Source organism: Rana temporaria, chromosome 6, assembly GCF_905171775.1.
Source record: "Rana temporaria chromosome 6, aRanTem1.1, whole genome shotgun sequence".
Taxonomy (NCBI): domain Eukaryota; kingdom Metazoa; phylum Chordata; class Amphibia; order Anura; family Ranidae; genus Rana; species Rana temporaria.
The window spans coordinates 136,277,658-136,349,746 of NC_053494.1; the positions used below are offsets into that span (position 1 = coordinate 136,277,658).

General features: G+C 43.7%; 1 protein-coding gene across 1 annotated transcript; it reads right to left on the reverse strand.

Annotated features, from left to right (window-relative positions):
- Nucleotides 1-6,981: 6,981 nt before the first annotated feature.
- LOC120943847 (PTTG1 interacting protein) lies at nucleotides 6,982-50,045 on the reverse strand. Its single transcript, XM_040357418.1, has 7 exons — nucleotides 49,897-50,045; nucleotides 38,503-38,555; nucleotides 27,207-27,315; nucleotides 22,632-22,737; nucleotides 12,563-12,628; nucleotides 11,898-11,944; nucleotides 6,982-8,679 (listed from the first exon to the last, which is right to left on the reverse strand). The coding sequence occupies exons 1-7, from the start codon at nucleotides 49,964-49,966 to the stop codon at nucleotides 8,636-8,638; spliced, it is 495 nt and encodes a 164-aa protein (XP_040213352.1). The 5' UTR covers nucleotides 49,967-50,045; the 3' UTR covers nucleotides 6,982-8,635.
- Between the last annotated feature and the right edge of the window lie 22,044 nt (nucleotides 50,046-72,089).

Genomic DNA, 72,089 nt, shown 5'->3' on the forward strand with positions numbered 1-72,089 from the left:
GACACAGGCGTGCTGAATACAAATGTCCCCCACACACACACACACACAGACTTTTCACATACTTTGAAAAGGTCACATGTCCTGTGATGCAACACATAAGGAGGCGCCATCTACCTCAGTGCTGTGTGAGCACAGACAGCTAAGTGAGTAGTTCTGTTATGCAACTGACCTTATATGTCATCATATTGCAGGGCATGTGTGAGTGCAACTGTGGTTTTATTACACGTCATTCCCAGTCTATTTATCTGCGTAACACGAGTCTATGAAGGTTTGAAAGCAATCCATTACATCATTGGAGACTTGAAATCAGGACAACGATACTCAGATGATCAGGTTTAAACCTCACCTAGGAGTGGGGTCTGACTTTTTCTCTACATTAGAAATCTGGAATAGCACTTTTTTTGGAAGCACTTTAGTATGGGTTCACTGGCTTTCAACTGCTTATGTAGTATATATTGGATCACTGTGCAATAATATAAAGGTTGATGATGGCACTTTATTAACCCTTAATTCATTCACATACTTGTTAAAAAAAAAAAAGGAGGAAAAAAAACATCATTTTCATTCCACTTCACAATTATGTGCCACTTTGTGTTGGTCTATCACATACAATCAGAAACATAATTTTCTTTTTAACATGTGGAAATGTGCACCCCTCGCCCCATCAGCCCACACTCCTGCTTACCAACATACAGGAACATATCCACCAGCAGGGAGAAAGACACTGCAGTGATACCAAGGCATATCCATGCCTCAATCGCGCATGCAATCAATGAAACCAGAAGGGAGGTCAGTTTCATATGCACTTTCCTGGCCAATACCGCCAGGACCAACATCTAGCAAAGCTGATCTGGGCTTGGTTAGAGGGTGTGAAGGTAAGACATTAGGTTCTATTAGACTCCTAATTTCTCCAAAAAGAGTAAAGCATCTGCCTAATGCCATCACATAGGAGTTTATTAACCCCTTGTGATAGCAATCACATAAAAAAAAAAAAAAAACAATTGCCAAAACCTCCGTTGCCCTGCACAAACGCAAGCCCAGGTTGCACATGTGTATCACAGGTCCACCACACATCGCCACAAACGTTAGAGAGAATAATTCTAGCACAAGGGCTTCTAGTTACAGTGGGTAAAAGATTTGATCCACTGCAGATTTTGTAAGTCTGCCCACTTGCAAAGAAATGAAGGGTCTATCATTTTTAGCAAAGGTATATTTTAAATGATAGACTATCAAACAAAAATCCAGAAAACAAATGCTATAAATTAAATTGCAGCTTAGTGAGTAAAAGTAGAATTTGATCCCCAAGCAAAACCTGACTTTGTACTTGGAGGAAAAACCCTTGTTGGCAAGCAGAGGCAAGACGTTTCTTGTAGTTGGTGACCAGGTTTGCACACATCTCAGGAGGGATTTTGGTCCACTCTTCACAGATCTTCTCTAAATCTGTAATGTTTTTTGGCTGGCACTTGGCAACTCAAAATTTCAGCTCCCTCCATAAATTTTCTGTAGGATTAAGACCAACTAGGCCCCTCTATAACCTTAACGCACTTCTTCTTGAGCCACTCCTTTGTTGCGGTCTGTTCTGGGTAATTTTCACGCTGGAAGACCCATCCACAACCCATCTTCCGTGTTTTGGCTGGAGGGGAAAAAGGTTCTCATTTAAGATTTTACAATACATAGCTCCGTCCATTGGCCCCTAAATGTGGTAAAGTCAGCCTGTACCTTTAGCAGAGAAACAGTCTCAAAGTATCTGGTTTCTACCACTGTGCTTGACTGCAGTGATGGTGTTCTTAGGGTCATAGTTAGCATTTTTCTTCCTTCAAGCATGGTTAATTAAGTTAATGCCAAAGAGCTCAATTTTGGTCTCATCTGACCACAGCACTTTCTCCCAATCCTTCTCGGAATCATTTTGATGTTCATTGGCATGACTGACCATGACCCCAAGAACACTATCCCTACAGTCAAGCGCAGAGGTAGAAACATCACCCTTCGCAGAGACACAGCCCTAAAGCATATATAGACCTACTTTGCTGCATTGCAATATCTTGGACGAGATAGAGACACTTAACGGCGGCACAGCGAGACAATCTATGTCAATCTGATACAGGCACGGGGTCAGGAGGCAGGGCTGTGTAACCACGAGCGGAGCGGTGGCAATTGCACTGTAAAGTCAGCTGTAACAGCAGGCTGTCGGCTCTGTAATCCCACGGCTTTTCTCTTCCCCAGGGTGATCGATGGGCGAACGGCTCCCGATCAATGCCGGCGGGACCCGCGCTCCCCCACTCCCAGCTCCTCTTCCCAGGGGGCGATCCTCGCCGCAATGGTGGGCACAGTGAGCAGAGGCTGCAATGGTGGGCACAGGTGTGGCTGCAGTGATAAAGTTTGTAACTTAATTCTGCATAAAACATGTAAGTGTTATTTCAGGAGATAATTTATATGGGCGTGTTTAGAGGTGGAATTAGGGGTGGTGCTAGGTAGGGTCAGCTGGTGGCGAGTAACCCTTAAGGCCTGGCTAGTAGCTCAGGACTTAATATTTTGAGCCCTGTTATACGCCGGCAAATACAGTAGTTTTGTTTTTTGGTTGATATTCTGTCTCTACCATTTAAAATACACCTATGAAAACCGCATAAGCATGATAGACCCTTAAAGCGGGGGCTCACCCTAAAGAAAATGTAGACTTATATCCAGCATACTGCTGACATCAACAGTATGCTGGATTTTTTTTTTTTTTTCGGTCTGTACTTACCTTTTTCCATCGTTTTCACCCGGCTTCGGGTTCTCGCTCCCCCGGGGAGTAGGCGTTCCTAAGCTCTGCATAGATGATTGACGTGCGCGTCATCGCCTTCCGAAAATATCCAAGTGTTACTCGGCACTTTACAGCGCCTGCGCAGTCAGCTCTACACGGCAGGCGGCGTAAAGAACCAAGTCCCCGACGGATATTTTTGGAAGGCGATGACGTGCACGTCAATCTATGCAGCGCTCCCAGTTGGGGAAAAGGAGCGACACGCACTGTAGTTTTTGGGGAAATTTTAAAACGTGTAATGTTAGGTATCCATTTACTCATTGCAACCTCATCTTCTAACCGAAAATGGGTATCTTATGATGTGGTTTTGCACTAAAATGTTATTTCTGGAAAATTTGCATTTAATAAAACACATCCAATTATATATCTGAAAAAACATGAAAGCATAAAATATTTTATTACAAAGCTATAAAAAAGCAAACAAAAAAAACACCATTAAAAGGGTCATTAATAACTTAAATACTGGGCACTTTACCCCCTTTCTGCCCAGGCCAATATTCAGCTTTTCATTGCATGGTCATACAATACTTGTCTCATGGGGGGGAAAAAAAAACACTTCTCTCCATACAAATAGAGCTCTTTAGGTGGTTATCACCACTGGGTTTTAATTTTTTGGCCAAATAAAAAAAAAAAAAAAAAAAAAAACACTGAAGATTTTGAAAATAAAATTCATAAGATTTTTTGCAAATATGTAATCTTTCGTCATAAATTTAGGCCAAATTGTATTCTGCTGCATTTCTTTGGTGAAAAAACCCCAAATCTGTGTATATTGTTTATACCATATAAAGCAGCTTAGCCAATTTCCTCCTTGCTTTTTGCATGGTCTATGCTTTTCACATGCATTCCTTCCTGTGTATGACTTTGGAAGTAGGCATTGAATGCAAAGAACTAACACATTTTTGCTTTTAGGGCTCAGAAGGTCGGTTCATTACCTCAGTGACTCACCTGGTTACCATTACCCTGCCTCTCAAGTCCAGCCTACAGCCAGCCCTTTTTTGCCATATGAAGCAGCTTAGCTCATTTCCTCCTTGCTTTTGCATTCCTTCCTTTGTATGACTTTGCATTCAATTCCTGATTTTTTTGGTTTCCTGACCCCAGTTCACCCAATTACCTGCTCTGGCTTATGCTTTACTACGTTTCTGACCGGTTATTTTTGCCATTTAAATTAAAGGTGTGATTAAACCACTTAAGACCCGGACCATTCCGCAGGTAAAGGACCTGGCCAGTTTTTGCGATTCGGCACGGCGTCGCTTTAACTGACAATTGCGCGGTCGTGCACTGTGGCTCCCCAAAAAAAAAAAATGGCGTCCTTTTTTCCCCACAAATAGAACTTTCTTTTGGTGGTATTTGATCACCTCTGCGGTTTTTATTTTTTGCGCTATAAAAAAAAAAAAAAAACAGCGACAATTTTGAAAAAAATTCAATATTGCCGTGACTGCTGCATTATGGCGGATACATCGGACAATTTTGACACATTTTTGGCACCATTGTCATTTTCACAGCAAAAAAAAAAAAAATCTATAAAAATGCATTGTTTACTGTGAAAATGACAATTGCAGTTTGGGAGTTAACCACTAGGGGGCGCTGAAGGTCAAGTGTGACCTCATGTGTTTCTAACTGTAGGGGGGCGGGGCTAGACATGTGACATCATTGTTCCCTGATATAGGGAAAGGCGATCAGACGATCAATGACATTGCCACAGTGAAGAACGGGGAAGCTGTGTTTATACACAGCTCTCCCCGTTCTTCAGATCAGGGGACTCCACCCGCCACGGAGCTTCAGACCGGGTCACGGGAGCACGCCCGGGCACTTAAGAGGACGTACAGGTACGTGCTTGTGCCCAGCCGTGCCATTCTGCCGACGTATATGTGCAGGAGGCGGTCCTTAAGTGGTTAACTGCACTGGTTTATGGTGCCCGACAAGAACTTACAAAATCTAATCATCCATGCACTATCTAGCAAATTTAACTACAACTTTCCACCATTCCTTCATGTTTGGAAAAACAACCATTCTGAAATATACAAATATAAAATAAAAATTACAAAAACCTTACCCATCACCTTCTGTAAAAAAAATTAAAATTATTAAAACCAAAAAAAATATCAGATTTCAAATGTTTGAGTAGCTTCTTTTATGCAATTTCAGGAGATTGTGGGACAGAATATGCCAATAGCAACAGTTTTAAACAGCTTTAAGTCATGCAATTTGTCCATTACCGTAAGATACAAAAGTTTGCTAATGCAAGTAATAGGCAAACATCTTGGTGAATAAATTCAGAAATGTTAAACAGTTTATTTCAAAGAAATGCACATTTGTAAAATGGGGGGGGGGGGGGGGGGTTGGGTCGAGAGAACAAAAAAAAAAGTCTAGTTTTTATTGAAATGGGGTATACAAAAAAATACAAGTAACCTAGTATAAATGCTATTACTACTAAAAACTAGTACTTGTGTGTACAAATAAGCAGCCCTCTTATTTGATCAAGCTTATTAAATGTTAGTCATTTGGTAAGAGAAAGGCACCAGGAATACAGTATATAAAAATCGAAATATATGGATACAATAAAAATTTAAAGCCTTTAGTAAAAAATGTTTAATAAGGCACTGGAATGTCAGAGATGCGCACTCTATCATGTGATATCTGCACTACAGCAAGGGTAACCAAAAAATACATTTAAAATTGGCATTTCTGCTTTAGCAAAACTCCAGGGAAACCAGATAAATTTCAAATTCAAAACACATATACACACTCCAGATCTTAATCCAAACCAGCTTCAGTGAGATGTGCTGGAAAAATACATCAAGTTATGGAGGCCCCACATTGCAACTTACAGGACCTTCTACAAACAACTTGGTGCCAGATGCTACACAGTATCTCATTTAGATGTCTAGTGCAAGTGATGGCGAACCTTGGCACCACAGATGTTTTGGAACTACAGTTCCCATGATGCTTAACACTGCACGAGCATCATGGGAAATGTAGTTCCAAAACATCTGGGGTGCCAAGGTTTGCCATCACTGGTCTAGTGGAATCCTTTCACCAGGTTATGGCAGGTGGTCATAATGCGATTGCTCAAATAAAAGTAGTTGCTGCACATGATTTACAAATATCTAAAAGTGCAAAGGAAACCAAAATCCCAGTGTTTTAACCACCAATCCAAAATCTGTTTATATCACTGAAACGTTGAACACAAAAATTAACCAAAATCCCAGTGCTGTTAAGCAAATCAAAATGTTATATGAAATATGGTTTGCTTTCATATATGAACTTTTACAGAACTGGGATTGGTCATAATTTGTTTAACGCTTCAGTGATTAATATTGTTTACACGTCATAAGATTCTGGTTTCAACGTTTTTGCACCTTTAGAGAGATTTGTAAATATTGCGCAGTGCTACACTATGGCAACACACTTATAAGTTAGCGGCAGCAATCACTTCTTTAGGCGCATAGTAGCGCACTGGTAATTTGTGTCAAATAACGCTATGGCCGATCGGTATATGTAAGCCGTTTTACGTACAAAAGGAATTCCCAGCTGTTTTATGCATGGTCTGTAGAGATGTGTGAATCAAAGTGAGAATCAAAACTCTTAAGGTGACAAAGGAAGCTGTAAAAGTAAAACCAGCAATCTGGACAATAAGGCCTGATTCACACCTATGCATTTTAAGTGCATTTTGCAGATTTGAACTACAGAACATGTTCCATGGTAAACCATGTTAAATGGACTGAAGTGCAAATCTGCAAAATGCAAAAAGTACTAAAAATGCATAGGTGTGAATCAGGCCTAAGTCAGCTGTTGCGGTGATACTGACCAATTGCCCAGTAAACAAAGTTGAACGTATAGAGATGGCAACAAGCATACTGCCGATTGGATGTCTAGTGAGAAGACAGGCGACTTGGAAAACTGAGCAAGGAAAACATCGGAGTCATTTCTTGGTCATGTAGTGTTGCAGCCTGACAGATGAATGCAAGCAATTACAAAAGCATCCAATAACAGACATGTTTGTACAATTCAAATGTATAATTTACTGTTTTTCTGAAGTCCAGCTTTAAGAAACCATGCAGAAGGGCACCCCCTTTTCCTATACCCCCTCAATTCCAGGGATCTTGGTTTTCACCCTCAGTATTGAAAAGGATAGGGCAACTCCACTATAGAGATAAAAAAGGAATCTCATGAGGCACTTGGTCTGTCAAGAAATTTTTATCAGATGGTCTTACCGTTCTGGAGACTCACATACAGAAGCCTGCTTGCTTTTCAACACCGTAATTTATTAAGCCTCATGTATGAAGTGTTTTGAGACAGTTTCTATCAAATCGGTAGTCACCTTACATATTCAGAGCAGATAAATGAGAATGGATTTGGCTGCTAGGTTGGAAATACAAGGTTCTACGCTCAGACACTTTGCACTGAAGTCATTTTACATTGCACCAATTATAGCCAGCTGTAAGCAAAAGGTGACAAGTAAAACTATACTATGTGATTGGAGTGTTTCAATAGAAAAAAAAAAAAAAACACACAACAAATCTATACCTATATACACACATGTCTATTAATCTTGGCTCTGGTAAAATGAACTCCCGTTACCAAGTGGGAGGCAAGAGCCTTCACATACATTTCTCATTTTCTTCAAGTAGCTAAAATATTGACAAGTACTGTTCCCTAGCAATCAGATCTTTGAAGAAAATGTCACTATAGATCTATAAATAATTTTAAGCCCACGTCTCGGTTCACACTGCTGCGACCTGAAAGTCTTGTGACTTACAGTGCGACTTTGAAGCAACTTCTGGAAATGCCTGTGTAATCTTCCTGCAATGTCGACTCCAAATCACATCAAAGATGAGGATCTGACTTGAGGCAAATTCCATTAAAGTCTATGAGCACAAGTCGGGTAGAAGTCTTTGAATACAAAAACCTTTTCTAAAGTCAGAGTGACTTCAGTAGTGCCAAGATCACCATCATTGACCAAAACAGGATTTCACACAACTTAGGGCAGTGATGGTGAACCTTGGCACCCCAGATGTTTTGGAACTATATTTCCCCATGATGCTCAACTACACTGCAGAGTGCATGAGCATCAAGGGAAATTTAGTTCAAAACATCTGGGGTGCCAAGGTTAGCCATCACCGACTTAAGGTCTCACAAGTTAGATCCCAAGTCACACAGTGTAAACCAAGCCTGAATCATTAATGCAAGTGTGTCACCTCCAAACTACTAAGAAACTGAACAAGTAACAGATGAGTACATAGATGGCTGCTCATGTTCAGAAGTTCAAGCAACAGAGTTTGTGATGTTCTTTTAAGTGGTTGTAAAACCCCCATATACCCTCAGTTGATACACAAGCTGTATCTGTTTATCTGAACCTCTCCACAGCCTCCTAATGCTCAGATTTCACAGAGCATCTCTAAGCTTTGGAAGTCAGGGAGCAAGGATCTGTCACACACTTCAGCGCTAGAGGACAGTGGAATGTGCTTTGTTCATTTTTCATGTCAGAGGTTTACAACCACTTTAAAATGAATGAAGGCTGCTAGGGACTTCTTAGCATGTTTGATCTAGAACACTTACTGAACAGCTATACATATATTACTGATATGCAGGAACCCAAAGTAACCAATCACAGATCACTTTCAGCAGTCCAATAGTGTCAGCTTGAAATGGGTTGCCACATATCTTTTGCTTTAGTATTAAGACCCAAGTGTAAAGATGGAAAATATCAGGCACTTTATATATTTATACAAGCACTGGCTCAGTGGGCCACCCACTGGAGACAACAATTAAATAATTGGTACGTATGAGAATCACTGACAGTCCACAGAAGTTGGCAACACAGGCTTCCAAAAATTAATTATCAAACTTGTTATAAGGATTATCTTCTTTGAACAAGCCTAGAAGAGAAAAAAAAGAATCAAAAATTAGGAATTTCTCAAAGGAAAAAAAAATGTAAACAAACGACACTGACAGGAAATAGGGATAGCAAGTGTAAAGATAATGGACATCAGAATGTTTCTAAAACAGAAATGATCCAAACTAAATAAGAACATCTGTATGAAAAAAAGTACAACAAGAAAACTTGTTGCCTGTTGAAACCACTCAGCTTCCAAGTGTCATTTCTAAAGTCTACTAAAGTTGAAACGAGCAGTCTGGTTACTAGGTCCAGCAAACTTACAATAGAACAATGGCTTGTGTAAAGGTATGGCTTTACCACTAGGTGGCAGGTTGGGCTCACTACTCCAACATTAGCAAACTGTAAATGGAATAGGAAATTCCAGCCAAATACAGATCTAGAGAAACAATTTATATGCCTAAAGTTGTATAGCTGAGGTTCTTATTTTCAAGATTTTTTTTTTTACATATTTCCTGACAGTGGCAACGGCCTTTACCTTGCTTACCCTTCTAAGAGACACAGAACAAGCTGGCATACTAAATATGACCTCTGAATGGAGAATGTAAGAAAGTTTGCCGATTGAAAAAAACGTCCAGAGGGGTAGGGAAAAAAAAGCCCAGAGACCTTAACATTTTAGGGGGTTCCTCCAACTGTAGAATCTTCTGCCATCCACAGGGAGCTGAAGAATGACCACTTCTCCCCTGGAGTTAGCACAAGAAGCATTGTAGCAAACTGACCCCTCAGTCACCCCACCATATACAAGCTATGAAACAGATCAGCAATGTAATTCATGACATACAGAACGAGACAAAACAGGATCTGTTTATCCAATTTGTGTGGGAGGGGGGAGTTGTTGCCGAAGAGGAAACCTGCCTTTCCAGCTCTATACCCATCTTTATACTGGGTTAGAAATTGCGTGTACGAAACAAACACATGCACCTCGATTGGAAAGAAAAACAAACTTGAACCCATTATAACATTTAGTGCATTCAATTCTGCACATAATACAGGGTTAGTAGGATGAAATGAAGCATGTCTGTTGCCTACACTGTAGATTCAAATACTCACCTATATGTTGCCGACCCATTTTCTATCACTATTTGTGTAGTAAATGGAGCAGACTTCAATTTCAAATTTTTGCCATCAATTTGGACCCATTTTCTGTCTTTAGACCAGATAACTAAAAAGGTCTCCCTTCAATCTGTTTGTGCAGATTTGATTCTTGAAGAATCTAGACGTCCATTTTTCTAACACATGTCATTCTTACCTGCTCTGTGCAATGGTTTTGCACAGAGCAGCCCTGATCCTCCTTTTCTAGGATCCTCAGTCAATATCCTGGTTTCTCCTCCTGTGATAAGAGGGGAGAGAAGGGCAATGCTGCTTCAGATGGGCACAGTGTTGGATCAGGGTCAGGCAAGTATGCCAGGGGGCAGTGGTGTAACTAGAGGCTTCAGGGCCCCCAGTGCAATCAATCATGAAGGCCCCCCCCCCCCCCCCCCAAAAAAAAGCCTGTTTTTTTTTTTACACAGAACAAAGTAAAACATTTCTGATTCCGATTTCAACTTGAGGGGGGGGGGGGTGTCAGCCGTGGTACTTGAGGGGTACTGGTTAAATTAGAAACACTCAAGTGCCCAACACCTGTGTAATGTAATTATAATATATAATCAATAATGTAATCAAATCAAAAACACTGAAATTTGCTCAGTTGCAGAATTGTTGCTGTCATTACTTTCAGTGTTTGATGACGAATTTCCCCAGAAATCGCCATCGCTCAATTCTGCAAGGGATTCTAATTTATTATCGCCGTTTTCTTGCTGGTCTAAAATCACTTTTGATGTAAAGGGACACTTTGTGGTTGCTATGGACAACCTCCAGTTTCCAGACAGAAAGAACAGTTATTATATAAAAGTGCATGTAGGACACTGGGCAGACCACTAGGGACAAAGGGGGTTTGTATTTCATACAGTAATCTTTATAGATTACAGTACTGTATGTATTGTTTGCATTTATTTTTTGAATTTGGCGCCCATCTCCGCCCCGTGCATCGTATTGTCGCAGGGAACGGAGCTCGGCGGCACACGGGCAATGTGTAAATCGAGCGAGGAAACCGCTCGATCACACAGCAGGGAGGCATTGCAGGATCCAGGGACAAGGTAAGCAATTCCCTCCCTGTGGACACTGCGAGGCGATCCCGAGTTTGGCTCGGGGTTACCGCTTTCGGTTCTCAAAATTCCACCCCGAGCCAGACTTGGGAATACCGGTGAGGGGGTTAATCAAAGTTTGTCTATTGGGGACTATATTGGATCAAAGCTTTCACATGACAGTACCTAGGTCCCCGTCTTTCTTACAGCATCAGATGCCTGCTGGGATATTGATGTCAGGGGAATATTCTGCTCACTCCCATTTCCGATCGCAATAAAGTTAAAATGGTACCATCTTGGCATGGGGGGTCTAGGAACATCGGCCCAAATATATAATGCACCTCTACAAATATGCAGCTGCAGAATGCTCACACAATGCATGAATTCACATTTGACTTGTCTTGCCCAAATCTAGGTCTATTAGAGCAGTGGTCATCAACCCTGTCCTCAGGGCCCACCAACAGGCCAGATTTTATGTATTACCTTGGGGAGATGCAGACTAGAATACTGCAATCACTGAGCAGCAAATTATATCACCTGTGATGCATTTCAGTTATCTTGCAAACCTGGCCTGTTAGTGGGCCCTGAGGACAGTGTTGATGACCCTGAGGACAGTGTTGATGACCACTGTATTAGAGGACCAATAAAGGTTCTGACCTACACAAGAAAGAATTGATGTTTCAAATTAAGAATGGGTCACACTTTTCCCAAGATCAAGGAAAATCCAATTACCATACAGTATTTAAAGAACGAACTGACATTTTCCCATCCAACACACTTAATATCTATATGGATTTATTTAGAATGAACCCAAGTGTCTAAATCCAGTATATGAAGTCTCAGCATTTGTGGAAGATAAAATAATTAGGCAGCACCAGGCTCAGCATAGGCCTGTGTTGACAATCAAATACTTATTTGAAGGTGTCAAATGTACAAGGAGCAATAGGATTCAAAGCAATCACAAGCAAAGTGAATGGCGACAATAGTCAGAAACGCAAATATACTTCCAGTGGCAAAAAAACAAAAGTAAAATGGACCATCTCTCCCCCATAGTGTGGTGCCAAATTAAAACATTTACCATATTTTTTCCTTATTTCATCATGCCTGCTCTTCATTTCAGTCCTCCTAGGAAAAAAAAAAAAAAATTTAGATACACTGATAAACTACCACTTGATTAGTGCTACCAATCGGTTACAACTACTACAGAAAAAATATATATTAGTGTCATAAGTATTCAAAAATGTTTCCGCATTTATATAGACCTGAAAAAAAAAAAAAAAAAAAAAAAGGGCGAAGCAGCACTCCGAGAAAGGAACCTCTGGTCTTGAAAAATAGCAGTGCACTTCCTAGTGTGCAAGGGTGCCAGGACACTTCTGTATAGCTTTATATTAGCAATTTGAGATCATGCAAGGCACCGCTTCCTCTGACTGATAGTCTCAAGATTTGAAGTGCGATTTGGTGATGCAACTACTGTGGTACTCACTTGAGGCTGTGACATGAGGATGTCCTGCCTCTACCAAGATGGCCATGTCCACACAGACTGCGCAGAGAAAAAAAAAACCTAGGGCAAGTCAAAATTAGGGACGGCTCAGCTTCAGGAACACCAGAAGCAAACATTTGCAGAGTTTAGTCCTCCTTTGAAGAAATTTGTTTTAGGCATAGCCAACTTATGTGTGCATCTTAGATTCTGCATTTAGTCATTAGTTATCTATGGGCAGCCAATTGTACAAACACTTTATTTACCGTTCTTCCTGGCGAACTTTTCGCTCTTCGATTTCTCTCATTGATCTCTCAGTCTCCAAGCCGGTACTATTCAAAGAAAAGAATCACTTGTGGTTTACTCACATTTTAACTGCATGTGCCATAAACAAGGTGTTCAACCTATCACAGATCTGCATGCAGCAGGTAGAATATATAAAAGTAATAAAAAAGACTGCGCTAGAAAGAACCAAGGGCTAGCTGCAACACAAAATGATACAAACACCAAATAAAAAAGGTTGCGCTCTAACTAAACAAGTGAAAAGGAGTCCAGAAAACAATTGCTGTGAATACATTTCTGTGAATAAATCATAAATATGTCCAATATGTAAATTGTGATTCCAAAAAAAAAAAAAAAAAATTCAGTGAAAAATTCCTGTAAAGGAAATTTATATACCCAAAATAAATAGAAAAGTTATTTTGTGAGATAAATAAACGTCCAAATGATATCATAAATTGTGATTCAATAAACAAAAAGGAAAAACCTGTGAACATTTCCTATAAAATAAATACATTTATATATCCAAAGTAAAAAAAGTTCATTAACCACTTAAGGACCGCCCAACGCCGATATACATCGGCAGAATGGCACGGTTGGGCACAATCATGTACCTGCATGCGATTGTTCACTGCCCAGCCGCGCGCCCGTGATCCGAAGCTCCGCGGGACCCGATCGCCGCCGGAGCTCGGTCCTCGGAGGTGAAGAACGGGGAGAGGTGTGTAAACACACCTTCCCCGTTCTTCAGTGGCGCCGTCATTGATTGCCTTTCCCTATATCAGGGAACAGACCATCAATGACGTCACACGTCCAGCCCCACCCCCCAGTTAGAAACACATACGAGGTCACACTTAACCACTAGGGGGCGCTGAAGGGGTTAACTCCCAAACTGCAATTGTCATTTTCACAGTAAATGCATTTTTTATAGCACTTTTTGCTATGACAATGGTCCCAAAAATGTGTCAAAATTGTCAGATGTGTCCGCCATAATGTCGCAGTCACAAAAAAAAAAAATTCCACTGATCACCGCCATTAGTAGGAGAAAAAATACAATAAAACCATCCCCCATTTTGTAAAAGCTATAAATTTTGCGCAAACCAATCGATAAAGGCTCATTTTCAAAATTGCTCTATTTTTGTTTAAAGCTCAAAAAAAAAAAAAAAATCAAAACGCAGGGGTGATCAAATACCAAAAGAAAGCTCCATTTGTGGGAAAAAAATACCCACACGCCAATTTTGTTTGGGAGCCGCACAATTGTCCATTAAAGCGACAGTGCCGAATCGCAAAAAGGGGCCTGATCCTTTACCTGCATATTGATTCGGGTCTTAAGTGGTTAAAGAAAACACTCAAATGCGGAAGATGAATCTGTATGTGAAACAGTGAACATCCACGGAGACAACGGAAATCCCGGTGCTGTTGGTAGAAGGTGAAATTCCTCACAATTTGTCCCGATTGTGTTGGAATTATTGTTGACCTTGATACGAGTTATGGCATCCCCACATATTGAGACCCATTGCCATCTTTGAGCCATTGCAGGCTGGAAGAGAAGAACCAATCGGCTGTAATCCTGCTTAGACGGTGTTGGTGGAGTGACTGATATGTGGAAGCACCACGATGAAAGACCCTGGCCGGGTGATAGCCACAGGCTTTTTTGTCTGTGCAGCTGGTAAGCGCACATTACCCTCGGTGGTGGATTCACAGTTTCCGATTAATGAATCACATGAAGTTTGAATTGGTCACATATAGATTCATGTTCCACATTTGAGAGTCTTGAAATTTTTTACTTTGGAGAATAGATATACATTTCTTTTATAGGAAAATCACAGGTTTCATAGTTGCTGTATTTTGGATTGAATTCTGTTCCTTTTCCAGTGTGACTGAATTCCAAATGTAGCTAGTCAACAATTCGCATAGCATGTAGGATTTTACGCCAAATTGTGCTCCGATTCGATGCATTGTACACACCCAGCTGAGCCTTCCCTTGTAGGCCATTAGACTTTCATCTATGCCGATATCTTTCCGACTTATAGCTCCGTTGTAAATGCTTTAGATTAGAGATACTTCCCAAATTATCTTTAGTTTTGGTGCAGGATGAGTAGTTGCATTAAAATTCTTTGTTGAAGAAGTAAATATTTCATGATCAGGGAAAATCTGTACTCTGGATATGACTGTGCCAAAGAATAGAGTGGCAAGTAATTTATTAGTTGTCCAATACTACTTCTGCAGGGATTTCCCGACCACTCCCTGAGGTATGATTAGGCCCAGAAAATTTCCATATGTCATCTTTGGTCACTGGCTCCCACTCCGCTTCTTGAAATCTTTCGATCCGTAGTAGCCAATTGTTGCCCTTTGTACCGGAATGTGTCTCACAATTTGACTGATGAGGTTATTGAAAAAATAGTTACCAAGTATGCCAAGGGGGTTGTGTTCAATCTTAACTTTGATACCAGATGCTCCAGTAAAATGAGAATCTTGGGGGCACTGTCTGATCCATACCACAGTCAATAGAGCACCAAGTTCACACATCATGAGCGGAATAGTCGCTGTCACTTCAGTGTGGTGATGAGTTTCCCTACGAGTCACCATTGCTCTATTCTGCAAGCGATTCTTCACCATCAAAGTTTTCTAGCTGGTCTAAAACCGCTTTTGACCTAAAGGGATGCTTTATGGATGCCATGGACGTTCAAGTTTCCAGGCAGAAAGAATGGCAAAAAAGTGCAGGCAGGGCACTTGACAAAACTGAGGTGACATAGGATTACATTACTGTGTCAAACTAACAGAGGATTACAATGTATGTTAGGTTTTGAACTTTTTTGCATTTCCCGCCCGGCCTCACGCCCCCTGCGTTGCATCTCTCTTCCAGGTTCCCTTCCCTGCGAACGCTGCATCGGCCAGAGGATATGGCCGAACGACATCAGGGGATTGTAGGAACAAGTTAAGCAACAGTACAGGGATACTGCTGTGTAACCCAGAGTGTGGCTAAGGGTAACTGCTTTTGGTACTGAAAATTAAGCCCAAGCCACTCAGGATTACCACCAGGGAGGCTACTAAACATTTCTTGAAAAGAAACCTGTTGACAAGGGCCTCTTCCAGACAAAATGAAGGCTGCATCCAGAGGATAGGTCCCAAATAGAGCCGTCAAGCAGTTAGCTAGACAGTGACAAGACCTTATATTCATACAAGATGCTAATAAATTCTCCAATGATAACACACTGTATATTACAGAAACCTCACACAATACCTATGAAGCAAACAAAAACAAGGTCACAGATGCCCATCTCCAGACTGATGGAACTGAAATGGAATACAGGTGGCAGTGCTAATCCACTAAGGAAATTGCTGCAAGGAGATAACGACACTCAAAATTCCAGCAGAGACTTGCAGCACACTCAGGGCCCCGGGGCAACCATAATGGTAGTTCCAGGGAAGATGTAAAGTGCACATTAGTAGATATATTGCAACAACCATAGGTCATTAACATGCACAAATCTTGAATATCCGAGAAGACAGATGCGGATAGTGGCACAGTCAAAGGATTGCTCCCAAAATGTCAATCAGGCTCAAGGGGCTGCAAAACATGTATGTGAATGGAAGTGGTGATTTGATCAATTGTGCTTCCACTAAGGTAAATCTATATGCTCATTTGTCCTTGCAATACATTTTATATAGGGGGGAAAAAAACGAAGACAATTGCAAATAAGGATAGGTGAGCATATTAGAAAAATGAAAGAACCAGAACAGTCCCTAGCTAAGCACTATTAGAAGGTCCAGAGGCTGCTGTGAAGGGATTAAAGTTAATTTATACCCTTATATTCATGTATACAATTTGTTACACCCTATTAGGTCATCTTATCAATCTTTGGAGATATACATTTATTAAATTTTTTTTTTTTACTAGATTTTTGAGTGTCACTCATTTGCATTCTCCTATTTCAGGGATATGCAATTAGCAGACCTCCAGCTGTTGCAGAACTACAAATCCCATGAGGCATAGCAAGACTGACAGCCACAAGCATAACACCCAGAGGCAGGGGCATGATGGGACTTGTAGTTTTGCAACAGCTGGAGGTCCGCTAACTTCATATCACTGTCCTATTTTGTCAGTGGAGGTGCAATATCTCCTTTTACGGGTATCATAGGCTGGTTGATTTACAGCCTATGTAACCATTTTTTAGTTTACATTTTTATATTCTTTAGTCCCAATTATACTTTTTGTGTCTTACAGCTCTCCAATATGGTTATCCTTATTTGGACATTCTGTTCGATCGTATTGTCGTGGTTCCGTCGTCTCCAAGTCACATCAAGGCGTGGTTCCCGTCGTTTCCTTTTATATGCGATGAGTCACCTGATCCCCTGTGACGTCTTTGTGAGACGAAACGATCGTCAGGTTGATGCGCGGACGTCTTCGCCCATAGGACGGGTGTCCGATTGCCGGCCGGCTGTATGTTTTTAACTGTGATTTTATTCAGATCCTTTTTATATTAAACTCTGTGCATACAATATTATGCCATGTGAATATTTCTTCCCTTGGTACTGTACGAGACATCTGTCGTGATTGAGGTGATTTTTTCTACTCGCTCAGATTACTTCTATCCACCTTCCAGCCACAGAGATCGAGGTGACCGGTCTGCATTCGTTCGGATTACCAGTATTCATCTCCCTGTCGTAGACCAATACCAGTCGAGAGTGATTGATTTCCAGGCTTGCATAGTCTGTTCTGGTAAGCAGGCTTGTACATCTGGTGTAGGTGCACGTTTGATATTGGTGTCATCATAGGCTTCTTTTCACGTTTTCACCATTATGGACTCATTTTTGTCTGACACTTATTAGGACTTTTTGCTGCCATTTCTATTGTTGGCAATTGGACTCTTTACTTTATGTTATATATTATATGATTTATATTCCCACTTTTGCACTTAGTGTGGCATTTATATATTTTTTCATTCAAGATACTTTCCACGGTTTCTTTTTTACATGTTGGTTTATAGCACAGTTTTCGTATTTTATTTATACCCTTGACTTGCCCCCCAGAAGAGGGGACTTTGACAAGGTCCTTTAAAAAAGAAAGAAAAAAAGGTGGATCTACAAGCTTTGTGCTTTAATACCATTAGGCTTAAACACTGAATTAAAGTGTCACTTTTTTGGAGCAAAAAGGCGTCCTAAATTTATGATCCCTATGAGTTTCTGCTTGTACAGTTATAGGTCATCTATACTCCTGTGCTTTAGGAATTTAGGATGAGAAGTAAAATCTCATGTGTATACCCAGCTTTGTTGGTTTGAGGGTGCCGATCAATTCACCCTGGAGTGTAGATGATAAACTTTATAGTTAGTCCAGTTCCATTGGGTTAAATGTCACCACCTTGATTCTTATCGTGTCACCCTCCAGTAAAACAGCACCTTATTCAAGAAATAGGAAGGGAGATGCACTATCCTGACAAATCTACGCTCTGATGTAGCGAAACGTGTTGACGTCACGGACTGCATGGTATATGCCCTGTATTGTTACAAATCCAGTCAATCATGTAATTCCCCTAAATCATTCAGGCTTGTATATGGAAGTGTAAGAGCATTGAGCCAGCACAGAAGTCCAAAGTCCCACACTCCGCTTGAGGCTCAACTGTGTCCATCTCTATTGATGTACGCAGCTACTTGGCTACACAGCAACGCTGGCCAGCGTATACAGGAATGATGATCATTGGACATGGCTGTTTTGATCTACTTAATACTTTGCATCCGTGAAGGGATTTTTCATCACGGGTCACAGTGACCACCTTACAGTGAGAGGGCAAGACTCAGTTTACATTTTCCCGTATGTCCATGTGATCAATAGCAGGACTACCTTGTTACCAGCAGCTCTGCATCACTTCCATTCGCATACAAGTTTTGCAGCCCCTTGAGCCCGATTGACATTTGGGAGCAATCTTTTGACTGTGCCACAATCAGCATCACCCTCTCTGGGATATTCAAGATTTGTGCATCTTAACCACTTAAGACCCGGACCTTTAGCCAGGTTTTGCGATTCTGCACTGCGTCGCTTTGACAATTGCGCGGTCGTGTGAGGTGGCTCCCAAACAAAATTGGCGTCTTTTTTCCCCACAAATAGAGCTTTCTTTTGGTGGTATTTGATCACCTCTGTGGTTTATTTTTTGCGCTATAAACAAAAATAGAGTGACAATTTTGATAATGCAATACTTTTTGCTATAATATCCCCCAAAAATATATAAAAAATAAAATTCTCCTCAGTTTAGGCAGATATTTATTCTACCTATTTTTGGTTAAAAAAAAATAAAAATTAATTAAAAAAAAAATGATAGCGCTTACAAAATAAGGGATAGTTTTATTGCATTTTTATACATTTTTTTTTACTACTGACTGCGATCAGTGATTTTTTTCGTGACTGCGACATTATGGCAGACACTCCGGACAATTTTGACACATTTTTGGGACCATTGTAATTTTCACAGCAAAAAATGCATTTAAAATGCATGGTTTACTGTGAAAATGACAATTGCAGTTTGGGAGTTTACCACAAGGGGGGCGCTGAAGGGGTCATGTATGACCCAATATGTGTTTCTAACTGTAGGGGGGTGTGGCTGTAGGTGTGACTAATCGATTGTGTATCCCTATAAAAAGGGATCACACGATCGATGACGGCGCCACAGTGAAGAACGGGGAAGCTGTGCTTACACACAGCTCCGGGGACCGATCTCGGGATCGGGTCCCGGAGCTTCGGACCGGGTCACTGGCGCACGCCCCACGACTGGGCACTAGCAGAGGACATACCTGCATGTGCCCAGCCGTGCCATTCTGCCGACGTAAATGTGCAGGAGGCGGTCCTTAAGCGGTTAATGACCAATAACTGCTGCAATATATCTACCAATATGCACTTTACATCTTATTTTGTTTACTACCGTTATGGTTAGCCCCAGGGCGCTGAATGTGCTGCAGGTTTCAGGGCTAGAATTTTGAGTGGAGTTCGCCTTACAGCAAATTTTCTTAGTGGATTAGCACTGGCACCTGTATTCCATTTTATCCCATCAGTCTGGACATGGATATCTGACCTTGTTTTTTTACGTTTGCCTCATAGGTATGGTGTGCAGTTACTTTGATATCCCGGGTGCCATCATTGGAGAATTATTTTTTTTATTGGTGTCATTTTCCATAATAAAAACACAAGTTTTTTTACTCATACAAGTTTTGTCACTGTCTAGATAACCACTTGGCTGCTCTATTTGGGACCTCAACTCTGGATGCAGGCTTTACCTTTGCATTTCACTAATGCAACTTAAAAAGGTGGAACTAATATTAGGAGATTGACTCATTTACATACAAAGCAAGATAATGCGAGCCATGATTTGTCATAATTGTGATGATTATGGCTTGCAGCTCATGAAAACCCCAAATCCACAATCTCAGAAAAATAGGATATTACATGCAATCAATAAAACAAGGATTGTACATAGAAAACCAGACCTCTGAAAAGTACAAGCATGCATATGTACTCAGTTTGGGCCCCTTTTGCAGCAATGACTGCCTCAATGCAGTGTGGCATGGAAGCCATCAGCCTGTGGCACTGCCGAGGACCAGGATGCTTAAATAGCGGATTTCAGCTTGTCTGCATTGTTGGTCTCATGTCTCATCTTTCTCTTGGCAATGCCCCATAGATTATCTATGGGGTTCAGGTCAGGCGAGTTTGCTGGCCAATCAAGCACAGTAATTCCACGGTCATTTAACTCTGGCCAAGTCCTGCTGGAAAATGAAGTCAGCATCCCCATAGAGCTCGTCTGCGGAAGGAAGCATGAAGTGCTCCAAAATCTCCTGGTAGATGGCTGTGTTGACCCTGGACTTAATGAAGCACAGTGGACCAACACCAGCAGATGACATGGCCCCCAAATCAACACAGACTGTGGAGACTTCACACTGGACTTCAGGCATCTTGCAGCATGTGCCTCTCCATTCTTCCTCCATACTTTTTCTGTTGAGGGCAAATTTTGCATCTCATTTGGAAACAGAGGACTTTGAACCACTAAGCAACAGACCAGGCAAGACTGATGTTGTTTGTTGGTCAGGAGTGGCTTGACAAGAGAAATATGACATTTGAAGCCCATGTCCAGGATCTGTCTGTGTGTGGTGGCTCTTGATGCACTGACTCCAGCCTCAGTCCACTCCTTGTGAAAGTTCAACACTTTTGAATGGCCTTTACCTGACAATCCTCTTCAGGCTGCGGTCATCCCTGCTGCTTGTGCACCTTTTTCTTCCATACTTTCCCCTTCCACATAACTTTCTATTAATGTGTTTTCATAAAGCACATTGGGAACAGCAAACTTCTTTTGCAATTATCTTTTGAGGCTTTCCCTCCTTATGGAGGGTGTCAATGATGGTTTTCTGCACAACTGTCAGGTCAGCAGTCTTTCCCATGATTGCAATTCCTACTGAACCAGACTGAGACCATTTAAAGGCTCAGGAACCCTTTGCATGCGTTATGGCTTAATTAGCTGATTAGAGTGGGACACTTTGAGCCTAGAATATTGCACCTTTTCACAATAGTCAAATTTTCTAAAATTGTGGATTTGGGGTTTTCATGAGCTGTAAGCCATAATCACCACAATTATGACAAATCACGGCTTGAACGATCTTGCTTTGCATGTAATGAGTCTCGTATACTAGTTTCACCTTTAAAGTTGCATTAGTGAAATAAATAAAAACTTTAGCACGATATTCACATTTTTCAAGTTTCACCTGTATATGCTTGGTTAGAGGACAGAGCACCAAACGGTGAGGGAGACAGTGGTTTAATACCAATTCCCCATCCTCCAATTTTTTTATCCTCTTCCAAACAACCCTTGCCGGTGGTTGTTGGGGTCTGCGGGGGCTCATGACAATCTGGATCCCGCCCCCCTATGTGAATGGGCATTGTACCCAATATAATTTTTTTTAAAGGGCTGCCGTTTTCCTGCTAAAAACAAAGTTCACTCTTGTCCTGATTCTGTCTTCCTCTGTTGTGACGTCCCCCGCCATCTGACTTCTTGGGTAGCAGTGGCCATTCAATGACATCATCCTGAGAGCCCGCCCATAGTGACGTCACAAGGTGGGCTCTCCAGGTGATTTATTCAGATGGCCACGCCCCATGGCTACACAAGACGTGGGGGAAGACAGCGCTATTTTTTTTTAAAGGACTTGCCAAAAACCCGCTCTTGTTTTTTACATTTAACTGCTTTTTTTGGTACTAGGTAGGGGCACCCGCTACCCATTCACCAGGGGGCTGGGATCTGGGGCTTCCAGATTTTGATAAGGCCCACTGCAGACCGACCACCGGTCAGGGTTGTCAGAAGAGGCTCTTGTCACCATCAACATGGGGCAAGGTGGTTTGGGGTGGTGGGTGCAGCCGACACCTAATGACTCAAGTATTGCCAAGGACGCGGTAACCAGCTATGTACAGTGAACGTAATTAAAAAACTAACACACACACACACACACACACACACACACACACACACACACACGTGGTAAAAAAGCCGTGCCTGCGTTTTGGATGCAGGTCCATTGAAATCTATTGCATGCAAAACGCTGAATTTTGTGGGGGGAAAAAAAGTAAATTTTTCAAAAACGCAGAGGGACCAAAATATGCATTGATGTGAATGCGTTTCATAGGAACCCATGTTACAAAAAATAAATAAAAATTCCCTGCATTTCTGCAAAAAGCATTAGTGTGAATCAAGACAGACACTGGGGCTGGGTGGGAAGGGGGGGGTTAAAGATGCAATATGGGGGTAGCTGGCTACTGGTTTCAACATATTTCTGAAATCACTGACCAGCAACTAGTATGCACATCAAAGTCAGCAAAAAATTTGAGAATTGAACCCAGAAAAACGAAAACATAATTGTTATACATAATGCCATTCAAATTAATGTTTACAGGGTAAAGCCTCTGGACAAGACAGGGTCTTTAATGAAACCATAAACATTCTGCACAGAAGTCATTTCTGCAAAGAAAGTGACACTGAATGTTTGCAGAAGCACAGTGATCTGACTACTTACAGTGATCTGACTACTTACTTTCGGTTCTTCTTTTTCCTACAACAGCAGCAACAGCAGACAACCAGCGACAAAATAATAACTCCTCCAACCACGGACATAGCGATGATTAGAGCTTCAAAATTCACTGGAAAGAGGCAAAACAAACACACAACTTTAGTTATTCTAAAGCAAAGGGCTCATATGTAGTATATATTCAACGCTTTCCAAAATGAAAATGGCCATGCCCTGATCACATAACTAAAATTTTTCGATGTAACAAAGCATTCTTCATCAAGGCCATATAAAATCCCAGGAGCCTAATCACTTAATAGCCCAAATAAAGCCTCTATAGATTCAGGTAAAATATCCAGTACGTTCAGCACATAGAAAGGTTTGACCAAATTTAAAGATACGTGGGAGCTATGGAACCACTTTATCTTCTCATCAGAAGTTATTGCCCTTAGGATTACCCGAGGAACCCAAGGCCATGTATACAGATTGGCCCGGGGGCCGTCCTGACTAAACCAGGGATTCCCGATTACTGTCCCATGTCTGGCCCTTCCCCTCCGAGCCCCGCCCCCCCCATTTTTTTCTCCCTTTCCCTCTCTTCTGCTTAGGGCACCCCCTCTCCTTTTGCCCCCCCCCTCCACTTTGGAGACAGGCCCTGTTTGGGCGAGGGGGCGGAGGGTGAATGGGGCCTTGGGATCTTTATTGCGGTTGTATGGAGGCCTCACTGTTAGAGGGGGCCTACGGCCTTACGATGATACCCAAGGGGTTCTAGCCGATGGATATACTACATGTTTGTTGTTTTGGTAGCCGTGCTGGACCCCGGCCTTGCCTCTACCTCCTGATGCTAAGTTTGATGATATCCCCACCTCCCTATTACTAATGTCTGCTGTTGTCATTCCTTGAATGTCCTCCTGTATTTGTTTGGAATGCCTTGTCTTGGCCCGTGTTGGGCATTAATAAAAATTATATATTTGAAAAAAAAAAGAAAGGTTTGACCACTGCTCACACAGGAACGCTGAAGAGGCAGGCTGCTGCTTTGTGTACAAGAGCTGTGGTTCAACTGTGCGCCGACAATGGGTATTTTAACTCTCGCTACAGTGGTCCATGTACACAAAAAATAAAAAAAGTCAGATGCGGCCACAATTTTCAGCCCATTTCTGTACATTTCCCACCTGTACCCACTCTTTTCCTGGTTGATTTTAACTCAACTATGGACCCTGCACTGGGTAGACTATAAGGCTGCACGATTCCGGTCAAAATGAGAATCACGATTCTTTTGCTTAGACTAAAGATCACGATTCTCAAAAAAAAAAAAAAAAAAAAAAAAAAAAAAAAAATTATGCCAGAACCCCCCCCCCCAAAAAAATTCTTAAACCTGTGATTTATCTGATACATACATACATACATACATACATACATACATACATACATACATAGACCAGTGATATGTCTATAATGTTAAAGATCATATAACTCCTATGAAAAAAGCAGAATCAAACTTTGATTCTGCTTTTTTCATAGGAGCTATATGGTCTTTAACATTATAGACATATCACTGGTCTCTTTTTATAGATCAGAAGCAGTACTGCCAGCAACCATTGGGTGGTGCATGGATACACACAGTTGTACAGAACTGTGAGAAGGTTGAATACATCACAAGCAGTACCGCCGGAAACCACTGGGTGGCACATGGATACAAACTACTGCAGGCTGCTGACGTCGGTTTTGATATCGGCGGCTTTTGCGTTCCACGCTGGTTACGTGGAAACAGCGGTGAAAACAGAAGAATCGCCGGTCATCCCGCGGGGAGAATCGAAAACGCAATTCTCTCCGCGATTAATCGTGCAGCTCTAGTAGACTATGGCATTTTACTAACTGGTGTGCAGCCTATGACTAGGTTGATCTATGGTGATGGAAATTTACTCAGTACACAAGCCATCTAGAAACCACTATGGATTTGCTTCCCTGCGTGCAACATCTTATTTGACTCAAACTTTGTCTGCTCATTCCGCTTTATAATTAACCCTATAAATGGGGCAACAATTTTTGAATTTGGAGGTGGAGCCCCCTATGCATCTCCCCTGAGGTAGTCGAACAGCCCTTACTGATACTCTAGACCGGACCTGGGCAAACTACGGCCCGCGGGCCGTATACGGCCCGGCGGACCTTTAAATCCGGCCCCCCCGCCGCAATCGCCGCCGCCACGTTAATCACATAGACACTCCCCCTTGCTCGCGATTGGACAGATCCGTCCAAGGGGGAGTGTCTATGCGCAGCGGGGAAAACAGCTGTTCAAACGAACGCTGTCTGTAATGTTCCCCGCCGCGGTGATAACAGTAGGCAGGGCCGGTACAAGGCAGGGGCGGGAGGGGTCACTGTGCCAACACACGCAGCCACTGTGCCACCATAAATTGTCGCCACTGTGCCAATCACACGCAGCCACTGTGCCAATCACACGCAGCCACTGATTAAACAGTGGCTGCCTGCCCCCAGCGTCTGTCCCCCTCCTGTGCCATGTCCCCAGCGTCTGTCCCCCTCCTGTGCCATGTCCCCAGCGTCTGTCCCCCTCCTGTGCCATGTCCCCAGCGTCTGTCCCCCTCCTGTGCCATGTCCCCAGCGTCTGTCCCCCTCCTGTGCCATGTCCCCAGCGTCTGTCCCCCTCCTGTGCCATGTCCCCAGCCTCTGTCCCCCTCCTGTGCCATGTCCCCAGCCTCTGTCCCCCTCCTGTGCCATGTCCCCAGCCTCTGTCCCCCTCCTGTGCCATGTCCCCAGCCTCTGTCCCCCTCCTGTGCCATGTCCCCAGCCTCTGTCCCCCTCCTGTGCCATGTCCCCAGCCTCTGTCCCCCTCCTGTGCCATGTCCCCAGCCTCTGTCCCCCTCCTGTGCCATGTCCCCAGCCTCCGTCCCCCTCCTGTGCCATGTCCCCACCCTCCGTCCCCCTCCTGTGCCATGTCCCCACCCTCCGTCCCCCTCCTGTGCCATGTCTATAACAAGTACTCGTACCAGTTGTCCAACAATGATATTTACTGCTTTTTATAAAGAAATACAATTGATTTTATGCAGTATTGAGTTTAGCCTTTTGGCCCGGCCCTCCAAAATATTTTTATTTTCTCATGTGGCCCCATCGAAAAAATTGCCCACCCCTGCTCTAGACTGTCCCCACAATCTCCACACTATGGGGTATTGTTTGTAGAATTTTATCGATTTTGGAATAGGGCTGCAACATAACAAAATGTGGAAAAATGTATAACTAGATATAGCAAGTTCGGGGTGAGAGCATAGTGTGTACGAGTTACTTCTGTTCATACAATTTCTACCTAGGTTATGTAAACCACCAAGTCCTGTTTGCCACTTCTATTATGTAGGCATGAACTTTTTTCTATACTAGCCTCAACTTAGCCAGTTGCAAGATCATTGTGCCAATGACAGTGTGGCTTTGTAGAATACCTTTCCCCCCTCCTTTTCATGCTTTCAAGAAAAGAAAGGGCTGGATTTTGAATTCCAGTGTCACATTTTCACCGCAATACATAATGCTACAAGTTCATTAAAATGAAGCCAACATTGTAATTCTGGTCCAAGTACAGCAATCTACATTTTAATTCCACAGAATGCAGCAGGAAAGCTGGGCCTCACAACGCTTAAACCAAGTCATATGAGAGCACATGACAGAAGTTAGCCAAAGGGCTCAAATAACTTTTCTAAGAAAAAAAAAAAGATACATTTATTCATTTTGTGCAACTCGAGGCTACAAAAACCAACTAAAAAGGAATGATTAAAAATAGAACATCCAAAGCTACGTTAAAGGAGAAAAGTGCGCAAGACATGGTTATGACAATTTAAAGCTAAACTCCAGGCAAAACAGATAAACGTTTCATTTAAACCTACCAAAAGATGAGCATTTCCATTCTGTCAGAAAATTACCTGACAGTACAGCAAGGTGAGTGATCTTGCTTTTCTAAACCAAGGCCTACAAATTGCTCACAAATTGTTAAGCCAGGAGGTGGATCAAGCCTGGCTTTTTTGTTAAGACAATGCCACAGGTTATTATTGCGCACCAATACAACTTTAGGTATAGTGCGGCCCAGCTGCTAGCTCAAACAACCGATGACATAGGATGAGGAAGCGGGCACCTGGAGGACATCTTTCTTTGCCCGTGCCTTTGTCACCCAATGAGGGAGAGAAACTGGGAGGGGTATATTGCCTCCCTGAAAATAACCTCCAATATTGGTCTCCTACATGTGTGGATTCTGATGCATTATGTAAAAGTATAGGTTTTTACATTTTTAGAATGGGGTTCCTTGAGAGAGTGTCCATAATTTTAAAGGGTGCCTTGACAAACAGTTTGAGAAACACTATTCTAGACTATAGTTCAAGTAAATGTGAACCAGGTGTGTATAGGCACTCAATTGAAAAACACCATTTGCAACAAAGACAGTCAGTACAGTCCAGTCAGTCCAGTCAGTCCAGTCAGTCCAGTCAGTCAATCAGAAGAGGGTCAAAACTAGATCCAGTTTTAGGGCCGATGAGGTGCTCGTGAAGATATCTAAAATGGTATTCAATATGGAATCTTTGCAAAAAAACCTACTGAAAATAAATATTTACTCACCCCAGCATATTCCCCAGCGGGCGTCACTCAGTTTACACAGCGATGAGGGAGGAAGGATGTTTCTTACAGGATAATCTTGACATTTTCTATTCGTGTTACACCACAGACACTGAAAGGGAAGGCAGAAATTAAATAAATTTGATTTAAATAAAAAGGCGCCCATCCAAAAACAAAGTGGCATGAACACCACGATAAAACATTTGCAAAATTGAACATGTGTTTTAATCAAACAGCCAATTACTTTTTAATCTCTCAGGTCACGAGACTAAAGCTAGCCATACACTGGGGGAATGTCTGCCGGTTCTTAATAAACCGAATGTAACCCAAGCTGTGGCTATCCACACCCTCCCGGCATTCTTGAGGCTGCATTCACACCTGAGCGAATAGTTTAAGGAATATAGGGCACAGTTTTTGTACAGGCGTTTTGAGGTCCAAGGGTCACCAATGTAAAAAGCAGTAAAACTCCTGTAATCTGCCTAAAAAGAAGCCAATGTACTTTACACCCGAGCGTTCTGTCGCATGAAGCTAAAAACAGGGGCTTTTGCTTGTTGGGCGTTTTGGAACTTGATGAGCGTTTTATGAACTGAAAACGCTCAGGTGTGAATGCGGTCTCAATCGGAAAATCAAAGAATTAGAATGGGAGGAAAAAAAATAATTAAAATTCCAAAGGATATATTTTTGCAGTTACATTAGTCTAGCTTGGGGTGCTGCCCTGCTGCATACTAAACGCAGGAAGTCCATCATTCAGTGAGGGCTTCAACAGCATACCTTGCATTTTTCTCAATGAAAGGCATTCTCTGGATTGGACAAGGTGGAGAGATGAAATGCTGGCTTGATCTCCACCCTCAGCCAGGCATGGAACATGCATACTTAACACTGGTCCAAGTGGGACCAATGCAACTATGCAATAAAACATCTATACCTAGAATTTAGCACCATCACAGATTGAGCTAACACACACACACACACACACACACACACACACACACACACACACAGTTTATTGCAAGTCTTTGTATTTGCATTTTAACATTAAAATAAGCAACTTAAAAAAGTTATTGCATTAAACTAAGGAGATATACAAGAGCGTTAGGAGGGCCCTGCTTTTAAGAGTTTACAATCTAATGATTTTGATATTTAAGGACACTACAGAACACCAACCTGTTATAAAGACAAGGAGATATGCTATAGCATAACAGCCTTCATGCACTAGGATAACCATGCTACTCCTGCATAGATTACACCGTCACAGACACAAAGGGGTCGATTTACTAAAGGCAAATAGTCTGTGCATTGCAAGTGTAGTTGCTCTACATCTGAGGGTCCTTTCACACTTGTACGATTTGACATACAAATTTGCAGTCCCAAGTAGTAACCTACGATTTCCAATGACTACCATTCATATTAGTATGCACCCAGCATTAGAGCAGGAGAGTCAACATCGGAAGAACAGAGGGGGACGACAGCAGAAAAGACTTCCGCCCAATATCAGAACTCCCAGCTCACCCTTGTTACTTTCGACCCATGGGCGTCCGCTCCATAGGGCAAGGGAGGGCGCTTGCCCCCCCCCCCCCCAGAAACCACTGCCATGATCCGCAGGGAGAAAAACAGCGGGCAGGAAGCAAGGCCGCAGGACGGCGAATCCAATTAATTAGAGATGCTCTCTCTTTTAGCTCCAGCTGACAGAGAGGGGGAGGGGGCGATATAGAGTACAGCCAGCCCGCGGCTCGCCTCTCCCTGTCACAGCGCCGCTGCCGAGTTCTCTGGTAAATGGAGCAGCGGCGCTGTGACATTTGCCACAGCAGAGGGCCAATCAGAAGATTCTGGGGACTGAGGGCAGCATGGGAAATGTAGTCCCTTAAGAGTGGTGGCCCCAGCGTGTCCACAGACACCATGCTAAAGCCCCCAACATGCAAGCACTCTGCTGGGGGGGGAGGGGGTTACAAGAGGAAAATAAATACTGTGCTCATGCTGGGGGGAAGCCAGCGAGCCACGGTGTACCCGCACCAGAGAGCCATGCTGTATCCACACCAACCAGAGAGGGAGTCATGCTGTACCCGCACCACCAGAGAGCCCAGCTGTACCCACACTACCAGATAGGGAGCCCCGCTGTACTCCCACGACCAGAGAGGGAGAAAGACCGAGCCGCTGCCAGGGTACAGGCACGCTACACTACACTACCGACTAGTCAACCCAGAGTGAGCGAACATCCAGCCAGAGGGATCACTGTTGCGATTTCACCAGGTCTGGTAAGAGGGCCTGTTGGCCATTATCCATTACTGTTCCTAGGGACTGAGTCATTAGGAAGTGTCTAACCCGATATCCTCCCATCTATGCTGGGGGCAATTATTGCAGAAACATTACACCAAATGCTGGGAGTTTTTAGTGCGGAAACTGACACCAGTGCCGAGGGTCATTATTATGTACATTGGTACAGATGCTGAAGTTTTTATTCTAGAAATCTGCACCGATGTGGGGGGTTATTGTTGTTGCTACTGACACCAATGCTGGCAATTTTTATTGCGGAAACTGACAGCAAAGCTGGAGATTGTTATTACAGAAACTGGCAGTGATCCTGGGGGTTGTTATTTCCTTGGGGGGGGCCCTCCATTTTTTATGATATTGTTATTCAAAGTTGCTAGTTGCTTGATAGTTGCATCAGGTTTCTCAAACCTTTCCATGCCCCCCCCCCCCCCCTGAAAAAAGTTCAGCGGACGCCCATGTTTCGACCAGCGTTAGACAGGGTGGCCTGGGAATACCTGATAACTTGGAAGTTTCTGGGATTAGGCCCAAAAAGGTTTCACTGAATTGCATCTTTATATACACAACCGACTGCCTGTGTAAAGGTTAATGGTTTATTAAGCGATACACTCTTAAAAACGTGTCAGGGATGCCAATTGTCACCAATTATATTTTCGATTTTAGAACCCTTTCGACTGTACGGATGAATCCAAACATACATGGTGTAAAAAGGAACATAAAATTATCTGCATATGCCAACAAGGGGTTTCTTTTATGTTCAACTACCAAGGATTACTCTTCCAAATTTGCTTAGTTCAACACAGGAATTTAAAGTTAAATAGAAATACATCTGAAAAACTGAATATTTTGCGGCCTATATATGCGAGGCAGAAACCTTGAAACCATTTCCCTTTACTTGGCAATCATCCATGTTAAAATATTTAGGAATTTTACATCTTCTCACCAACTTATTTCAACATAATTATGTCACCTTGCTTAATCGTATTACCAGATCTACATCAACATGTGCGTAGGGAGGGCCCCATCTCAGGTGGCCATCGATTAGCCGCCCCCGCCCCTTGTAGCCCACCACACCTGCCCACAGGGATGGATCTCCCACAATCTCACTCCCTAGAAGGTAAATCAGAATGTAATGACCAAAAAGGAGAATACCGTGGCAACTCACCCCTTTTATATATCCAAAAGATGTCCTCATAGGCCACCTCTACTGGACCGGCTGCGATAAAAGTTTATTACGATTTTGAGGGGAGAGGAGAAGGGAGGTGGATGGGAGGGGCGGTGGAGCCGCAGACAGTGGGCATGCCAATGGATTGGATGCCCCTAGTCGTCCTGTGCACCTTTTGGAACGTACGCTGTATCGCAACCAGAAAGTGCAGGTGCCTACTGCGTTCCGGGTGTGGTGGGCTAACAGGGGCGGGGCCGGCTAATCGATGGCCACCTGAGATGGGGTCCTCCCTGCACACATATATAAACAGAGGACACACAGGAGAGAGCCATCACCACCTAAGCTCTGAGGAAGGGGGTACGCCCCAGAAACGCGCAAGCCATCTATATGTCTGGTTTCACTGGCAGGTGCCAGCTGTCTGAAAAGCGCTCATTTCAGCTCTCATTGTGAGTAAGACCATTGTTTTTATTCTGTTTTTAATAAAATATTAGTGGTAATGCACTAGGTCGGTGCGCCCTCACTTTTTTTCTTTTTCTCTAGCTGGTGGATACCGATCTGGCGGTTGCATCTTGGATACCTCGATTAACGAGAGCTGGCATCTACAACATCTTCATTGGCATTATGAGATTTCTTCCCACAGTAATGAACAAATATTCATAACCACTGTCCATGTCAAGAACACCTAGAAATAGCCATACAATCAAAAAAAGGTAACTGGCATGTCGCTCTACAGAAGAAAAAAAGAAAACACACACACACACACACGGAAATATTCACTAATGTAGATAACCAGCCAACATTATTCCAGCAATCACTGTGTACAGTTCCATTATCACAATCACAGCATGACCTAGCTACGTCATGGAAAGGACTACTAATATGGGGGAATTAGACGTACACATTACAACACAGGGTGGGGTTGAACTGACCATCCAGAAAGATTACTCACTAAAGATCTGCAATAACAGAATACCAGATAAAGTAGCACAATGCGATCTGATCTATATTTAATTGTAAAAGAATGCCAAGCGGCAGATCGGAGAACAAAAAGTGGGTAGCTAGGATGGAGCCAGAAAACTGTTGCGCAGTTGCAGCAGTCTGCATTCACTATATCGGATCTCCCACAGTACACAGAACAGGGAAAAGCTATTAGTAAAGAAAAAAAAAAAAAAAAAAGAAATAAAGTGCTCAGTCCAGCCAAGCACTGGTTAAAGCTTATTAGGAGAAGATCCTTCCTCTTAAAACAGTTGATGCGCATCACCTGACCCGCTGTCTGGACAGTGCTGCCTGGCTCTGTGCTGATCACATGCACCCTCTCAAAGATGGATTGGGACAGTGTAAAAATAAATAAAAATAAGGCCTCATTTCCACTGGCGTTTTTACAGCCACGTTTCTGAGCGTCATTTACAGCTTAAAAACGCCTGTCCATGTTATTCTATGGCTTCATTCCCACATAGGCGTTTTTGAGCTGCAAGTGGCATAGACGTTTTTGAGCTGTAAAAAAAACGCGGGACCAGGGCGTTCTGAAGCTCCAGAGTAGAGCTGTAAACGCCAGACGTTAAAAAACTCAAAAACACTCAAAAACGCATTTTTAAAGCTGCACAAAAAAAATTTTTTTTTTTTTTTACAAAACAAACATGGTTAGGCGTTTTTAAGCTGTAAAAAAGGCTAACAGTGGCTGTAAAAACGCCAGTGGAAATGAAGCCTAAAAATGGGAGGATTAGAGAAGACAAGATATATCCCCTTAGGCTTCACAGTGAGTATAACAAGCATGCCTTACTGCATATAGACCGATTTTACTGTTGTGGGTTTATTAACATTTAAAAAGTATAACTAAAAAGGCAAAAAACGTTGTTTTGATAGAGTGGAGAGGGATTATTACACCTGTTGGGGTGAATCTCCTACTTGTCCCGTTTACCATCTTCATAAAACACACACACACAAAACTTGGGTTATAAACCATCCCTTATTCCAACCAAAAAAATAAGTTATTTGCCTAAAGTTCTACTTTTGTCAAAAACCAGGTACCCACTCCCACAGCCCCCCCCTTAAATGTGGCAAAACAAGCAAAGCTTACCCGTTCTTGTTGGAGCTCAGCGTTAAATCTGCCAATTCTCCAGACCAGTAACAGAATGGTTTTGCCAGTTCACATCATAGACATGCAATCTGGATGCGTTCCAGTCATAAGAGGGCCCATGAGAGCTGCAGGGCTGAATATGTGCAAATCCAGGAAGTGAACAGGCAGCAGATTCAGGTAAAATGGTTGCAGCCAGACTCAGTCGAGGGAGATTTCTGCAGCATTTTTTGGCAAGTACAGAATCATAGTATATATAAAATATGCAAAGTGGTTGGAGGGAAGCTTCAGAATGGCAAAGATGTTTTTATTACAATTATGTGAGCAGGCTGCACTTCCTCTTTAAATCACATCAGTTTCAAGGTTACTGTAAAAAGGCGTAAAGCTGGCCATACAGTTTTTTTTCACCCAGCCAGGAAAAACCCCTCAATCCACACACAGGTAGATTAAAGGATCACTAAAGGATTTTTTTTTTTAAGCTAAATAGCTTCCTTTACCTTACTGCAGTCCTGGTTTCATGTCCTCATTGTTGGTTTTTGCTTTGAAGTAGCTGTAATTCTGCTGTGATCTCCACACTTCCTGCTTGTCTGGCTCCTTATGAAAAATCTCATGGCAGCTTTTCACTGTGGTCTAAGCTGTGTGTCTAAAACTCCTCAGAACCAGATTCATTTTAAAAACAAAACCCTGCCCTGGATTTGTTTGTTTTTGTTCTGTGGGTCTCTAGTTCACAGAAACATGAAACCAGTTTAAAAACTAAAGTGAAACTGCAGGTTCATTATATGATTGAATTTTATCTATTTTTAATAGTTTTTAAAAGGAATCAGTTAAATGTCTCTATACTCTGTAAACAGTCATTTCAGCAAAAAAAAAAAAATTTTTTTTCCTTTAGTGACCCTTTAAGTACTCCAGCCACTATGACAGCAGCACCCACCACTGTGAGAATAAACTGACCAGCGGCTGATCGATGAAAAAAATAAAATGATAATCTCAAAAAAAGCCTAGTTTGCGCACGCTAAATGTTGATCATTGTATGGGCAGTTTAAAAAAACTCATTGTGCACTGTTAAATTCTACCAAAATGTTTTGCATGTTAGAGTAGAGAGGGGTTCGAACCCTTGTAAGGCTTTTATTGCTGCCTGTGTTCCCCCTTAGACCCTGTTCACACTTGTGCTACTCCAAAGACGCACGATTTTGCAGCAGCAGCAAATTGGACAAGACAGTCATACGACTGTGGATCCGACTTTACCCCACGACTTGAAGTACGACTTCAATCCCAATAAATAGGGGGAATGCTAGGCCTGGGCATACCGGGCCCTTGGGTCTGGTATGGTTTTTAAGGGGAACCCAACTAACCCCCCCTCTATACCAGACTTTTATCCGAGCACCAGACTGGCCGGTCAGGAAAGGGGGGTGAGTACAAGCAAGCGCCCCACCCCTCTCCTGAGCCATACCAGGCTGCATGCCCTCAACATGAGGGGCGGGTGCTTTGGGCATTACAGTGGGAAAGAGCATTGTGTCAACATCGGAAGAAAGGAAGACAGAGAAGACAGGGCCAACGCTAGTAAAAGAGCTGGCAGAAGATAGAGGAGCCCGGCAGAAGGCACCGGAGAGTGGTAAAAGAACCGGAGAGCACGGGGAAGACGCCGAAGAAGTCGGAAGAGACCCCTGAAGTCAGAAGACCCCCGGAGCTGCCTAATAAAATTACTTTAAAAACCTGTCTAGTGTGTTTTTTTTTTTATATAGACACTTTTTCCCCCCAGGTGAATGAATAGGGGTTTCAGTTCATGGGCGCAAGACAATAACTGGATTTTCCAGTTACAGAAATTACGCTTACAATGCAAACTAGTATTGTCACAAGGGTACAGATAAATATCTGTAAGGCAAGAGGAACAAGTGCAATCCCATAGCTGTAGTTTCCGTAGACAAATATTAAAGTGAAAGTAAAAAAAAAAAAAAACAATCAAGCTTAAAGTGTTACTAAACCCACGGCCCCGCATTCGCTATATCGGTTCAACAGTACACTGAAATGCAATTTTTTCGCGTAAATATGAACGGCTAAATACCTTCTAATCAGCAGTATATAGCAGTCTCGTGATTTTTCAGCATTTGGTTAAAGCTTGGAGTTATTCTCCCGTCTAGTTCATGAGGCTGCATTGCCCCAAACCCTCTTGTGTGGACAGTGCTGATCACATGCACCCTGCCCAAAAACAAAAAAAAAACAGAAATTTTGGCTTACTGACAAGTACAGGTACGCCCGACTTAACGACCAGGTTGTTAAGTCAGCAGTACCTGTACTTTTCAGTAAGCCAACATCAATTTTTTTTTGGGGGAGGGTGCATGTGATTAGCACAGAGCCAATCAGCACTGTCCACACAGAGGGTTTGGGGCAATGCAGCCTCATGAGATCGTCGGGAAACAAATTGTTGTTAAAATGGAGTCACAAGTAATTAATATTTTAAGCATTTTTAACTACTGTACTTTTGAAAATACACACAATTCCAACTCAATATTGTTTTGTACTTGTGCAAATTAAAACAATTGAAAACTCTGTACTGCAGGGTTTGACAAATTCGCTTGGAATTTAGGAGCCAGCTAAAAAAGTTAGGAGCCAGAAAACGCGCCCCGTCGAGCTTGCGCGCAGAAGCGAACATATACGCGAGTAGCGCTCCGCATATGTAAATGGTATTCAAACCACACGTGAGGTATCGCCACGATCGTTAGAGCGAGAGCAATAATTCTAGCTCTAGACCTTCTCTGTAAATCAAAACATGCAACCTGTAGAATTTTTTTTAAGCGTCGCCTATGGAGATTTTGAAGGGTAAAAGTTTGTCGGTATTCCACGAGCGGACGCAATTTTGAAGCATGACATGTTGGGTATCAATTTACTCGGCGCAACATTATCTTTTACAATAAAAAAAAAAAAAAAAAAAAAAAAAAAAAAAAAAAAATTGTGATAACTTTACTGGTCTTATTTTTTAATTTAAAAAAGTGTATTTCCCCCCCCCCCCAAAAAAAGTGCGCTTGTAAGACCGCTGCGCAAATACGGCGTAACAGAAAGTATTATAACGATCATTGTATTCTCTAGGGTGTTAGAATAAAAAAAAAAAAAAAATGTATGTATGTATATTTTTTTATTATGTTTGGGGGTTCTACTTAGAGGGAAGGAGATGGCAGTGAAAATAGTGAACGATTACACATTAGAACAGTTGTTTAACTTGTGATGCCAACGGCCACCACCAGATGGCGCCAGCTCACAGAAGGAAGAGCTTGGGACTTCACAAGGCCGCGGCCTCAATTACCGGCCATCGCGGGCCCGCCGCTTTAGCGTGGCGGGGGGAGCACTGAGACACAGGATCCTGTGCCTCCCTCACCTCCCACGCAGCGCAATCGCGGCGGCCGGTAATTGAGGCCGCAGCCTCAATTACAGGCCGCCAGGTCACAATTTGTCGCAATTGCAACCTGGCGCCCAATTTTGTCGACCCCTGCTGTACTGTACAATACAATGATGTATAGTGCATCTTTCAGGTGGGGAGAGCTGGTCGCAAGTTAGAGTTGCTGTTGGCAAGTCGTTAAACGAGGCGTATCCATGTACAGTATAGGATGCACTCAATATTTGATCAGGGTTTCTTTTGCATAAATTAATGCATATTATGCTTGTAATTAATTTAAATAAAAATATGAGTCACTTTAATTGAATTCCTGAAATTAACTTTTGATATTTACATTTTTCGAGATGCACCTGTATGTTAAAAGCATAGCTAACCATGTAAATACATTACAGCTTACCAGTTCTCACATGGTGGCTGCGTTGGCTCTTTCAGCTTCTCCACCTTAATTATTCTGTGACTAACACTTCCTTCCTATCCTATGGTGGCTAAGCTTACTCCACTATTTATGGAAGGAGCCATGGTTGTCACACTAGGCTGCTCATAAAATGCATTAAATTATCAGAAATAGGTCTTGCTGTGGTGCAACTTGACACAGTCAGACATGTAGGAGACAGCAAGATTCACACGATTGTGTTGCAGATGGTTTAATGCCTGGTACACAATGAGATTATGGGATGAATGGTCGTCTTTTTTGTATGCCAATCTCAGATCGAACCCAAAGAGAGTTTACCAAGGTCACAAAAATTCTTGTACCATAGAATAAAGTACAAAAAGCACCATTTGGCCCAAAATGTTTGGAATGGGATGTTTGTGCCCAACTAGACCAAATGCTGTCTACTGTATGTAGCTGAGGCTACATGCAGTCTATACAGCTCTCCCAGCACACCTGGCTCAAGCAAACTAGCTAATGTGAAAGTTAAGCTGGCTTCACACTGATGCGGGTTTCCCTGGATCCAATTGGCATGTCAGGTGACCGACTCAACGGAGCCAGTTCACGCAGCTTCGGCTGTTGCACTGGAGTCCTGTGCGTCTCCTGGTCAATTTCAGGTCAAACTCAGCCAGAAATTGGACAAAACAGGGACGCACTGAACCCCCCTACTGTGTGCCGCTCAGTACAGCAGTGTGATCCCAGCCTTAAAGGCATTGTAAAGGAAAACATTTGTTTTGCTGAAATGACTGTTTACAGGGTATAGAGACATAATAGTTAACAAATTCCTTTTAAAAATGATTAAAAATCAATCATATAATGTACCTGCAGTTTCTAGTTTCGTTTTTGCATGTTGTTTCCTGCTTCTGTGATGTACAGAGCCACAGAGTCAATACAGGGCAGTGATGGTTTGGAAAACTAAACCGATTGGTGCCGAGGGGTTTTATACACACAGTAATCACAACTCCTTGATTAGTGACCACAGAGAAAGCTCCCAGTACTGTGGTTATCAGGAAACAGACAACCAGGAAGTGTGGAGATCAGAGAAGAATTATAGCAACTTGAGAGCAAAAATGAACAATGAGGACATGAAAACAGCATTAAGGTAAAGGAAGCTATTAAGATGAAAAAAAAAATCCTTTACAAACCCTTAAAGCATAACCAAACTCTTCCATCCTTTACAGCCAAGGGTGGCGTCATCTCCCATTTAGATCGGTCATGGTGCTGCATGTGATCAGCTACAACATCAGCCATTTTAGGGCTTAAACGTTTGGCTGAGAACTGGCAAATACGCTGGCAATGGTGAAAATCACCAAAGTCATACCTCGAATGTAATGATTTTGGCAAATATTAAAGCAATGCGTTTCATTCCGGTTTAATGAAACTGAAAACATTACTAACTGCAGGCATATTTAATTGCAGAAACGAGCATGCAAGTTACTTGCAAAAGAGACATATCTACCATCTTCTATATCTATAGTTCAGCATAGATTCTTGGCAAGGTACCATTGTGCCAGGATGAATGATTGTCTTGCATTCATGCCAAATCAAGTCATCCCCACTGGCCAAACTAGTGGCCCCAAGACCCAGCACTTGGAAAAAGACTGGAGAGACTATGCCAAGTGACCACCTAGGGATACAAACAGTCACATTACTGGAATGTAGGAGTGTATGCTGGAGGAGACTTTAAATCTACTTCATGCATAAAAATAAAATTTTATTATAAGCACCTCAGTGTAATATGTTTTCCAAACTCGTCCAACTGCCACTTTTTCCTGGACAGCGGCACAAGTGTAAACACAACAGACCTACTGCCAGGAGAAGATAAACCTACAGGGTGCAACAAGAAAAACCCTGTAGTGTATGCTGCTGACTGCATTAGGAAGGCGCAGATTTTATGACATTTGACTAAAGAGCCAACAACTCTTTAAGCAACTATCCATATGCTGTTCCAGCCAGATAGCACTGCATTGTCCTTACCTTAACATTCTTCAAACAAGTTTCACAAGTCGTGTTGGACATCAGGGAGCATGCTGAAAAAGAATGATAATCAAGTTAAAAGAAATGCTTATAGAATAGATAGCTACAACAATCAGAAAAGGTAAGAAGAAGAAGAAGAAAAAAAAAAAAAAAAAAAAAAGCCCAGCACCATCCATCCCTCTCCACAACGCATTCCTACCCACGCCCAGCACCATCCATCTTTCTCCGCAACGCATTCCTACCCACGCCCAGCACCATCCATCTTTTTCCACAACGCATCCCCACCCACGCCCAGCACTACTCATCCATCTCTCTCCACAACACATCCCCAGCATCATACCTCCACAACGCATCCCCCACCCACAACCATCCCTCTCCACAACGCATCCCCACCTACCCCTCTCCACAATGCAATCCTACCCACACCCAGCACAATCCATCCCTCTCCACAACGCATCCCTACCCACGCCCAGCACCATCCATTTTTCCATAACGCATCCCCACCCAGCACCATCCATCCCTCTCCACAACGCATCCCCACCCACCCCTCTCCACAATGCAATCCTACCCTTGCCCAGCACCATCCATCCCTCTCCACAATGCATCCCCAGCCACCCCTCTCCACAATGCAATCCTACCCTTGCCCAGCACCATCCATCCCTCTCCACAACGCATTCCTACCCACGCCCAGCACCATCCATCTTTCTCCACAACGCATTCCTACCCACGCCCAGCACCATCCATCTTTTTCCACAACGCATCCCCACCCACGCCCAGCACTACTCATCCATCTCTCTCCACAACACATCCCCAGCATCATACCTCCACAACGCATCCCCCCACCCACAACCATCCCTCTCCACAACGCATCCCCACCTACCCCTCTCCACAATGCAATCCTACCCACACCCAGCACCATCCATCCCTCTCCACAATGCATCCCCAGCCACCCCTCTCCACAACGCATCCCCACCCACCACCGTCCATCCCTCTCCACAATGCATCCCCACCCACAGCACCATCCATCCCTCTCCACAACGCATTCCCAGCACCATCCAACCCTCTCCACAATGCATCCCCACCCAAGCCCTGTACAGAGGTGTCTGGAGCAGGGGGGTACAGAGTTTGCTGTAGAGGAAAGGGTGTACAGGAGGTTGCTGTACCCCCTTCTATAAAAAGACTAAGATTGTATTTTGTTTTCTTTAATAATTATGAGGTGGCACTGATGGACACCGATAGACTGCACTGGTGGGCACTGATGAGGTGGTACTGACGGGCTGAACTGTGGGCACTAATGAGGTGACACTGATCGGCAGCACCCCATCTCTCCACCCTAAACAATAACCTCACCACCCTAGATTTTCGGAGACGATGGAAAAAATAAAACAAAAACAAACATCGGCCTAAAATATCGGCCACAAAAATCGGCAACATATATCGGCCATCGGCCGCCCCGATTTCAAAAATATCGGCATCGGCCAGAGAAAAACCCATATCGGTCCACCTCTAGCTTTTTTAGGTTTCAAATCAAACCTCAGTGCACAAATTTGAGCCAGCCACACAAGTTCTATTACTTGACACATTTTTCATGCAGCAAAAAGCAAGCTTTACTGCAGAAAAATGGATGATGATCTCAAGTACACAGGACAGAAAATGATCCTTTTTTTAGGCTTCAGACCAGTGACCCCCCCCCCTTACAAAGTGGTCTCTTACATCTGAAGAGAGCTGCCCGCGCCCGAATGTGAGCTGACCACAGTCCACCTGCCGCTGCCTGTGGTGTTGCCTGTCACTGTGTCCATGTTCTGGAGGATCGGCATTGACCCTCATACTATCCATTCTGCCACAAGCGAGTTCCCCATAGCAGCATTGTCTGCAGGAGTCCTAATAATGCAAGTACACTGTCACACATCACAAGCTGTATGAGAGCCTGAGAGGGACTTGCCCAGCCCTGATTAACCACTTCAGCCCTAAGAAGATTTGCCCCCTTAATGACCAGGCCATTTTTTTGCAATACAGCACCGCTAAATTTATACCCAAACAAAATTGATGTACCCCCCCCAATGAGAGATTACTTTTGGTGGTATTTGATCACTACGGTTTTTATTTTTTGTGCTTTTTTTTATCCCCCCCCCCAAAAAAAATAGTATACTGATTGTTTTTTGCAAAAGTTATAGCTTTTTTTTTAAATGGCATTTTTAATCAGATTTTCAGAAACATTTAATTTTAGTGATGATTTAAAATATTGAATGTGGGGGCCTTTTATTGGGCATGATTTTTTTTGGAGGGCAGCATTTCATTCCTGGGCCCAGCCAGCACAATGTCTTGGGCTGGCCCTGCCGAGTATGAAGGCCTTAGAGCTTACACCTATATAGGGGTTGTAAAGCTTTGTGTTTTCACCTTAATGCAGGGGTCGACAATATCCAGGCGCCAGGTCGCATTGGCGACAAGACATTGTGACCTGGCGTCCGCCAGTAATTGAGGCTGCAGCCTCAATTAGCGATCGCGCGTCCTGTGTCACTGTGAGGCCCCACCTCCCCCAATGCGCGACAGCCGGTAATTGAGGCCGCGGCCTTGTGAAGTCCCAAGCTCTTCGGAAGCTTCTGTGTGCTGGCGCCATCTGGTGGTGGCCGTTGCCATTACATTGGCATTGCAGCAATTATGTGTCATTTTTCACAATTTTCACTGCCAGCTCCTTCCCTCGAATTAGAACCCCCAAACATATATATTTTTTATTCTAACACCCTAGAGAATAAAATGGCGATCGTTGCAATACTCTGTCACACCGTATTTGCGCAGCGGTCTTACAAGCACACTTTTTTTGGGGGAAAAAAAAAAAACACACTTTTTGAATTAAAAAAAAAAAAAAACAGTAAAGTTATCCCAATTTTTTTTATATTGTGAAAGATAATGTTACGTCGAGTAAATTGATACCCAACATGTCACACTTCAAAGTTGCATCTGCTCGTGGAATGCTGACAAACTTTTACCCTTTAAAATCTCCATAGGAGACGTTTAAAAAAATCTACAGGTTGCATGTTTTGAGTTACAGAGGAGGTCTAGAGCTAGAATTATTGCTTTCGCTCTAACGATCGCGGCGATACCTCACGTGTGGTTTGAACACCGTTTACATATGCGGGCGCTACTCACTTATGTGTTCGCTTCTGTGCGCAAGCTCGTCGGGGCGGGCGCATTTTCTGGCTCCTAACTTTTTATTTGGCTCCTAGATTCCAAGCAAATTTGTCAAACCCTGCCTTAATGCATCCTATGCATTAAGGTGAAACACCACTTTGCACTTGCCACACAGTCCCCCATTTTACTTGCCCGAGTCTCGAATCTCCATGAGCACGATCCCACGTTGCTTTCCCCCGGCTCTTCATTGGACGATTAATGCAGCGCAGCCACTGGCTCCCCCTGCTGTCCATCAATGACGTGGCAAACCTGGGGGCCGGGTGATACACTCTGCGGCTATAGCCGCCGACTGTATCACACGGGAGCGTGCCCGCAAGCTAACCCCCTTGGGAGAGAGCTTCCAAGAGGGGGGGGGGGGGTTAGCTATTGTGGAGAGGAGCTGAGACAGCTGCTGAGGGACCCAAGACGAGGATCGGGCCACTCTGCAAAACAAACAGCACAGTGGAAGTATGGCATGTTTTTTTTTTTTTAAACAATTAAACCTTTACAGCCACTTTAACACAAGTGATCTAATATGACTTGCAGATTTGCAGCTTGACAGGTTCTCCGATTACTGTGCGCTCTAATCCTATTGATATGCATAAAGCAGAAGCTTTTACATAAAACAAAGCTCATTTAACTAAAAGGCTGAACCTTTTGATATTAGATAACTATTGTGTCACCGTTTTGTAAGCTGACAAGTTCTCCAGGTGCCTTTTATTACAGACTATACAAGTATAATTACTAGCGCAGCATAGCATGTAGGAGTTGCATACAAGTGGTAATAAACATACTTGTGACAACACTAAATTCTCATATCTGACTGATGAAACACTCAGTGTGAGGATTTATGTGGCATGTCAGAATGACATGAGACTGAAGCATTTGTATGGGAGGGACGACATGTGGCACACTTTGCTCCTGGGCCGTCTATCTCAGGTTAATGAGGTCAGCTTTACAGCTTGTAAATCAGAGTACAGAATAAACAATCCTTCGTGTTTGTTTTGCACTAAGTGTTTCCAACATAACTACTCCGCCACTGGGAATAACTGACTCCAGAGAAAAAGCAGCAAACGGGCCATTCAGAATCACGCGGTAAGAGTTATACCAACTTCCCAGCAAGATTAACCCGCTTAGCAATTCACCATTCTTGCCTGTATGTAGCTTTTACAGGAGAGCATCTCATCCTCATATGCAGCAGACAGACTTCGAGGGGCACTCAAAGATCACGATTCTCACAGTGTAACATCATACAAAAAAAAAAAAAAAAATTGGGCCAACTTTACTAGAGCATTGAATCAACACTGGAGGAAGAACAGAGGGAGAAGATAGCGGACAGAGTAGGCCTGGCAGATGATAGTGGACAGAGTAGGCCTGGCAGAGGATAGCGGACAGAGGAAAAGAACCAGCAGAGGGAGAAGACATTGCCAGGAGAGAAGAGCAGGAGAGCAGAGAAGGGATTAGAAAATGTGTACAGTATTGTAGAGAAAAGGGAGGCTTATGGTGGACTATAATGGCATCATATGTGCAACTGATAAACAGTCGATATTATAATTAAAAGTTTTTATTACAAAAATGGAAACATTCCATAACATTTACAATAAAATATCAGTTGTGACAATCATGAATCAACTTATCGTTGGCATATACTACCAACGATGTATACAAGTACCAGTAGGTTGCGCAGTGTATGTAAACTCTACATGTCTCACGGTTACTTGATGTCCGCTTCCTCAGGAGTCATACATAGGTGCATAATTTGTTGAATAATTTGTTGAAAGGCATGTACAAGGAATAGGTCACGAAATGTGGATGCTGTGTCATGTAAGTGGCCAGGAGCCCAGACCATAATTGGCAACCCACCCCGGAGGACACAAAAAGTCACAGGATGGTCCAAAACATAGGTATAACCAGGGCCGCCATCAGGAATTTTGGGGCCCCTTACACAGCTTCAGGCATGGGCCCCCTGGAGCAGAGAACTGGGGGGGGGGGGTGCTGCCGTCTGAAATTGAGCGGGGGGGATTTGACAAAAAAAAAAATATACTTTTTTTTTATAGAAAATAAAATAAAAGGGGGGTTGCCATCTGGGGCCCCTTACAGGTGTACTGTCTGTACCCCTCTGATGGCGGCTCTGGGTATAACCTTCTATAAAGAGACGTCTGTTCTATGCCAATCAATGTCACTTGGTATATTATATACAAGTAGCCCCTCTGGGTACAGGGAGGTCCAAGTTCTTCATATAAATTGTGACCAGAGGTGGATCTGATATATTCCTTTGGAAAATATTAGTGAACTGTGTGGGTGTGCACCTTTATACAGATTGAATTGGTGTGAAAAAATGGGGTTCTATGTCCTCCAGTCAAATTTTTGCTTCAATCAGGTAGCTGCCTCATATGGAGTTAAGAGTCCTCACTTCAGTCAGATGGCTGCGTCATATGCGAGGAGTCTAGATAATCACCATGATAACCTGTGTACACCGTACAGTGTTTACTTTTGACCTTTTTTGGTGAAAGTAGGGATACAATGTACCACATACTCAATCACATAGGGTGGGGGGCTGTAATCTGGGCCCCCCCTTTTAAAGGGGGCTCCCAGATTCCAATGGGGTCTGCAAGCAGGGAGCTTAACCACTGGCCAGGGTTGTCAGGAAGAGGCCCTTGTCCTCATCAACATAGGGAGGAGATGCTTTGGGGGGGCGCTTGCTCATCCCCTTGCCTAACCTGCTGGGCTGCGTGCTCAGATAAGGGTCTGGTATGGATTTGGGGGACCCCACACTGGTATGCTCTTGGAGGGGGGAACCCCATATGTTTTTTTGGTGTGGAGTTTCCCCCTAAAGGGTCATACCAGACACAAAGTGCCTGGTATTGTCGGGCTCAAAGTCGGATCCCCGTTCATGGAAGTCAGATGAAGGGCAAAGTCAGATCCACAGTGGTGTCATCTCCCATACTGTAGGATGTTAATGCACAGACACGAGCAGCAGAGCCTTGATTTTTACCATCTGAGCTACAGACAAAGCAGGCGGCCACAGCTGTAGGGAGGTACATTGGTTCATGTGCGTCTCAGAAAGTTCATAAAATTGCACGTTTCTGACATGAAGAAAAATATGCGGCTCTTTAGCAGATGTGCAGGGGTGCCATTAATGCCAAGACCCCTTTAACACTGGGGCAGCTGCGTTAGCGGTAAAGCACTGCTCATTTTAGCCAGCGGGTCGCTTTTCAACTCCGGGTAGCAACTGAAGGGGTTAAAAGCACTCGTATTGCGCCACTTCCAAAGCACTTTTCAGGCACTTTGCCTATTCATTTCAAGGTAAAGAAAAAAAAAAAAAAAAAAAAAAAGAAGAAGGGGGGGGGGGGGGGATTGCGCTAATATAGAAAGAAAACGTGTAAACCACAGAGTGACAAAAATTATTAGTGAAACAAATAGAAGCTGCGACTAACTGTGCAACATAAACAGTGTCAAATGGAAAAAATATAGTCGCGCTAAAAATGTATGTGAAGTTAAAATGTGCATATTCCAAATACAATAAAAAAAAATCAATTGAAAAAGCAGTCCTAACGGTACAAGAATAGGGGTCAGGTTTAAAAACATTTAACCATAACCACAGTCTTTAAAAAAAAAAAAAAAATTACAGTACCTACACTCACACAGCCAGGTACTATACTGTAGGGGGAGGCAGAGAGCATACACACAGGAAGAAACCCCCCCCCCCCCTTCCACTTTGACTCTGGATTCCAAGTCTTACCGAGCTCCCGTAGTGTTGATGTAGCGTTTGGCTGGGGATCGGGCGTTTGGCTGGGGATCGGGCGTGTGCTCTTATCTGACAGCCCCTCTACCAGGATGCCATGGCACCTGGTAGAGCACGCTGGTTGAAAGGCTGGGTTAGTTCACCTTTTTTTTTTTTTCCCCTCCTATAGTGGCTGTTTCCTGCTGAAGCAGCTGATATTTGGCCCATGTGTACTTGGGACTGATACAGATTATTTCTTGCTGTGCCTTGACTCAGGCATGTGGCCTTCCTGGCTTTCTTTTTTCTTGTAAATTAAGGAAGTAAAGCATTGTTATGCAGTCTCGGTATGCAAACTAATTCTGTACAGGTTTGAATAGATTGGACTTGGTTTGCATTGTTTTTGAAGGGCCGAGGTTGCCCAACCCTGCGTTAGATGGGGAAATGTTGCCTGGTAAGTTATTTAAAATGAATTAGAGTTTAAAGGGTTCCCTTTTTTTTTTTTTTATTGTGCAAGAACACCCCAATTCCCTTCATGCTCCAGCCAATTCACTGAGGGAAGTTCTGTGTGCGCGCATACATACACTTTTTAGAAGAAAAAAAAGTGTATGTACGCGCACACACAGAACTTCCCTCTGTGGGCGATGGCAGTGCCCACACAGGTGGTGTACTGGTCTGGGGGGGGGGGGGGGGGATTTGATATCCCCGCTCTTCCCCTTATTTCTGGCGGACTTCTGGGATGAAGCAGAGTGAATTGGCTGGAGCATGAAGGGAATAAAGGTGTTCTTGCAGAAGAAAAAAAAAAAAAAAAAAAAGAAGAAGGGGAACCCTTTAAACTCTAATTAATTTAAAATAACTTACCAGGCAACATTTCACTATCTAACGTAGGGTTGGGCAACCTCGACCCTTCAAAACAATGCAAACCAAGTCCAATCTATTCAAATCTGTACAGAATCATTTTGCATACCGAGACTGCATAACAATGCTTTACTTCCTTAATTTACAAGAAAAAAGAAAGCCAGGAAGGCCACATGCCTGAGTCAAGGCACAGCAAGGAACAATCTGCATCAGTCCCCAGTACATATGGGCCAAATATCAGCTGGTTCAGCAGGAAACGGCCACTAAAGAAAAGCACACACACACACACCTTATTGTACCTAGCTGTGTCTCCTGTGCTTCACTGTGGAGACAACCAAGATATGCTGCTGTCCTCAGAGGTCTTATGCGATTTCCTGACAATCAACCAGCACAACATGGGAGCAAAACTCACACCAGATAACCAACCTGAAGGTCTATAGATGACCACATGCAATGTGATCAAACTTGGGTGGTATGATCAGGTCAGCATTTCAGGTGGACCTGAATGGAAGCCCCATGTAAGTTAATGTAAACACACTTGTGCCCCTACACATTCGCTTACCCAAGTCCATCCAAGACGAGTTGGTCACAGATCCGCAACCTGACCTGTCCTGCTCATGGATCACCTGCTGCTCAGACAGACCCCATGTGGAAGGACCCCCAAGAATTGTAACACAGAACCTCCATGTGATTTACTAAACTCCAAATTAATTTCTAGCAAATTGATTAGCTACAGCAGAAGTTTGTCAATCTCTTCTGAGGACTTGAATATCTGCGCGAGCCAGAGAGATTATCGCAATACAGATCACAGGTGTCAAATACAAGGCCCGCAAGCCGAATCCGGCCCCCCAGGCCATTGCATGTGGCCCTCGCGCCTCGCCTGCAGCTGCCGGAGAGTTCCTGCAGCTGCAGGAGAGCTCCAGCCCTCCTCTGGTCCTCCTCCAGACCCTTACTTCCTGCTTTCAAGCAATGCATCCAGCTTCTTCCCAGCAGCAGCATAGGGGAAGGGGGTGCACTGTGATGTAAGGGAGGGTGGGGGACTCAACTTCTGATGGTGGGGGGGCTCTTGATATCAAATGTAAGGGGATGCACTGGACATCTAATCTTAGATACAACCGGCCCTTTTGAGGGCAATCATAATGCCAATGCGTCCCACAATGAAATTGAGTTTGACACCCGTGATGTAGATGATCATACTTAAAGGGGTAGTAAACTACAAAAAAAAGCACATTATGACAGACTAACCATAAGACATCACTTACATTAAATGCAGCTATGAAATTGCATGATTTCAAAGCCGCATGTCAGTGCAACTACAGCTGCAACTTTGAACATATCTGTAAAACTTCTTTCACAGAAGTCTATGCACGTCGCACCCGAATGCGGCAAAATTAGGAACTACTTTTTCAAAACGATGCGGCACCACAAAGTCAGCGCCGCACCGATTTAAACAGTACCATTGCTAACAATAGGGTGTGATTTGACCTGTCAAATTGCATGGCAAGTCGCTCCAATGTGAATAAGGGGTTAAATCAGTGATCTACAAACCGTGGTCCAGATGCAGCCCTTGCCTTTATCCAGCCCTTGGGCACCCACAATGGGGCACCATTCCTTCAATTCACACCAGTGATGGGGCACTATTCCTCCTAAATATAAGGGACTATTTCTGACATCAATGAGTCTAGCCCTTCCACCGACAATAAAAGAGCACTAATCTTTCCCTCGGTACCAATTGGCACTATTCCGCTAACTAATACCAAATCCCACTGACACCAATGCATTTCCTACTCTCTAGCAACAGTCTGGTCCATAGTGTGTGTAAAGGACAGTAAACTGGCCCTTTGTTTAGAAAGTTTGAAGACCCCTGGCTTAAAGCGGAGATCTACATTTTTAATAGAGGAGGGGTCAGAAACGGCGTAGATATACCCAGTATCTATGCCCGGAAGTGGGAGCAAATACCTGGATTAGACAGATCTGCGCCCCACCCGAAAGGTGCCAGGTGTGACACTGGGGGGGGGGGGGGGTGTCCAGACAGCAGAAGTTGAATTTTTGGGTGAAACTCTGCTTTAAATGAAGCCCTACAGAAGCGCACTCTCGCCACTTCCATCTTCACCCAGTCTTCCACTCTCTGGTCTTTTCAATGGCCGGCCGTGATAACCTCACTCCCATTCATGCACACAGGAGTCACAGCACAGCGCTCTGAATGAAGCTACAAAAAGTGCCGTTACTACCACTTCACACCCCTAGAACATACCTGCAGGTCCTTAGGTTGAAGTGTTATACCAAGATTAGGGTTCCACCTGCAAACATGATCCTGGTGTCCTTAAGACTGGGTTCACACTTGTCCTACAACGGTCCTACATTGGGAGCTCATGTAGCATGACGTGTGAAAATCAATGTTTCCCTATGAGAGCTGTCTGAGGCTGGGTTCACACTACTTTCATCCTACTTTGCTCTGTGTTCAATGTTTCCCTATGAGAGCGTCTTGTAGCGTCCTACACAAGTCGGTCCGACTTTGAAAATGCTCCCTGTACTACTTTTGGTCCTACATTGATCCTACTTCAGGCCCATTGAATATGATTGAAGTCGGACCAAAGTAGTATCCTGTTCATGAAAGTAGGATGGATGTAGGACCAATGTAGGATAAATGTAGGACCAATGTAGCAGAGCAAAGTAGGATGAAAGTAGTGTAGTAGTGTGAACCCAGCCTCAGCCAGTGATGCTCTTTTTACAATAGTGTATTGAGCGGCTATACAGCCACCTGATCACTTTTACGAGGAACCAAAGGGGACGCCTCTCACATTTTGAGGGTTCTCCTATCCCACTCGGGAGATTAGAACCCCTGGAGGCAGTTAGGTCAGCTGATCATAGAGAAGGATGAACGCCTTTTCCCCGATCATCCCCATGGTGTAGGAAACCAGAAGCAACGAGGATCGGGTCAGTCCTGATCTTGGTTTACTAGACATTACCGAGATCGGTGACTTGAGGACAAGAGAGACCCGGGGTCTAATAGAGCGCAGATCTCACCATAAAGAGGGACTGTCACTGTCTCAGCCAGCACAGTAAACGTACATCATCCATGAATGCGAATATTTTATTCCCCCCTGAAGATTTGCATTCCATGAGCCACTGCGCAAATATTGTGCACCATAAAAAGTGGCAACCATTTTATTCTCCAGGGACTTCGCTTTATGTAAATATATATTGGCTGGGAGATGTTATATAAATTTGTAGCAAAAAATATTTTTTTCTGGAAAAAAAGTGTCCCAGGCTGGAAATCATTAACATATATGTTTGATACATTGTTGTACTTTCAATCGGTATTGTTACATGGTTCAGTATTTCCATCAATAACAAATCGCTTGTGTGATCACTAGGGAGATCAATCACAAGTTGCTATGTGTGTGATCACCATGGGAGGAGGGGGGCCGATCAGGAACATGGAGTGTAATCAGAGGAGACCGAGTAACGGAAGTGTACAGTGTCGGGGTGACAGGAGCACTGGGCGGGGGGGGGCGGGGGGAGAAGAGATCACAAAGTAAACAGAAGAGTCTCAGAACTTGTTTTGTGCCCCCCTTTGGGATGGAAAGTGGCACAGTCCTCCGCCTCCCGTGTACACAACGATCGTCAGTCTCCTTTATACTCACCGGTGTCATCCGCGGCGGCGGCCGCAGTCAGCAGACACAGCAAGACACAAACACAGCGAACCCCGTCCATCTTCCTCCGCAATCTTCACCCTGACCAAGAGTGCATAGCACGTGACACCGCCTATCAGCCCCGCCTATTAGTGACGATGCGATTCGCTCCTCCCATTGTAACTTTTATTACCGCCCCCCTGTAATCAGAGCCCTATAGACAGAGAGGATTGGTTGTAGGGCGTGGCTGAGGGAGATAAGTGAGCGCTGCGTCCACAGATATGTCACTGGAAATGCTACTCATATATACGAGGTTGTCATATGGAGTCTCTTATAAGCCATTGACTGGTTATTTATTGTTATGTATGTATATACTGTACACGGTTTTACCAGTCAGAGCCAAGCTATGTATATATCATTTGGCTGGGTTTAAAAAAAAAATATATATATAAATATTGCTCAAAAATGAAAGGAACACTGGCCCGGATTCAGGTAGATTTGCGCTTTTTTTACGGAGGCGCAGGGCAAAGTTTTTGCCCTGCGCCCCCGCAAATTTACTGCGCTGCCCTTGATTCACGGAGCAGTAGCTCCGTAAATTGCGTGGGCGCGCCGGCAAAATGCCCGGCGTAAGCGCGCGCAATTTAAATGATCCCGTAGAGGGCGGGAATCATTTAAATTAGGCACGTTCCCGCGCCGATCGTAGAGCGCATGCTCCGTCGGGAAACTTTCCCGACGTGCATTGCGGCAAATGACGTCGCAAGGACGTCATTTGCTTCAAAGTGAACGTGAATGGCGTCCAGCGCCATTCACGAATCACTTACGCAAACTACGTAAATTTGAAATTTCGCGACGCGGGAACGACGGGTATACGTAACATTGGCTGCCCCTGCTAATAGCAGGGGCAGCCTTACGTGAAAGACGCCGTACGGAAACGACGTAAACTGCGTACGCAGGGCTCGCGTAACGTTGTGAATCGGCGTTAGTATGCAATTTGCATACTATACGCTGAGCACAACGGGAACGCCACCTAGCGGCCATCGCAAGAATGCAGCCTAAGATATGCGGGCATAAGAGCCTTATGCCACGCATATCTTAGGCTGCAGTCGGCGTAACGAGGTTCCTGAATCAGGAGCATTCGTTACGCCGGGGCAAGTAAGCAATTGCGCTGTGTAACTATGGTTACACAGGCGCAATTGCTTCTTGAATCCGGGCCACTGGAAGCACATTTTTTTCCCTTCCAGTTCAAACCACCCCTTCCACTCTGGAAAGCTATGCAATTTAGCCATTCTGGGGCAGATCCACAAAGGTATTACACCGGCGTATCTATTGATACGCCGGCGTAATTTGAAAATTCCCGCGTCGTATCTTTGTTTTGAATCCTCAAAACAAGATACGACGGCATCTCGGCTAGATCCGACAGACGTACGTCTTAGTACGCCGTCGGATCTAAGCTGCAATTTTTCGGCGGCCGCTAGGTGGCATTTCCGTCGAATTCCGCGTTGAGTATGCAAATTAGCTAGTTACGGCGATCCATGAACGTACGTCCGGCCGGCGCATTGTTTTTACGTCGTTTGCGTTTGGCTTTTCCCAGCGTATAGTTAAAGCTACTGTTATGAGGCGTACTCAATGTTAAGTATGGCCGTCGTTCCCGCCTCGCATTTTGAATTTTTTACGTTGTTTGTGTAAGTCGTTCGCGAATAGGAATTTGCGTAGAATGACGTCACCGTCGTAAGCATTGGCTTGTTCCGGTTAAATTTCGAGCATGCGCACTGGGATACCCCCAGGGACGGCGCATGCGCAGTTTAAAAAAAACGTTGTTTATGTCGGGTAGGCATGTGCAAAAGGGAAAATTTTGTTTCGTTTCGTTTTAATTCGTTATTTAATTAATTTAGTTAAGTTAGGTTCGTTACATGTGTTAAATTCGTTTTCGGAACTCGTTCGTTTTCGACCGAGTTTCGAAAAATCTGGTCGAATTCGAAAGTATTTCGACCGGATTCGACAACAAATAGTCTCTTTTCGAATATCATTTCGAAATTCGATCGGAATTCGAAAAAAAAAAAATTCGAATTCCAAATCGAAAACCCGCGGACGAAATTCGATCGGAATTAAAAAAAAAAAAAATTTTTTTTTTTTCGAATTCCAAATCGAAAACCCGCGGACGAAAATCGATCGGAATTCGAAAAAAAAAAAAAAATTCGAATTCCGATCGAATTTCGTCCGCGGGTTTTCGATTCGGAATCGAAAACGTTCGTTCGGATTCGGTAAATTCATTAATATTGCAATTCGGGAATTCGTATGCATCCGAATGTCCGAATAATGAAAAATTCGTCCGAATTTCGATTCGGAACGAAACGAAATGCACATGCCTAATGTCGGGTCACGACGTATTTACATAAAACACACCCCCATTACATCCATTTGAATTCCGCGCCCTTACGCAGCAAGAGATACACTACGTCGCCGTAACTTACGGCGCAAATTCTTTGTGGATTGGAAATAAAAAAAATAAGTTACGGCGGCGTAGTGTATGTTAGATACGCTGCGCCCGGCGTACAGATGCGCCGCTGTACGAGGATCTGCCCCTATATCTGTAGGGGTGGGGAAATTTAGACTTGATTTGTGTTCCTGCCTGACTAATTAACCTGATTAATTGATGCTGAATATGAATTTTGATTCTGGCCCTCATTATTATCACAGTTGTTACTTGCAACACCTCCTTTTATGCATTACTCTGTAATTGATTACTAGAATGTATGTGACATATTATTGACAGGACGTGTAAACAACTTTCTCCAAAATGAATTTGGTTGCCCCTTCATTAGAGCTTGAAAATACTTTGAAGGTAAATAAAATGGGTACTGTACTTGTAGGAGTGATCGCTTAAAGGATTTTTAGAAAACTTTAGCAGCTTCTTATTCTAACTTTTGGTAGTATGCATTTTGTAATGTAAACCAATGCCTAAATGTTGAATCATAGAAACACCATATCATACAAAAGAACATAAATAACTCCCCACATCTCTGGAAACAATGGGCCAGATTCTCATAGAATCGGCGTTGGCGTAGTGTAAGCCATTTACACTACGCCGCCGCAAATTATTGGAGCAAGTGCCGTATTCTCCAAGCACTTGCTCCGTAATTTGCGGCGGCGTAGTGTAAATGGCCCGGCGTAATGCCGCGTAATTCAAAGGGGGCGGCTTGTATTTAAATTAAGCGTGCCCCCTCGCCGATCGAACTGCGCATGCGCCAGGCGGAAAAATAGCCCAGTGCGCATGCTCCAGCTCACGACGGAAAACGCCAATGACGCCGACGTGAGCGTCATTGACGTAAAGTCGTATTCGCGGACGACTTAGGAAAACGACGTAAACGACGGAAAAAGACGACTCTGACCCGACGCCATACTTAACATGGCATACGACGGACCTACGTAAACTTACCCCTCATATAGCAGGGGTAAGTTTACGCTTATGTAAACGTCATAAATTCACTGCGTCGTCCGCGCATTCGCGTAAATAGTTAATTTGCATAGATGACGTCGGCGACACCTAGCGGCGGGAAAAAAATTACATCTAAGATCTAAGAGCCTTACGCCTGTCAGATCTAATGGATATCTATGCGTAACTGATTCTAAGAATCAGTCGCATAGATACGCCGGGCCAGATTAGGACTTACGACGGCGCAAATGGCGTAGCTCCGTCGTAAGGCCTTTGAGAATCTGGCCCAATGTATTCAGCCCCTGCCAGCTGTAGACATTGCGCACCACCAGCCAGAACTTTCCCCGTGATGGCACCAAATGGCATTGGCAGTTTGGCACCCCATGTGACAGCAGAAAGATGAGAGCGGGTAAGCTGAGAAGCATAGGTGTGCACCCCAAAGCTCAAACACATATCTGTGTGTGTGTTTGTATATATTGTGTAATATATATATATATATATATATATATATATATATATATATATATATATATATAAAATTATTATAAAGCAGTAGGGTAATGAATAGTGTCAGTAGAACAGTGGACAATGTCAGTAGAGCTGTGGACGGTGTCAGTAGGGCAGAGAATAATGTTAGTAGTTAATTTATTTTTTTTAATATTACTTTTTTACAATAGTTTTTTTCACAATTTTTTTGTAATAATTTTTATTTACAATTTTTTTTTACATTTTACAATTTTTTTGCAATATTTTTTTTTTACAATTTTGTATTTATTTTTTTGCAATCATTTATTCTTTTTTTACGATCTTTTACAAGCCCCATTGGAGGGCTTTGGTCAAATATCAGGGGTCTAAACTGTCTCACTTTTGAGACCGAGATTGCAGAGTCCCTTTCAGCAGCAGGGGAAATCAGTGCATCACAGGGTGATTAGGGTGTGCCCAGGCACACCTGGCACACCCTGTGCGCACGCCTATGCTGAGAAGGGCACACCAACATCGCACTGATCAGACCTGGGCTGCCATTTTAAAGCCTCTTGACATAACATCACCTATTCTAAAAAAAATAATGCTCTGTATTGTTAAATAATAATTAAAACCAATTCAAATTCTTTTAATATACCTACCTTTTAGTTACTTCAAATCCATATGCAATGTACTGATTTTTCTCCCAGCATTTTTGCAGAGAGATGGACTTTAGTAAAGTATTTGGTAACGTTATCGCTCATTAGCAATGCCAAACTTGCCCATATAGCATCACCCTGGTATGTACATTTAGATATGCCTAAAAGACCCTTAATTTAAGCTTTCTTTAGAGAAACACGGTGGCATCTGTCTTCTTATTCTGGAAATTCTTGTTACCTGGCTGTCATGCTGACCCTCTTGCTCCAATCACTGATAGTGACATCTGACTTTCCTCATCTGCATTGGGAGGACCAGGGGAACGGTCCCCAACCGATCACCCAGTAAGCAGCATTAAAGCGGAACTATTATAGGACCAGTATTAAGCAATGTATAATCAGAATTTATAAAAAAATATTATACAATTTTATTTATTGATACAAAAGACAAAACATTTTAATACATCATAAAAGGTGCATATTAACCATCCATGTGTGTCACCAGCATACGTGTCCCCAGTAAAAGAGGGCCTGAATATGGTGGGTTCCACTTCCCATATGATATTATAGTTCTCAACATGTTTCGGAATTAAGCTAAGTTGCAAAAATTAGGTAATTGTTAAGGTATAAAAAATGTGTGTATGCAGCGCTAGTAGCAACAAAAATTTAGGGTAAAAAGTCTATAGTGTTTAAGGTAGTCCTTGTTCAGGAAAGGAAGCTGGAACCACCCACGGTGTAAACAGAGACACAATCAGGTGAGCATGAAATTATCTTCCACCGAACACCAACACACCGGGCCTCTTACCAAAGAAAATGGACCACTGAATTACAGGTGGTCAAGCAAGCATAATATGTCCACAGCGCCACAAAACCACTTCAATTGGATCATAGATGGCTGGGTCTTGTAGTCTCACCAAATGGAAGATCATAGGTGCATACATAAAATAGAAGAAAGGCAACTCCTCATGGTGTAGTATTTAAAACCAGGGTAGGGACCCGTGGATTAGTTATTTAACACATGACCCCCGGACCCTAGCTCTCTAGGTCTCGTCTCGCGAGTTGGCTCTCCGGACATGGGACCGTTGCTCCTATTTATCGTAGACTGATATGCAATAGGGAAGCAGGGGGTCAATGCCCATTCGAGTGGGCGAGTTGGGCTCCCCCTCTGGATGGGGAGGGAGTTGTCTTTTCCCAGCGAGTAATGGACCCGTTAAGGCTGGAAAATAGCATGAACATGAAGCACCAGATACAGTTGGCAGAGGCTTGTCAGGTGATACCAGCGATACAGCAGTGACTCTCTAATTGTATCGATAATTCACAATGCTATTCCCTGCATTTTGTTGGTTATATTTTATACGATAAAAAGATGTGATATTCCTGTTGTATTACTTATATGAAACTTTAATACAAATATTGAAACATAAAAACAAGGGTAAATTTATTTCTAAAAAACAGCCAGGGCACTCACATTTTGTCAGATAAAAACAGGTATATCAAAAGCTGCAGTGTATCATACATAGCACTTGTTTCCAACCACAAAGATGGCCGCAGAAGTAATATTGAAATCTTAATAAAGTCCAAATTTAATCAAAAAACGACTTTGGAATAGATGTAATGCCGCCATCTAGTGGTTGAAAACAGGCAATACAGAAAATCTAAATATTTAAGAACAATATAAAAAACGAATTTAAAGCGGAGGTTCACCCTAATATAACATGTATATCTGACCAATCTACTTCTCCCCGCGGGAGTAGGCGTTTCTATGCCTAGGGGGATTGTCATCTGGGAGGTCGCCCAGACGATTGATGTCTGTTCGCCCCCCGGCAGATAAGGCCCCGCCCCCGTATTGCGTAGGCGCGCACGAGTTACGGGGCTTCCGAAAAAAGCCGAACATGCGGAGATGTGAGTCGGCTCTATATGGCGCCTGCGCTCTGCATGTTCGGCTTTTTTCGGAAGCCCCGTAACTCGTGCGCGCGTACGCAATACGGGGGGCGGGGCATTATCTGCCGGGGTGAACAGACGTCAGTCATCTGGGCGACCTCCCAGATGACAATCCCCCTAGGCATAGAAACGCCTACTCCCGCGGGGAGAAGTAGATTGAAAAAATGGATTACAAGGTACGTAAAGCATAAAAAAAAACTAATTGCGGACAGTACTTGTTACGACTATAAGGGAGTTGGTCAGATATACATTCTATTAGGGTGAACCTCCACTTTAAGAATACTAGAAGAGGGAGAATAGTTTGGGAATCAACTGTTATTGATAAAGGCATTAACATCCTATTCTATGTTTAAGCAAAACGATCTATAAGATTTTAAACAGAAAATCCACCAAGTCTCCATCTTTGAGATCTCTCTCCGAATATGGCGACCTCTCCAGTGAGGAACAAATTTATCTATAGCCATACAAGATGTACCCTTTAAGCTTTTATCATGGCACAGAGCATAGTGTTTTGATAAACTGTGATTCACAAAGCCTTTACGAATATTGGCCAAGTGCTCCTTGAGTCTAGTTTCAAGCTTACAAATAGTGTGACCCACATAGTGTAGGCCGCAAGGGCACGTAATCATATAAACCGCATTTTTGGTCGAAAAAATTATGAATGATCCCACATCATATAATCGACCACTAACATTAGAGCTAAAAGAGAAATACTTTCTTTCCCCAAGACAATTATTTTGACAGACTTCGCATTTTCTACACCGTTACTAGCCCTTCAAATCCCCAAAGAAACTTGGACTTACTGGGGGTCTAATTATGTTTGGGGCTATCTGGAGTCTAAGAGGGGGAGCCCCTCTATAGGTGACTCTAGGTAGTTCTGGGAGCAAGGGACCCAGTATTCTATAATTTTTTAGAACGCCCCAATATTTTCTAAAGATCTTTTTAATAGAGAAATGTTGTACCGAATAGGTGGTATAAAACGAAAATCGAGAAGAAAACTCTCCCCCTTCATCTTTTACTTTAGGCTTCAATAGATCATCTTTTTCCCTCAAAGCGACATCAGTTATGATCCGGTCAAGATTATTAACTGCATATCCTTTCTGTAGGAAGCGAGTCTTCAAAAATTCCACCTCCCTCAGATAATCATCTTGTAAGGAGCAATTTCTCCACAATCTGAGGAATTGGCTCATAGGAACAGATCTGAGCCAAGACTCATGATGGCAGCTATCTGTCCCTATGTAGCCACTTCTATCTGTATATTTGAAATATGTGGACATGATAAGCCTGTTGTCCTCTACTCTAATTTCCAGGTCTAATAGGTATATAACAGAAGTACTGGCCTCATGTTGGAGAACAATGCCTTGATCATTGGTGTTAAGCTCACTAATGAAGAGGTCTACAGAAGCATAGTCTCCTTTCCATGGAGAAACCTTCCCGCCTATGTGAAAAGTTTAGACTGAGCTCTGATGGAAACTACGCTCCTCTACATTCAGGGGACATTCCCCCAAAACTCGGGACCCACCAAAACTGGTAAGTGGCATAATACCTCCCCCTATCCCCAGCTTTTACTCCGCCTCACTGCCCACCCCAGTCATGCTGGCCCCCCTCCCAGTTGCACTTTCTGCTTTAGGTCATTACTTTCTCTTTGAGTTTAAAATATCTACTGTGGCGCAGGTGTCTAATTAATTATAAGCCACAGTATTAATGCCAGCAGTACATGGCATAGATAGATGAAATCGAAACAGCATGTTCTTTCTCTATATGGGGACCTAAAACTACTGGACACTTGAATTGTATATTGATACCAATGTTGATAGTTTTGAGGTCCTTACCTTGGATCCCTAATCTGGATGAAATTAGCTCTGGGATAGCCGCCATTATGTATATGTTAGATGTACATGAGTGTTGTGCTATGGTAATTTTACACTTTTTGAACAATAAATGGTTATAAATGGATGACAGGACCGTTGGAGAAAAATTGTTTGTTCTTTTTATTATTATGCTAGATAGACTTTTATTCATTGTTATATATTCTTTTTTTCTTTTATTTTTCTGTGGTAGTCTATTTAGTGGTGTTTTTAAGTTTGTGGGTTCTGTAGATGTAGCCAATATCTGGCTAATATTACCTGCATATTCAGGAGACACTCTGCAATATTGCTACTGTGTGGCTGTTTTCTCCTAGTGCCCAGCCTGGGGTCTATGTAATCACATTCTGCAGTCAGGGTGAATGAGAACTAAGAATAGAGCAAAGCATCTTGGGACATATAGTCCAAAGATCCAAGTCCTATACTCAGTTGGACTGTTATGGACTACAAATCCCAGCTGGCTGGGGAAGTAGAACAGAATGCTGGGAGAGGATATAAAAAGCCTCAGTGGGGGACAGAATCGCTCTCTTGGGACCATGGCTTGGATCTGCAAGCAGTGATTCATGCGGCCTGTGCAACAGGGAGAAGGAGAGTCAACGCGAGCCACTGCCAGCCACTTCTGGCCATTTAGTGGCAGTTTGGAGGCCGCTCTCATCCCAGATCCAGCTGGGCTGCGGCGTGACACAGGGTCGAGCGCCATCCCTTGAACCTTCACGCCCCTCTTCAATACCAGAGGTTGCTGGGATTGGTAAACGGGAACTTGCCCATCCTCCTATAACAAAGGACACTGCATGCAGACACCGTTGTCTTGTTTCCCTGACTAAACCTGTAGGACTTTGTGCAACACTTAGGCCCTGTACACACGATCAGTCTATCCGATGAGAACGGTCGGAAGGACCGTTTTCATCGGTTCACTGATGAAGCAGACTGATGGTCTGATGTGCCTACACACCATCAGTTTTAAAACCAATCGAGTCCAACGCAGTGACGTAAAACACAACGAAGCGCTGAGAAAAATGAAGTTCAATGCTTCCATGCATGCGTCGACTTGATTCTGAGCATGCGCGGGTTTTGAACCGATGCTTTTGCGTACTAACCGTCGGTTTTGACCGATGGGTTAGGCGTCCATCGGTTCAATTTTAAAGCAAGTTCAAAAATTTTCGACCGAAGGATAACGGACCGATGGGGCCCACACACGGTCGGTTTGGACCGATGAAACTGAACTTCAGTCCGTTTTCATCGTTTTAGACTGATCGTGTGTACAAGGCCTTAGTCTTTTCTAAGCAGTGACAGGGTTTCCCGTGCTTGTCAGGACTCCACAAGCATACTTTGCATCACCCTGCATCACCCTGCTTGCCAGGACACCTTAGGCATACTTTACTTTACCCGGCTTGTCAGAACACTGCAAGTACACCACCAAAGAGCTAGCTGAAGACGCAAGACCTTCCTTTCTTCTGAGATACTAAATCATACCCCCCCCCCCCCCCGACAAGAGATCTTGGTGCCATAAGAGCCCATACTTTCACCCAGGACGCCATTTACTAAAAAAGCGGGTCCAAAGATATAAAGGTTAATTTAATTAAATTTAATTAAATACAGTTCTTTGGGACTGTGGTGTTGGGGGAATAAAAGGAAGTGGCCTGACACTAATCTGGCCATTCTTCTGCCATCTTCCTGCCTGAACCCATAGAGCTCAATCCAAGCAGAGTTTGTTGGTTACATTTATGTGCTTATTTTTAATAAGCACATTTTTTTTCCACATTTTGTCATGTTACAACCAAAAACTTAAATGTATTTTATTGGTATTTTATGTGATAGACCAGGGCTCAAAATTTCAAGTCCTGAGCCACTAGCCAGGCCTTAAGAGTTACTCGCCACCAGTTGCCCCACCCAACACCTCCCCTGCCCCACCCCTAAACACAACCTTGTAAATTATCTCATGAAATTACACTGTTAAATATTTTAAACAGAATTACGTTCCAAAAATAAATATTAACAAAAAGTAACATAAAGCATATCAGTACCCATCTGTGCAGCCTTACTGTGCCCCATCACTTGCAGCATTGCTGTGCCCCATCACTTGCAGCCTGACTGTGCCCCATCACTTGCAGCATTACAGTGTCCCATTGCTTGCAGCATTACTTTGCCCCATCAATGTAGCATTACTGTGCCCCATCATCACTTCAGACTCACCACAAACACTGCCCTGGCGCCGCTTTGAGCTGAGGCTGCAGCGCTCTCCTTCTCTTGTATCTAGGGTTGCCACTTTTTCTTCGAGCCGAACACACACTAGCTTTTTTTTGTAGTATGTATTATGGGACACCTCTGTGTGCCCCAGGGAAGTAGTAATGTGGCACTCGTATCGTGCCATGGCGAACAGTGGGTGCGACCAACTGTGTTAACTGTGAAAAGGGCTTAATAGGGCATTGGGGCTCTCCCCATGAGGTCTGATGTGGCCAGTAATGGCTTGTCCTGTGCCATCAGTTCACCTGCCCCTGTCTATCCATTAAAATGCATGTGCCTCCACTGTGGGGACGCTCATTGTTTAGTGTTAGGACCACAGATATTGCAGGGTGCCTTGGCGCGGCTCTGTGGCTCACGCATGCGTTTGCAAATGCGTGCGGACCGAACCCCTGTTTTTAACACATACTGTAGACAGGTTAATTGGTTTTCTGCAAGCTGGTCGGTAAGTAGGCTTGGTTTTTCCCTGGGCATTCCCCAGGTTTTTGTTGTTATCTGCTTTAGCCTTCCAATGCTACTTACTGTTATGGCCAGCTATAGATGGGGGCAGTGGACATGTTTATGCTTCACCTGTGGTGTTTATATTGGTCCATCAGTGCACCAACATCTTTGCAGCCATTGTGCTATATGCTGGGTGCTTGGTGTGCTCTTGTACCTTTAAAGGAGGGGTGGCTTCCCTTCAGTTCACCTGCCCCTGTCTATCCATTAAAATGCATGTGCCTCCACTGTGGGGACGCTCATTATTTAGTGTTAGGACCACAGATATTGCAGGGTGCCTTGGCGCGGCTCTGTGGCTCACGCATGCGTTTGCAAATGCGTGCGGACCGAACCCCTGTTTTTAACACATACTGTAGACAGGTTAATTGGTTTTCTGCAAGCTGGTCGGTAAGTAGGCTTGGTTTTTCCCTGGGCATTCCCCAGGTTTTTGTTGTTGTCCTGTGCCAAGTATTTATCCCAGCACATGTATACAGCAAATCTATAATGGCCACCATAATCCTCAGGACATGTTCTCCTGCCATGCACCCAAGCCCCCCACCTCCTACACCAGACACTAAGAGACAGGGGAATGGGAGCAGACTCCTATTAGACACACAGCTAGAATGGACTACCAGTTCCATAATAAAAAAAAAAAAAACGAACAGCAGAAATAACATACCCTAGAAGCCCATCAAAGTCCTGGTATAAATAATAAAGTCAGTAATGCTAGTGTCCACAGTGAGCAACTAAATCACTTGTTGAGTCCCACACAGCCCATCAGAAGAAATCTGTCTGGCATGATCCATGAGATGGATATAACCTGTGTAATGGCTCTCAGCTTGCAGGATGGCAGTGACAGACGGAGTAGATTGGTTTATTGTAAAACATTGTATCCTTAGAAAAACAAACAAACAATCTCAATGTATCCTTTTTGAGAATAGTTGTCTGAAACTGAGTGAAAAAGTGCTGGATAGTTAAGTCAAGGAGCCAGAGAGGTGGAGGAGAGCTCAGGCTGACAGACTGATGAAGCTTCTCATTTAGTGAGACGGAGCAATATCTAGGGAGCTGCCAGGAACACCCGCTTACCCACTGCTAGGACCAGGGAAATCCCAGGTGACAGATGGAGGAGGAAGCTAAAAACCACCCATTCCACTCATCCTGTCTGGAATCAACCACTGAGGGCAGAGGCAGAAACAGTTGCTGAAGCCTGTTGAGCTACCCGAATTCCCTGCACTTAAACTTCCCCCACCACACTGCTCCCTCCACTATTACTGAGCACCCCCAACACTGACCATGTGTATGTCTCCTGCAATGCCCTGCTCCGCTCTGACCCAGCAACGGCAGCCACACATCTCCTCTACTGCAGCGCTATTTATCAGCCTGCATTGAAGCATATTAGGGATAGAGAGAGCACTCAGCAGTGGAGCCGCAGCCTTCATAATTAGCGGCACTGCTCCGAAAGATATAGGGGGGGATGTGAACTGGAGGTACTGTATGGACCCCCCACTGAGTTCCCACACTGACTGGGACTGGAGGTGTACTGCTGTGTCCGGGATTCAGGAGGAGAGATACTCGGGCACAAGTGTCAAGACCCGTACTGTCATTCTTGTACAGGTGTCAACCCTACTTGTATCTCACACACAGTCAGGGCCGGTGCAAGGATTTCTGCCTACACAAGCGAAGCTCCATTTTGGCGCCCCCCAACGGCCACCCACCTCCCTTGCAAAAATTTTTCTTTCAATCATTTTTTTATATAAAAAAACACACTAATTTGTGCTTTTGTAACCACGCCACACCAGAAATTCTTAGTATAATATACACCATACTACTAAATGTAAAACATACTGGACCCCTTTACATTACACAGCACCATACACCACTGGACCCCTTTACATTACACAGCACCATACACCACTGGACCCCTTTACATTACATAGCACCCTGCACCTCTGGACCCCATTACATAGACACCCCCCAACAGTTCAGACCCCCCAACAGTGCAGACCCCCACAGTACAGACACCCCTATAGTGCAGACCCCCACAGTACAGACACCCTTACAGTGCAGACCCCCACCCGACACAGTACAGACACCCCTACAGTGCAGACCCCCACAGTACAGACACCCCTACAGGGCAGACCCCCATACCCCACAGTACAGACACCCCTATAGTGCAGCCCCCCACAGTACAGAAACCCTTACAGTGCAGACCCCAACCCGACACAGTACAGACACCCCTACAGTGCAGACCCCCACCCCTATAGTGCAGACCCCCACAGTACAGACACCCCTACAGTACAGACCGACACCCCTATAGTGCAGACTCCCACAGTACAGACACACCTACAGTGCAGACCCCCACCCCTACAATGCAGACACCCCTACAGTGCAGACTAGAGGTAGACCGATATGGGTTTTTCTCTGGCCGATGCCGATATTTCAAAATTGGGGCGGCCGATGGCCGATATTTTAGGCCGATATTTTAGGCCGATTTTTGCAGTCGATATTTTTTTTTTTTTCATTATCTCAGGAAATCTAGGTTGGGGAGGAGGTTATTGTTTAGGGTGGAGAGGTAAAGTGCAGCCTATCAGTGTCCAACAGTGCCACCTCATTAGTGTCAACCAGTTCAGCCTGTCAGTGCAACCTCATCACTGCCTAGCAGTTCAGCCCATTAGTGTCCATCAGTGCCACCTCATTACTGCCCACCAGTGCCACCTCATAATTATTAAAAAAGAAAAAAAAATACAATCTTAGTCATTTTAAGGAGGGGGGTACAGAGAGGTGGTTGTGGAGGAGGGGGGTACAGAGAGGTGGTTGTGGAGGAGGGGGGGTACAGAGAGGGCTGTAAAGCTACTTCTCTGTGCCCCCTCCTCTACCGCCACCTCTCTGTACCCCCTCCTCTACAGCCACCTCTCTGTACCTCCCTCCTCTACAGCCACCTCTCTGTACCCCCCCCTCCTCCACAGCCACCTCTCTGTACCCCCCTCCTCCACAGCCACCTCTCTGTACCCCCCTCCTCCACAGCCACCTCTCTCTGTACCCGCCTCCTCCACAGCCATGTGTTGTGGAGAGGGTGGATGGTGCTAGGCGTAGGTGGGAATGCGTTGTGGAGAGGGGTGGGTGGGGATGCGTTGTGGAGAGGGGTGGGTGGGGATGCATTGTGGAGTGGGATGGATGGTGCTTGGCGTGGGTGGTGATGCGTGGTGGAGAGGGGTGGGTGGTACCCGCCTCCTCCACAGCCACCTCTCTCTGTACCCGCCTCCTCCACAGCCATGTGTTGTGGAGAGGGTGGATGGTGCTAGGCGTGGGTGGGGATGCGTTGTGGAGAGGGGTGGGTGGTGATGCGTTGTGGAGAGGGATGGATGGTGCTGGGTGTGGGTGGGGATGTGTTGTGGAAAGGGATAGATGGTGCAGGGGATGCGTTATAGAGGGATGGATGGTGCTGGGTGGGGATGAAGATGATTGTGTTGCATTGTGAAGATGGATGAGGATGACTGTGGGGATGAGAGTTACATTGTGAAGAGGATCTCCACAATGTAACTCTCATATCCACCCAGAGTCATCCTCATCCATTTTCTCAATGCCAGCCTGTCAACCTCAGCCAGGTTTCCCTTTAACCTCCCTGGCGGTATGATTCTGTCAGAAAAAACATGCTAAAAGCGGTACCATTATTTGCAAGGAAATTTGGCGTTTTATATTGTAGGTCTGTAATTTTTAGAAATAACTCACTTAAATCTGACCAAACAAGCTTCTAATAGGCATCCCGGGTATGACATTTTTTTAAAAACAAAATTATAAATTATAATATAATAAATAATTATAAATAATTATAACAAATAATAATATAATTATAATAAAAATTATTCAATAATGTAATCAAATCAAAATCACTGAAATTTGCTCAGTTGCAGAATTGTTGCTGTCATTATTTTTTTTTTTTTATGACGAATTTCCCCACAAATCGCTATCGCACAATTCTGCAAGTGATTATAATTTATTATCGCTGTTTTTTAGCTGATCTAAAACTATTTTTGACATAAAGGGACACTTTTGGTTGCTATGGACAATCTACAGTTTGCAGGGAGAAAGAAACGTTTTTATTATATAAAATGACATGCATGACACAGGACAGACCACTAGGGACAGGGGGGGTGTGTTTTTTTTACATACAGTACTGTAATCTATAAGATTACAGTATACTGTATGTAAGGTGTTTGTTTACTTTTTTGAATTTGGCGCCGTTCTCCGTCCCCGTGCGTCGTAACGTCGCAGGGAACGGAGATCGGCGTCACACGGAGGCACTGTGTGAATCGAGCGAGGTCCCGCTCGCTCACACAGCGCGGTGGCATCGCTGGATCCAGGGACAAGGTAAGTAACTTGTGCCTGTGGATCTAGCGAGGCAAGCCCGTGGCTGACACGGGGTTACCGCTCGCAGCAGGAAAATCTAACCCCGTGTCAGACACGGGAAGACCGCCAGGCAGGTTAAACAGGAGTTTAAATAAAGTCTGCAGGGGGGGGGGGGGCACAGTAACACACACAATTTCTGTGACTTACCCTCCATCCATGCTGCTTCCTGGTATTTATACAATAACATCATTAGCATGTGACAAGCCTCTGCTGCCTGACTAGTAACTCCCCCCGGCAGGAGATCGTGGCCAGCACTAGCTAAACTTATTTTCCTTCCCTGCTGAAGGGAGCATGCTGGCTGCTTGTAATTTTTTTTTGTGATGGACGCTGATGAGCTGACCAGCCAATCTGCATTCACACGATAGAGCTAGGTGCATGCAGATTGGCTGGTCAGCTCATCAGCGTCCATCACAAAAAAAATTACAAGCAGGGAAGCACGGCCACGATCTCCTGCTGGGGGGAGTTACTAGTCAGGCAGCAGAGACTCGGGTTTGTCACATGCTAATGATGTTATTGTTCTTCTGCAACAGCTCGCCGGGGGAGGGGGCGGGGCAGTGCGGTGCCAGTGAAACTTTTTCTCCCTCCCTTCTCCTCTACAGACGCCGTTCCCGCAGGACTCGTTCAACTCCGGACAATAAAAAAAAAAAAAAAAAAGTCATCTTTTCGCCCCATCCCAGGCTGCGGACCTGCCCGCCCCAAGCGGCCGCTTGGTCCGCCTGGTGGTTGCGCCGGCCCTGCACACAGTGGGCATCTTCCACTGTGTCATGGAGCTGGGTTTGTGTTTGGCGGCACATTGTATAAGGTCCCGCCCCCCTAGACCGGCTAATGTGATAGGCAGAACACTGATTCAATCTATTATCACATTAGCTGACCTAGGGGGGCGGGACCTTATCACACCGTGCAGTCAAACACAAACCCAGCTCCATGACACACAGCGGAAGATGCCCGCTGTGTGTGATACAAGAGGGGGAGAAGGAGAGCGCTGCAGCCTTGGCTCAAAGCGTTGCCAGGGCAGTCCAGCCCTGCCGCTCTCCTTGTCCTTTGGCTGACAATTTCCTGGCTGATCGCTTCAGCCAGGAAACTGTCAGCCTGGTTCACCCCCGCTCCTCACTCGCCCTGGAATAAATTCCACTCGCAAAATGCGAGCAAAAGAGTGAATTTTTGAGGGCTGTTATAGACCAACACAAAGTGGCACATTTGGCATGGCACAGTGGGGACAATTAATGGGCACAGTGGCGACAATGGCATGGCACAGTGGCGACAATTGATGGCATGGTACAATGGCGACAATTGATGGGCACAGTGGCAACAATTGATGGCACAGTGGCTGCGTTTGATGGCATGGCATAGTGGCTGCGTTTGATGGCATGGCACAGTGGCGACAATTTTATGGCACAGTGGCTGCGTTTCATGGGCACAGTGACGACAATTGATGGGCCCAGTGGCGGCAATTGATGGGCACAGTGAGGCTGCAATTGATGGTATTTTTTTTGTTTGTTTGCTGGCCCCCAAAATTTTTTGAGCACCAGGCACCACTGGCGTGCATTTGTATTCAGCCCCCTTTACTCTGATACCCCTAACTAAAATCTATTGGCACCAATTGCCTTCAAAAGTCACATAAATTAGTAAATAGAGTCCACCTGTATGTAATTTAATCTCAGTATGAATACAACTGTCATGTGAAGCCCTCAGAGGTTTGTTAGAGAACCTTTGTGAACAAACAACTTCATGTAGGCCAAGGAACCAGACAGGTCAGGGATAAAGTTGTGGAGAAGTTTAAAACAGGATTAGGTTATAGAAATATATCCCAAGCTTTGAACATTTCATGGAGCACTGTTCAATCCATTATCTGAAAATGAAAAGAGAATGGCACAACTGCAAACCTACTAAGACATGGCCATCCACCTAAACTGACAGGCCGGGCAAGGAGAGCATTAATCAGAGAAGCAGCCAAGAGGTAACTCTGGAGGAGCTGCAGAGATCGATAGTTCAGCTGGGAGAATCTGTCCACAGGACAACTATTAGTCGTGCACTCAACAAATCTGGCCTTTATGGAAGAGTTGCAAGAAGAAAGCCATTGTTTAACCACTTGTCCTCGGGTGGATGTAATTTATTCATCATTCAGATATCACCGTCTTCTGCCGGCAATTTTGTGCACAATAACATAGGGCAGCAGTTCCGCCTCTTGATAGTTCTTATAGGCAGCGGGAGGGGACGTCCCCCCTCCCGCCGCCATCCGGTGCTTCTTCGGGCTCTCCCGTGCCATCGGGAGCCCGGAGAATGAATTGGCCAGCATCAGCTCACGACGATAGAGATGACTGGTGAACAGATGGTCACCAGTCATCTCTATGACCGTCGGAGGCCCGGGCGCGACGTTGTGACATCACGCCCGGGTACCTAGAAGTAAACAAAGCCGCAAACGCGGCTGTCGGCATGAGATCTGTGAATTTTTTTTCACAATCTCATGCTTTCAAGCCTAGAGGAGAGTTGAGGTCATATTGACCCCACATCTTTCCATAAAGAGGACATGTCACAGTGATTCCTATTGTAATAGGAATAAAAGTGATCAAAAAAATAAAAATGTAAACAAAAGGTTTAACCCTGTCCCCGGTAGCTCGCTCTCAGAAGCGAACACGCATGTAAGTCCTGCCCACATATGTAAACGCCTTTCAAACCCCACATGTGAGGTATTGTCGTGTGAGTTAGAGCGTGTGCAACAATTCTAGCACTAGACCTCCTCTGTAACTCGAAAATAGAAACCTGTAAAAAAAAATTAAAACGTCGCCTATGGAGTTTGGTGCCATTTAATGAGTGTGCACAATTTTAAAGCGTAATGTGTTAGGTATCTATTTACTCGGCGTAACATCATCTTTCACATTATATAAAAAAATTGTGCTAACTTTACTGTTTTGTTATCTTTTAATTCATGAAACCGTTTTTTTCCCCAAAAAAGGCGTTTGAAAAATTATTGCGCAAATACAGTGCGAGAAAAAAAGTTACAAGGACCGCCATTTTATTCCCTAGGGTGTCTGCTAAAACATGTGGAAGAAGGTGCTCTGGTCAGATGAGACCAAACTTTAACTTTTTTTTATCTAAAAGCAAAATGCTATGTGCGGAGGAAAACTAACACTGCACACTCACCCTGAATACACCACCCCACTGTGAATCATTGTGATGGCATCATCAGGTTGTGGGGATGCTTTTGTTCAGCAGGGACAGGGAAGCTGGTCAGAGTTGATGGGAAGTTAGATGGAGCCAAATACATGGCAATCTTAGAAAAAAACCTGATAGGCCCCGTACACACGGCCGAGGAACTCGACGTGCCAAACACATCGAGTTCCTCTGCGTGTTCAGTCCTGGAGCCGCCAAGGAGCTCGGCGGGCCGAGTTCTCCCATAGAACAACGAGGAAATAGAGAACATGTTCTCTATTTCCTCGCCGAGGTCCTCGTCGGCTTCCTCGGCCGAAAGTGTACACACGGCCGGGTTTCTCGGCAGAATTCAGCTCTGAACCGAGTTTCTGGCTGAATTCTGCCGAGAAACTTGGTCGTGTGTACGGGGCCTTAGAGTCCGCAAAAGATTTGAGACTGGGGCGGAGGTTCACCTTCCAGCAGGACAAACACCCTATACATAAAGCCAGAGCTACAATGGAATCGTTTAGATCAAAGCATATTTATGTGTTAGAATGGCCCAGTCAAAGTTCAGACCTAAATCCAATTGAGAATCTGTGGCAAGACTTAAAAATTGCTGTTCACAGATGCTCTTCATACAATCTGACAGAGCTTAAGCTATTTTACAAAGAAGAATGGGCAAAAGTTTCACTCTCTAGATGTGAAAAGCGGGTAGACACATATCCACAAACACTTGCAAAAGGTGTTTCTACAAAGTATTGACTCAGGGGGGCTGAGTACAAATGCACGCCACACTTTTCATATATTTATTTGTAAAATATTTTGAAAATTATTCATAATTTTCCTTTTACTTCACAATTATGTGCTACTTTGTGTTGGTCTATCACATAAAATCCCAATAAAATACATTTACATTTTTGGTTGTAACATGACAAAATTGGGAAAAATTCAAGGGGTACTGTAAACGAGGACAGTGAAGGGTTTCCCCATAGCAGAACCAGTGGTTGGGTTTATGACATCTACAAATGACCAGGACTCATACCCTAAGGGTAGCCTAGATAGGCCCAGGTAAGGCAATCTGCTTTTAAACTACTGGGACCCAACTTATAATGCATTTGTGGATTCACAAAACGTGCACTGTTGGTTGGACTTGAGGATAGGTTTAGAAAGCACAGAACAAAATATTTTACTGTAAATAATGTAAGGAACACAATAGAATATTCAATTTATTAAGAAATGTTAAAAAAAAAAAAAAGTTTAACCACTTGGTTTCCAGCCCATAGTCAAAATACGTCCTGTGTTTAAAGATGGATATCTCAGTAACGGCAGCAGCTGCTGCCACAACTGAGGTATCCATCTTTAGTGCCGACGGTCCTGTACACGATAACGGCGGTCTCCGCGGCGGATTCGCCGCGAGATCGCCGTTATCGGTGGCGGAAGAGGGCCCCCCCCCCTCCCGCCGCTGTCCCGCGCCCTCCGCCGCTTACCGGAGCCGTCGGTAGCGGCGGAGGAGATCGGGACCGTTCGGCAGCTGAGCGGGGTTACGAGTGAAGGAAAAATCTCCTTCACCCGTCCCCATAGCTCTGCTGGGCGGAAGTGACGTCAAAACGTCAGTCCAGCCCAGCGTCTTAAAGCAACATTTTTTTTTTTTTTGTCATTTGAAAAAATGACATTTGCAAATTTTTTTTTTTCTTGCATTTTAGTCTAAATATGAGATCTGAGGTCTTTTTGACCCCAGATCTCATATTTAAGAGGACCTGTCATGCTTTTTTCTATTACAAGGGATGTTTACATTCCTTATAATAGGAATAAAAGTGATCAATTTTTTTTTTGTTTTCAGTGTAAAAAGTAATAAAATAAATAAAAATAAATAAGAAAACAAACAAAATGTTTTTTTAAAGCGACCCCTCCCTACGAGCTCGCGCGCAGAAACGAACGCTTACGCGAGTAGCGCCCGCATATGAAAACGGTGTTCAAATCACACAAGTGAGGTATCGCCGCGATCGTTAGAGCGAGAGCAATAATTCTAGCCCTAGGCCTACTCTGTAGCTCAAAAAATGCAACCTGTAGAATTTTTTAAACGTCGCCTATCGAGATTTTTAAGGGTGAAAGTTTGACGCCATGCCACGAGCGGGCGCAATTTTTAAGCATGACATGTTGGGTATCATTTTACTCGGCGTAACATTATCTTTCACAATATATAAAAAAATTGGGAAAAATGTATTGTCTTATTTTTTAATTCAAAAAAGTGTTTTTTTTCCAAAAAAAGTGCGCTTGTAAGACCGCTGCGCAAATACGGTGTGACAAAAAGTATTGCAATGACTGCCATTTTATTCTCTAGGGTGTTAAAAAATATATATATAATGTTTGGGGGTTTTAAGTAATATTCTAGCAAAAAAAACTGTTTTAGTCTCGTAAACACTGAATCTGAAAAACAGGCTCAGAAACGAAGTGGTTAAAACAGATATTTTAAAATTGATAATAAAATAAAAAACATCAACATACAAAAATTGGATGTCGGTGGATTTACTAATGAAAACTTTTCTACTCTAAAAACTCTTTAACCTTTAATGTAGCCATAGTCACAAAAAAAAAAAAAAAAGAAGAGAATCATGGCTGTACATGTTTGCGACATGGTAGATATTTGCAGACACCCACTTGCTGACAGGTTTAACCCTTTAAATGCTGTTGATCTAACTATTACATCAGAAGCAGATCTGACATGAAAACTAATTCCTAGCCGCTATAGCAGCAAGAGTTTGTTTACATTTTTAATCATGGCTGCTGGCTTTGTCACATTGCTAACACATTTGCATCAAGTACAGTGCTGTGCAGGGGATTACAAGTAGCAGATACCAAACCAAGCTTATGTGCTTACAATGATCGTTTTTAAAAATTACAATTCACATTTTTTTTTAAAACAAATACATAACTACATTCATTTGTGTTATTTTATATGTTGCTGGAGTTATAGTTTAACTTCTACTAGTAATTGACCTATACACCAAAGGTTAGAGTCCAAAATGCTTTAACCACTTGACAACTGGGCACTTAAACCCACTTAATAACCAGACCAATTTTCAGCTTTCGGTGCTCTCACATTTTGAATGACAATAACTCAGTCATACAACACTGTAACCAAATGAAATTTTTGTCCTTTTTTTCCCACAAATAGAGCTTTCTTTTGGTGGTATTTGATCACCTCTGCGGTTTTTATTTTTTCCGCTAATAATGAAAAAAGAACGAAAATTTTGTAAAAAAATGAATTTTTTTTCATTTCTATTATAAAATTTTGCAAAAAATTAATTTTTCTTCATAAATTTGGCCTAAAATGTATACTGCTACATATCTTTGGTTAAAAAAAAAAAAAATTGGGTTATTATTTAGTCTGGGTGAAAGTTATAGGGTCTACAAGCTATGGTACCAATTACTGAAAATTTATCAATTTGATCACATCTGAAGTACTGACGGCCTTTCTCATTTCTTGAGACCCTAACATGCCAGAAAAGTACAAATACCCCCTAAATGACCCCTTTTTGGAAAGAAGACATTCCAAGGTATTTAGAAAGAGGCATGGTGAGTTTTTTGAAGTTG

Coding starts and splice junctions, on each gene's coding strand:
- LOC120943847 (XM_040357418.1), bottom strand. CDS start 49,966: ATGGACGGGGTTCGCTGTGTTTGTGTCTTGCTGTGTCTGCTGACTGCG. Junction 27,316..38,502: donor CTTGTTTGAAGAATGTTAAG/GTAAGGACAATG, acceptor CTTCCCTTTCAG/TGTCTGTGGTGTAACACGAA. Junction 12,629..22,631: donor AGGAAAAAGAAGAACCGAAA/GTAAGTAGTCAG, acceptor TTCTTTGAATAG/TACCGGCTTGGAGACTGAGA.